Genomic DNA, 60,948 nt, shown 5'->3' on the forward strand with positions numbered 1-60,948 from the left:
CTGACCTCACCTGGTCTGGATCACCCATCTGAGTGAGGAAAGCTGGGAAGGTCTAAAATCTGAATCCAGTCCCAGGCCTGTCACTACTTCTGTGACCTCAAGTCAGCCACTCTCTGGGCCTCAGTTTCTTCACGAGTGAAATAAAGACATTCGTGTGTGTGTGTGTGTGTGTGTGTGTGTGTGTGTGTGAGTTCTCTGCCCAATGTGGGGCTTGAACTCGCCACCCTGAGATCAAGAGTCGTATGCTCTACCGACTGAGGCAGCCAGGCACCCCAAGACATGCCTTTCTCGAGCCCACATTTATTAGATGTGAGACACTGGCCTGGCCTGCCCTATCTGAAGAATGGCTATGAAGATCACCCGGAATAATGCAGGTAGAGGTGAGTCATAAAGTTCTATACAGTTCCATACATACTACAATCCTCACATTATAATAGGCCTTCCAGGTCACCCTCTGCTTGTCTTCCCACTCCCCCCACCTTCCACCCATAATTCCCTCCAGGAGATTAGGGATTTCTGTCTGCTTCATCTTCAGTTGTAACCCCAGCACCTAGCACCATGCACATAATAGGTGGTCAATAAATATGTGCTGAATAAATCAATGAATGGTTCAAATTTGGCCTCTCCAAGTAGAAATCCTCTTTCTGGCCTTCCCAACTTTTTCTGTACAGAGATTTTAAACCAGCACAGCCCCCTTGGGTACTCTAGTTATTAGAACATTATCACTGCTTCTACTAGGCTGAAATCTGCCCCCTAACCTTCCGGATTCAGCCTTGCCGGCTAGAGCTACCCAGAGCTCCCTCTTCCATAAGGGTTCATGTGTGAGTGATTACTATTATCCTAACCTGGGTAGGGGGAGTCCAGAGCACTGTGTAAGGATGAGCCCCACTGCTGGCCTCGGCCCCACCTGCCCCAGGCATGAGCTGAGGAAGCAATCCTCGGCTTAGGAACATCTCCAGGAGGTTTTTCAGCGATCCTTGGGTCTTGGGAGTCTGTCGCTACCAAAGGCCCTGATCAGAACACGATGAAGTGTCTGGTGCTGCAGCAAGAGAGATTTAGGGTAAACTGGGGATTCGAAGGCATTATCCTGCCCTGGGCCCAAAGCCCACAGAGTTCTCCCCCACCCCTTCCTCAGGCAGCAGGGTTGAGCGGGCCTCTGCCACATTGGCTGAACTTTCTCCATCACGCACCCACTTAGGAGATCTGAAGCCATGCATTTATGCTACTGAGCTTCCCCCCAGGCCCTTCCCACACACGCCTGTGTTTGAGTCCTGCTTTGTGTCCACTGCTAGAGCTGATGATTTACACTCAAGGCCCGGTGAAAAGGCTGGGGAGCCAAGGCCAAAAGGGGACAGGAAGGCAGAAGCTTTGAAGCCACCCAAGTTTGAGGAGTGCATTCCAGCCCCTTGGGGCTCATGGCCCCCCACCCAAGGTAGTCACCTTTGCCAGACATACGCTGTCCCTTTCCCTCTTCTTCTTCCCTACACCGCAGGGGCCTCTTCCAGGATGCCTTCTCCACCTGCATCAACTCTGCATTGCTCTGCCCCCATCACCCTGCCCCACCCCCACTGACATCAAAGCAGTGTTTTTCAAACTGCAGGGTCTGAGCACAAGAGTTGACTAAGCAGCACAAATTTTTTTTTAATTTTTTAATGTTTGTTTATTTTTGAGAGAGAGAGGCAGAGCACGACCAAGGGAGGGGCAGAGAGAGAGGGAGACACAGAATCTGAAGCAGGCTCCGGGGTCTGAGCTGTCAGCACAGAGCCGGACGTGGGGCTCGAACTTACGGACAGTGAGATCACGACCTGAGCCAAAGTTGGACACTTAACTGACTGAGCCACCCAGGTACCCCGCATAAATGTAGTTTTAATAAAATGAACAGAATAAACTAGATCAGAGCATACTGTGTGGTAAGGTAAGAATGAATACTGTTATACTGTTTCTTGAAACATGTCACACACACACACACACACACACACACACACACACACTCCATCTAGAGGACTTAGTTCTGTCATTTTGAAGGTCTAGCCTGGGTATGGGTATATGACCCATTGACCTCACCCATTCCTCTTCCTCCTTCTGCTTCTAGACAACATCCAATAGAACTTTCTGCAGTAATGGAAATATCTGTGTTGTCTAACATGGTAGCCACTAAGTACATTTGGCTATTGAGCCCCTGAAATATGGCCAGTGTGACCGAAGAAATGATTTTTTTATTATATTCAATTTCAATTAATTTCAATTTAACTCACCACAGTAGAGTCTAGTGGCTAATGGCTGCCATATTGCACCAGTGCCATTCTAGACTGTAAGCTCCCCATGGGCAAAGACAAGGCTGTTTTGTTCACTGTTATACTCCTAGGACTTAGCATGGTTCTAACATAGGCTAAGTCACCAATAAATGGAGGGGGGGGGGGGAGGAAGAGGAGACACCAAAGAAAAATGTAGCCCAGCCCAGACCTATAGAATTTTCCAATCTCCATAGTGTAAATACTCCCGTGGTGGTCAATTTCATGCTACTAGGGGATTCATTCTGGCAAGCAAAATTTCTGAACTTAGTGAGCAGCTCTCGTTAGCCTTGGAATGAATGAACAACAGCAACAACAACAACAACAACAACAACAAAAATGAACAAAGAAGCTACCAGGATGGAACTCTGCAAGCAGGACACCCCAGGGAAGGAGACATCAGGAGAGTGGACGGAAGGGATATTTTAAGTGGTCAATAATCATCTTTCTCCCTTTGTGGCTTCTCTCTGTACCAAGAGATAGAACGTGGTGGGGGGATGGCTGACCTTCCTCATTCTGTGGCCCCACTCCACAAACCCCACAACTTTAAGAAACCCCAAGGACTCTCCAGCAGGCCTAAGTCATTGTCACCAGAGGAAAATCCTATATGCCACAAAAGCTATTGAATGAATATCAAAGCACGTGGAATGAACCCTACGCTTAGTGTGTGGTAGTCGCTACCATTTTTTTAAACATGCCCCAGGTCCAGAAGTTACACAGTCTCCCTTGGTCACTTGGACAGCCTCTGTAATGGGGGGGGGGGGGTGCTAAAACTATAAATCTTGCTGTCATTTAGGAATGCTTAGTGCAAATGTTTATGGGCCCAAGTCACCTTTTTCCACCTCTCTTTTGAAGGGCGTTACAGTCCCCCCCTGGGGTCACGCCTGCATTCCACACATGTTCAAGGAAGGAGGGGCAGGTTGCCTACTTTGGGGATAGCCAGGACCCAGGTGGAGACCCTTGGTCTTAGCGCTAAATGATTCAGAACACAGAGCATTCAAATAAAAATTCAAGTAACCAAACCAAAGACAAGGATGCAGGAAAGCTCGGGAGATGAATTCAGAGCACAGGAACGGTGGGGCAGTAAACGCTACAGGCGTTCAGAGGAAGGATGGTGATCATGAGTCACGGCGGAGGCGGAATTCAAGGGAGGCTAGGGTTTGTGCAGTGGGAGAGGTGTGCATTCCAGATGAGAGAATGAGAACATAGCCCCCGAGGCCCAACTATCAGCCTCGCACATAATAGCGACTCCATAAACACGTGTTCATAGGGTCCCAGAAAATCTGAGTCTGCTCTTGGCCGTAGCCGTAGCAAGGGAGCACAGGTGGGCAAGTGCCAGGCCTCAGGCACTACATTACCAGGGAGATAACCTTGAGATGGCAGGAGCAGCAGAGGCACACAGGGAACGGAGCTGAGCCAAAAGCTCGGAACAAAAGGGTCTTGTCCCTGCAGCCACTCTCCAGGATTGCAACCCTCCGGCTGCCCCAAGGCTCCAGGCCTGAATAAGGAAGTAACACCCTGCCTGCAGAACGTTGCTCTGCCCAGCTGGGGTCTCAAAGGCCTGCTGCCCATCTTGGCACTGCCTTGAGCCCTGACTGGCACCAGGCCCAGCCACACTTCGCTCCTCAAAGCTATCAGATTCCTCTGTTGGCAGGGCTGAGGCGGGCTGGACGGTCACAGCCCCGGTCTAATCAGAGCCTTCCCAGGGTTCCCTGGAGCTCTCTCATGTGCCACCACTTCCAGGCCTCGGTCACCCCACCCAGCCCTTCTCAGCAAGGTCTCTGGCTTATCCAAGCTCCCACCATATAACACAATCATCCTTAAAAGACAGAATCTGGCTATTCAACTCCTATCCCAACAATTCCAAATTCTAGAAGATCTGAAGACCAAAAGTTCTCTGTAATTCACTTACATGTTAAACCTGACATGGAGCTATTTAGTTTAGTTTAGTTTTTGTTTTTTTTTTTAATGCTTATTTATTTTTTGAGAAAGAGAGAGACAGAGCATGAGCAGGGGAGGGGCAGAAAGAGAGGGAAACACAGAATCCGACGCAGGCTCCAGGCTCAGAGCCATCAGCACAGAGCCCGATGTGGGGCTCAAACCCACAAACCATAGATCATGACCTGAGCCAAAGCCGGATACTTAACCGTCTGAGCCACCCAGGCACCCCGAGTTTTTATATATCCAATTTAGTGTGACTATTCCTGGATTTCACTGCAGAAATAAATGTTCAGTGTCTGATTCCATAATTCCAGGGGCCACCTCAAAGCCCACTGTGGTTTTCGTTATACATTATACATTTCATTATACATTATACGCACTACATTTCCTTTCTAAACTCTGAAAGTCAGAAAAAGAGTCATCTGGACCCAGGGCTTAGGTTAAGGGATTGTGTACTTGCAGCCTAAGCCCAGGCTTAAGCTCCTACTGAAACGATTTTGAGCCTGGGTGCCTGCTCCTTAGAGCTGATGGTGGGGAGGAATCCCAGGAAGACAAGCCAGGGCAGGGGGCACTTCAACAGCTCAGGCAGTGACAATTTACCAGCAGGGACACCAGTGCAGTGTTTTGATGCTTTAACAACACGCAGCAGCCCAGAGGCGTACTGGGAGCCATGAGACCCGGAGCTATGGCTTCCCCCTTCCGGCCACCAGAGTTTGAGACAAACTCCTATCCTCACCTGGGTTTCTTCCTCATTTGAATGAACCCACCTCGGTGCCCTGGGTGGGGGTGAAAGGAACAGAAGCATGCAGCACACTTAAGGAACTCAGTGGGTATCAGCTACTTTGATTGTTCTTTTATCCAGTATTTCTTGACCTGCTAGGCCCCTCTGGGCAAGACAATGTGTAATTTACAGGGTGAACTCAAGGAGAGAAAGAATGTGCACGTACAAGTAAAAGCAAGATTGGACTGAGCAGATTAAAATCGGATTTCGGACGAGAGTAGAGTCCGAAAAGGAAGTGGGAAAGGTAAGAAACATGTCCTGGGCAGTGGCAGGAGACCCGATCAGGTCAGGCTGATACACTGGACAACTTTCCCATAGTTCTTTCCTTCCTGGGCCCAGTTTCCCCCTACATTTAGCCTTCTATCTCCTCTGAGTTCCTTTTCACTTTCTGTGATGCCAAATACCTGAAGTAAAATTGGACCAAGTCTTTACAACCCCCAGGGGTACAACCAGACCCAAATGTGGAAGCCACGGGAGGCCAATTTCCACTCAAATGAGCTACTTTCCCCAGGCGGTCTCCTGCAGAAAGGAGGTCTGGAAGGCTGGTCACCTCATCCTCATCCCAGCCAGAGGGCCTGGGTTTGGGCCTTGGGCAGAGTCAGAGCAGATGGCCATGCCCACCCAGAGGGGCTGGGGTGCTGTAAGCTGAACCTCAAAAGAGGCCCCATGTTGGGGCCCCTGGGTGGCTCAGTCGGTTAAACGTCCGACTTCAGCTCAGGTCATCAGTTCATAGTTCGTGAGTTCAAGCTCCGTGTCGTGCTCTGTGCTGACAGCTCAGAGCCCGGAGCCTTCTTTGGATTCTGTGTCTCCCTCTCTCTCTCTCTGCCCCTCTTCTGCTCCTGCTCTATCTCTCAAAAAAAATAAATAAATAAATGTTAAATGTTTTTTTTTTTTTTTAAAGAGGCGCCATGTTGGCAGAGCCTTGGCCAGCTTACCAAACAGGTCCGTCTAATTCCATGGCTGCGGCAGGTCTGAAGATAGTGGGGGAGGAACTCAAGTCCCAGTCCTTGTGACTGGGGGTCTAGGACCCTGGGTGGAGAGAAGCAACATCCCCTGGGGTGCCCGGATATGATGCACATTGCACTTTAAGGGAGGGGAATCTATCTATGCACATAATATACAAAATGTAAATTATACATCAAAGAGCAGAATATAACTGGTAGGGGCTTAGCTGTGGCAAGGGCTGGCAAGGGTTCAGGGGACAGTCTGTGTCCTCACAGCCTCTCCATTTGGGCATTCCTGCCCCTGCTCTCTTTGTCTTTCTCTGCCTCTCTGTCTCTGTCTCTGTCTCTCTCTCTCTGTCACACACACACACACACACACACACACACACACACACACACACCATACTTCTTTCCTCCCTCTGACCCCTCACCCCATCCTCTCTCCTACCCCATCCCCACCCACCCACCCAGGAGGGGATGAAGCCATTGCTCTTGATGAATGTAAAGTGTGGCCAGACAAAGCAGACAAAGCCATGCTCAGGAAACCACAGGGGACCAAGGTCCAGCAGAGTCTGCCCTGCTTCGTTACTGGAGAGTAGAGGCACACCCAGGACTACAGAAAAGGAGGCAGCCAGGGGGAGGAACTGGGGGAGAGGGGTTTCCTGGAGGTGGTGGGCATCTTGCTGATAGCTAAGGATGAGTGCAATGTAGGTGGAAAGAGGAAGGGGGGCAGGGAGTGGTGATGGGAACACCATAAGTCAGGGCTTGGAGAGTCATTTGCCTTGATCCATGGAAAACTCCCCTTCCGGAAGTAAAGGGGCCATTTTTGGAAGGGACCTAGGGATTGTGGAAGGGGGGACATTGACCTAATAATATGAAAATACCTCTTCCTCCTTGACATTAGGAAGCATGCAAGAGAGAGAGAGAGAGAGAGAGCTGGAGGCATCTCTGGTTCCAGAGCCATCCCGGGGCCAAATTACACCCCCACCCCAAGACTGAAGCACCTGCAGACAACACCCCGGCACCGAGCTCAGAGCTGAGCTGGCATCCCCCACCCTTCCAGCCCTGACCTGAAGGAGAAACAGATGGGTGGGGGAACCAGGACATGAAGAAAGGCAAGTGGCCTACGTTGGGACAAAGAGAGCCCTTCCTGTGAAAGCAGCCCCAAACAGCACGGTCCCAGATTCCCAGACAGGGAAGCCCAGGCTTCCCAGGCTATTAGCCCAGCCAATGCCCCTACAAGAACAATCCTAGGGAGGTCACTGCCCCCCTCCCCCTGTCTCTGGGACATTCTCCCAGACCCAAGGCTCAGCGTGGCTCTCCATTCCAGTGGATTCTTCCCTAGACCTGACCCCTGAGAGAGGAGGGAAAGCAGTGGGGGGGAGCAAAACTTGGGTCTGGGGATCACAAGGAGAGAGAGGGGACACTCTGGCCCACCTCTGTAGGGGTCCCCAGAGACCCAGCAAGCTTGTTCCAAACCATCCCCCTTTGCTCTTGAGGCCTCGGTGAGAGAGCCCAGTGGCACACGGTCAACTGAACCCTTCCCTGGACAATGCCACGCCCTCAGGCCCAGAACAGTTCATCCTGTCCCATGCTACCCAAGACGCAGGGAAGACTTTGAGGCCCCGGCTTTATTGTGGACAGAACCCCTGGCCAAGTGTGGACCCCGTGTCCGAGAGTCCCCAGACTGAGGCTTCTTCAGTTCCACTGATTCTAGATCTTCGCTCCAGGGACTTCTGGGCTGGCTGAGACAAGGGTCCCAGCTGAGGGGAAGAAGTGGGGGAGATAAGAAAGCATGGGGCCCTTGCCTCTCTTCCCTGAACAACAGTTTGAACTTTGTTTCCAGAATTATCTTTAAATCTGCATCTGTCCCCCTATCACCAATCCCTCCCCCAATAGTAAACACCTTTAATGGCCTCCCATTGTTGAAGGTCTAAAATCCAGTCTCCTTAAGCCTGCATTCCCTCTCTCCCACCACCGCCTCACTCCTTAACTCTTTCTCCAAGCTCCTCCTTCTCTAAACCATCCCCTCCACCTGAGCTGATCCCAAACAATGTCTCCTACGCTGCCTGCTGCCTCCGGCCCAAGCCTTGTCTCCTACATCCCAAGCTTCCCTCCAGGAGGCAAACCACACCTCGTCCCTGAGGCCTTCCTTGTAACTATGGCACCGACTGGCTGCTGAGGCTCTCCTCCTCCTTAGCACCACCTGCCGAGATCATTCTTCCGGTACTTGGGGTGCCTGGCCCCATACGTGGGCTGGCATTGGTTATTTGCATGGACATTGTATCGGTCCAGTGACAGCACCTGCTCCACCATCCCGGAAGAGACAGGGCAGAGAAGCCCACAGCAGGGGTCAAAACCCCACAGCACGAACCCAAGAGATATCCACATACTGATTAAAATCAGAGGGCTCCCAGGGCATCTGGGTGGCTCAGCTGATTGAGCATCTGACTTCGGCTCAGGTCATGATCTCGCCGTTCATGAGGCCGAGCCCCACACGGGGCTCGCTGCTGCCAGCACGGAGCCTGCTTCGGATCCTCTGTCCCCCTCTCTCTGCCCCTCCCATCCCCTCTCTCTCTCAAAAATAAATAAACATTAAAAAAAAAATCAGAGGTCTCCCTCCAGTTTCAGAAGGCAGAACCCGGCCTGAGACTGCTAAGCCATTGGGGTTACAAAAAGACCCAAATATGGAGACCAAGCCTAAGGTAGGGGGCATGGAAAGCACTTGGGAGGTAGACTCCTTACCCCCAAGGAAGAAAATGAACAGCAGGAACTAGAGGGGGCAGAAACTAGCTCTTGGGAAAGAATGTTCTTGGGAAAGAACTAGCTCTTGGGAAAGAAGCTAAAAGAAAGAAAATGGAAGCTTTCCAGAGAGGAGGGGGGCCTGGTCTTATCTGATGTTTACATTCCAGAGGGCCCCTGTTGCTTTTCCTCATGTTAATTAGAAAATACCTGAGGATCCATGTGTGCTGGGAGACAGGAATTCAGGCCCCTCCCCTGACCCCCACCCCATCCTGCTCCCCTCACCTCTCACCTCCCAGCTTGCTGTGTGGATGGACTGATGGGGGGGGGGGGGCCTTCTCTACTTCTGTTTCTTCTTCTACATTGGGCAGATCCTCTAAGCTAGATTCCTTGGGTCAATTAATGTGAGAGAGTCTGGGAACCATCAGGGCTCCGCTCCTGCAGGGGAAAAAAATTAGAAATAGCTGCTGAAATAGCCAGTTCTCTCAGTCAGCCTACCGTGACCCCCAGCACCCTTACCCACCATCAGGATGGCCCGGGGGGCTGACACTTCATCCATTCATCCATCCAACTGTTCATTCAAGATCACATATAAGGGCCTGCTATATATGTGTCAGATGCTGTGCTTGGGTACAGACACTTCTGTGGGAATCTCTGTGCTCAATAATATATGATAAAAGCTATAATCCAGGGGCGTCTGGGTGGCTTAGTGGGTTAAGCACCCAAATCTTGATTTCGGTTCAGGTCATGACCCCAGGGTTGTGAGATCAAGCCCCCACATCCAGCTCTGCACAGAGCTTAATATTCTCTCTCTCTCTCTCTCTCTCTCTCTCTGTCCCTCTCCCCTGCTCCTGCTCTCTGTCTCTCTCTCTCTCTTAAAGAAAAAAAGCTAGGGGCGCCTGGGTGGCTCAGTCGGTTAAGCGTCTGACTTCGGCTCAGGTCACGATCTCGCAGTCTGTGAGTTCGAGCCCCGCGTCGGGCTCTGGGCTGATGGATCGGAGCCTGGAGCCTGCTTCTGATTCTGTGTCTCCCTCTCTCTCTGCCCCTCCCCTATTCATGCTTTAAAAAAATTAAAAAAAAAAAGAAAAAAAGAAAAAAAGCTATACTCCAGCTATAAACATGCTGTGCAGGGTTGGAGACAAAGTTGTCTGGTAGGACTAGAGAAAGGTCCCAGAAGCAGTGACATCTAAGCTGGTTCTTGAAGGAACATACAAGGTGAGCCTGTGGTAAGGCAGGGAAGGCATCACAGGCAGAGGGAACAGCATGAGCAAAGTCTGGATCCCATCCTCCCTCCCTCCCCCTGACTCGCACCCCTCGGCTGACCTTCTCTCTGCTACATCAGCTTTCTCTCTCACTCTGCTAGATCCTTCCCGTTAACATTCGAACATGTTCTAGTGTTGCCCACTTTAAAACAGGCTCCCCAGATCGCCTTCCCCTGCAGCTCCTCCCCTGGCTCTCCATTCCTCTCTATAGGCTCTCCTCCTCCTCCCCCTCCTTCTCTCCTCAGGCCACACCAGGCTGGCCTGGGCTCCACTGCCCCACGGAAGCACTAGGCAAGGTTCCCAGAGACTCCACATTGTTAAAATCAGTGGACATTTGACATTCCCTATGTTCCTTGACCACTGAGCTCTCAGCAGCTGAATGCTCCTTACTCTTTTTTTTTTTTTAAAGTTTCTTTATTTTGGGAGAGAGAGAGAGAGAGAGAGAGGGCTGGGGAGGGACAGAGAGAGGAGAGAGAATCCCAAGCAGGCCCTGCACTGTCGGCGCAGAACCCGACGCAGGGCTGGAACTCACAAACCATGAGGTCATAACCTGAACCGAAGTCGAACGCTTAAATGACTGAGCCCCCTAGGAGCCCCTACCTCCTTCTTGAAACACTCTCCTTCCCTCCTCTCCTTGACACCTCACTTCAGGCTTTCCTCCGGGTGTAGCTCCTCAGTCGCTGTCTCCAGTGCACCCTCCTTTATCTGATCCATCAATATTAACATTCCCCAGGGCTGGGCCCTGAACGCTCTTCGACTACTACCATGCACTGTCTCTTTGAGTAATCCCATCCATTCCCAGGGCTTCAATAGCACCTTCTGTATGGCAAAGGCTTCCACATTTAGGTGTCCAACCCAGATCTTTCTTCTCAGCTCCTAAACAGCCTACGGAGCTTTTTACCTGCTGCCCGCTTTGGGATGTATCTTTTTTGGCATCTCGGATTTAAACCTGTTCAAAATAGGGGTACCTGGGTGGCTCAATCAGTTCAAGCATCCCACTTTCACTCAGGTCATGATCTCATGGTTCATGAGTTCGAGCCCCGCATCCGGCTCTGTGCTGACAGCGCGAAGCCTGCTTGGGATTCCCTGTCCCTCTCTTTCTGCCCCTCCCCCACTCGGGCTCTCTTGCTCTCTCTCTCTCTCTCTCTTTCTCAAAGATACATAAACATTTTTGGGCGCCTGGGTGGCTCAGTCGGTTAAGCGGCCGACTTCGGCTCAGGTCATGATCTTATGGTCAGTGAGTTCGAGCCCCGCGTCAGGCTCTGTGCTGACCGCTCAGAGCCTGGAGCCTGTTTCAGATTCTGTGTCTCCCTCTCTCTGACCCTCCCCCGTTCATACTCTGTCTCTCTCTGTCTCAAAAAAAAAAATAAATAAATAAATAAATAGTTAAAAAAAAAGACAAATAAACATTTTTTAAAAAGATTAAACTGTTCAAAACAGAAAACAAACTTTTGACCTTAGCCCCCCACCAACTCCTTAATCATTGCTCATCTTAGTAAATGACACACCATCTATCTGCTTGCTCATGTCAGAAACCAGGGACTCATATTTGACCCCTTGTTCTCTCTTACCCCACCCCTTCTGCATCTAAGGAATTACTAGGTCTACTTCCAAAATATAGCCAAACCTATCCTCCTCCCCTCGTCTACATGCCGTGCACAGGCTGTGGTCATCCCTCCTCTGTACTCTTAACCCCTCCCCAGCAGAAAGTCCTTCTCTTGGCCACCTTAGCCTTTCTCCACACACCATCCAGTGAGGGCTTCTTTAAAAATCAATCTCATCAGTCCGTCACCTACTTAGAATCCTTCCGTGGTCTCGCAAAATGTCCAAACTGCACAGTCAGTCCCCTGACTCTCTCCAGACCTATCTTTGTCAGTCTTCTCCTTGTTGACCAGCCTTCGGCCACACTAGGCTTCACTTGGTTCTTCTAACCAGTCCCATCTCTCCAGCGCAAGGACGTGGAAGCATGGTCCTCTCTGCCAGTCACACATGACGTGTCTACTCCATCCACATACATGGCCCTTTATGTAGCTCCCTCCCACCTCATTCTCACGGGTCTTTCCCTTACCTTCCCAGGATCTGGTTAACTGCTCTGATGTCCAGAAGGTGCTCAGTGAATATGGGAAAGGAAGGGAGGACACAGGGAGGGAAGGAAAAAAGCCTGGTAGGAGGGTGAGGCTCAGAGCAAGGAGGTGTTGGATGCGAGCCGGGGAGGGCTAAGGAAGGAACTTGGAGAGGCGCCCTGAGCTGATCCTTGGAGCGTTTGGTTCCAAGGTCCGTGCCTGTTTGAGTGATTCTGTTTTGTTCCTGGCACTTCATTGTTATAATGATCCATTTTACTGAATGGCAGCTGAGGGCATTGTAGACTGGTGACTCCAGCTGGCCCTGCAGAAGCCGCCCTAACCTTCCTCTGCCCCTGGTGGCCTCATACAAGCAGACGACTGACTGTTCCAGCCTAACCCAGGACGGCCAAGCTGTGCTCTGATCTCCTGCCTTTTAGCACCACCATTTGGCCAAAACTGCTAATAGCTTCTCCACTGGCACTCCCTAGTTTCTTATCAAACTTCCTGCAGTTAGTTCAGAGTTCATATGGACAAAGTCCATCCAGAAGTTCATCCCGGCTTGCCATTTATTCTGGAGGGCCATCTAGAGGTGAGGGTAGAGTGGCAAATGACCAGCAGTCAAGGAGCCAGCAAGATGAATGTCAGGTGTGGGGCCCCGATCCCTGCCATCTCCCCTGTGCCCAAGCTATCCCAGGTTTCCTGCCCTGCCCCCACCTGCCCATCGTCCCCCGACTTACCTCTCTTTCTCCTTCCCCTTGCCAGGAAAGTCTCCAACCTCCTACCAGATGCTTTTCCAGATTAGCTAAGTCCTATTTACACAGTCTTTGATCTCTGCCCATCTAACTGTCACCATGCTTTAAAACTAAATGCCAGTTTTCGGGGTACCTGGGTTGCTCAGTCAGTTAGGCGTCTGACTATGTCTCAGGTCATGATCTCCGGGTTCATGGGTTTGAGCCCCGCGTTGGGCTCGGTGCTGACAGCTCAGAGCCTGGAGCCTGCTTCGGATTCTGTGTCTCCCTCTCTCTCTGCTCCTTCCCCGCTCGGCTCTGTCACTCTCTTGGAAATAAACATTAAAAAAATTTGTTTAATTAAAAAAATAAATGCCATTTTTCCTCATTACAAAAGTGGAACATGTTCACTGTGGACAATCAGAAAACACAGATGAGCAAAAAAGAAAATTTTAAAGCCTCCCAAACACCACCACCTAGAGATAACCATTCCCAATACCTTGAGGTGTACCCTTCAGGATTTTTTTTCTTTTACATTTACTTATTTTTGAGAAACAGAGTGAGACAAAGCGTGGGTGGGGGAGGGGCAGAGAGAGAGGGAGACACAGAATCCGAAGTAGGCTCCAGGTTCTGAGCAAGCGGTCAGCACAGAGCCTGATGAGGGGCTCGAAACCACAAACTGTGAGATCTTGACCTGAGCCGAAGTCGGACACTCAACCGACTGAGCCACCCAGGCGCCCCTTCGGGATCTTTCAACATGTACTTGTTTTCATTTCACAAAAGTGAGATTGCATTGTACCCACTGTTTTGCAGTCTCCTCTTAACACATAACGGGCATTTCTGTCCTTGACAATTAATATCCATCTACATAGATTCTCATAATATTAGTTTTCAGGAGTGAATCGTATTCTTTCAAGGAATGGGTATAGCATGATTTGTTTAACCAGTCCCCTTCTAGTTTTTTTTTTAAGACATTTTTTTTACTTCTTTTTTGTTTATTTATTTATTTTGAGAGAGAGAGAGAGAGAGAGCAGGAGACGGGCAGAGAGAGAGAGGGAGAGAGGGAGAATCTCAAGCAGTCTCCATCCTCAGCACGGAGCCTGACGCAGGGCTTGGTCCCACAGCCCTGGGATCATGACCTGAACCGAAATCAAAAGTTGGATACTGAAAGAAATGAGCCACCCAGGTGCCCCCCTCTGGCTATTTTTAAATTATTATTATTTTTTTAATGTTTATTTATTTTTGAGACAGAGACAGAGCGTGAGTGGGGGAGGGACAGAGAGAGAGGGAGACACAGAAACCGAAGGAAGCTCTAGTCTTTGAGCCGTCAGCAGAGAGCCCGACGTGGGGCTCGAACCCACAAACCGTGAGATCATGACCTGAGCCGAAGCTGGTCACTCAACCGAGTCCCCCAGGCGCCCCAATTATTATTATTTCTTAATGTTTATTTATTTTTTGAGACAGAGAGAGACAGAGCATGAACGGGGGAGGGTCAGAGAGAGAGGGAGACACAGAATCTGAAGCAGGCTCCAGGATATGAGCTGTCAGCACAGAGCCCGACACGGGGCTCGAACCCTCAAACCACAAGACTGTGACCTGAGCCGAAGTCAGATGCTTAACTGACTCAGCCACCCAGGTTCCCCTAAATTATTTTTTTAATTTTTGATTTTTTTTTTAGAGAGAGAGAGCATGGGCAGGGGAGAGGGGCAGAGGGAGAGAGAGAGAGAATCCCAAGCAGGCTCTACACTCAGCTCAGAGCCCAACACGGGACTCAGTCCCCAGACACTGGGATCATGACCAGAGCCAAAATCAAAAGTCGGATGCCCAACACACTGAACCACCTAGGCGCCCCTATTTTTAAAGTAATCTTGCATTGCAAGTGCTCCCACAGGCAGCACACTTACCCTGTTAAAATGTGAGGACCCTGCCCACCTCTTTCCCTCAAGCAGAGCCACATTGACAACTCCACAGACTTTCCGTCCCCTTCTCTCCCCCTGCACACAGGGCTACCAGACTCATTTCTTATCTGAACCCACCCGCCTCAGCTCTCAACTTCTCCAGGGCGCCCAGGTACCTTACTCTCTTCTTACCTCGGACATAAATCTGTACCCATCTATGAATGCGTCTAAAAGGTGGTATTTTCACCCTGCTGTTTATGTCCCTTATAATAATACCTACTATTTGTATAATGTTTTGAAGCTTATCAACTATTTTATTCAGAGCTACCACTCCTTGAGTGCTCACTGTGTGCCAGGTCCTGGGCGTGGAATTTGACCTAAACGCTCCCCGAGCTTCTCATGATAGGCAAGTATGAGTGGCCCTTTGTAACCGGAGAGGAGACGGGCTTAGGGCAAAGCCAAATGACATGGTGGAAAGGGGTTTGAAGTCAGCCCTGACCTACGTTTGGATCGTTTGGATTGTTTGTTAGCTGTGAGTGTCACAGGCTGTCAGGAAAATTGCCTGTGAACACCTCTAGGCAGGACATGCACTCTGTAACTTACACCACTTCGCAGGGTTCCTCTCGGAACCCTGACGGCTTTTGAATTTGAGACCCCTGAACATATCATCCCAGGTGATCTTTAACAAGGACCTTGTGAGGGACGCCTGGGTGGCTCAGTCGGGTAAGCGTCTGACTTCGGCTCAGGGCATGATCTCACGGTTTGTGAGATATATATAGTTTTAATCCCATTTTACAAATGAGGAAACTGAGACTCGGCGAGGTTGCATGACTGCCTGAGATCATACAGCTCATGGAGCTGTTACTAGATTTTTTCCCTGATGCCACGCTGCTACCCAGGCATCATCCTGTGCTCGTAGATATGTCCTTAGTGTGTATCCTGGATTGAGGACCCTTGAAGAGAAAGGGCTGCACACGGATGCTGCTCAGGGAAGTACCCAGCCCTGGACCAGTGGGCACTGCAGCAGGAGGCCTGGATTTGGCCCACAATTAGACGGCTGTGTGGTGCCGGGCAAATCTCTTGATTTCCTCACCTGGCCTCCTTACTCACTGCGATATGTTGGGACTGAAACAAGCTAGGTGAAAAGAGGTTTGGGAAGTAAAAGTGTCATAGAGATTCAAGGAAAGGAGGGGCGGATGTTGATGATAGGGTTAACTTTGTACTTTAATTTGGATGTACCTGTCCTTGTTCAGATGTCAAGTCTGTAGAAGAGTGTTCTTTGCTGCCTCTCTTCTTTTGAAGAGTGTTCTTTGCTGCCTCTCTTCTTTGAGTCCCCAGCCCAGTGCAGATAATGAGCCGGTCAAGGGCCCTGCATGGGCACCTAGAAGGTTTGGGGCCACACCACATACCCAGGTAGTGACACTTCCTTCAAGGAGCAGCACAAGCGTCCCAACCAGCTGGGGTGCAGGACAGCTGAGCCAGGAGATTCAACCATGGTGAGCAACCCATATCCCCAAAGAAGAATCATTTGTCCTCTGCCCCTGGCTGACATTCTATGAACACACAGACAGGACTCTGCTAGTTGAGCCATTGCTGCATAACAAAACACACCAAGACTTAGAGGCTTAAGACAGTAACCATTTATACGGGTGTCTGGGTGGCTCAGTCGGCTAAGCATCCAGCTTCGGCTCAGGTCATGATCTCATGGTTCATGAGTTTGAGCTCTGCATCGGGCTCTGTGCTGACAGCTCAGAGTCTGGAGCCTGCTTTGGATTCTGTGTGTGTGTCTCTCTCTGCCCCGCCCCCGGATGTGTGCCCTCTCTTTCTCTCTGTCTCTCAAAAATAAACATTAAAACACATGCACACACACACACACACACACACACACACACACACACACACACGATAACCATTTATTAGCTCACAACTTTCCAATTTTAGCTGGGCTCAGCTGGACAGTCCTTCTGCTGGTCTCACCCGGAGTTGCTCGTTTGTCTGCAGTCACTGGGACCAGGATAGTCCAAGTTGGCCTCATTCACAAATGAGGTGGTTAGCCGGGGTGGTCAGCCAGGTGCCTTGGTTTTCCTCCATGTGGTTCTCCAGTCAAGATAACCTGGGTTTCTTACATGGTAACAGCAAGTCCCAAAAGGGTGAAAGTGGAAGTTTATGGAGGTCTCTGGAAGTCTGGGCTCCAGAAGTCATACGTTGTCATTTCTGACATACTTATCAGCCAAGGCAAGTCACTAGGCAGTTCCAGATTCGAGGAGTAGGAAAGTAGACTCCACCTTTGATGAAAGAGCTAATATTTTGGTCATGCTTTCCCATCTACCACAAGCTTTATATTTCATCATTCAGTAATTCTCATCAGTTCAACCAGCCTGCACTGATCGAACACCTGATATGCACTAGATATGCAGCTAGATGCTGAGGTATAAAAGAACTCTAAGACCAGGCTACGCAGGAAAAGTCGTGAAAGAATTTGAAATGAGCAAAAGTTTACTGGGTGCCTTTCAGTGGAATCCTGGGCTTTGTCTAGGAATCCTTCGGTGTTGTTTGATTCTGTAGGGGTCTGCGCCTTTGTTTATTTTTAATTATAGAATAGTTTATTTTCAAGATTTTTAGAACTTCCACTTCTTTTTTTGATTTTTATATTTTAGAGAGAGAGAGAGCGAGAGCATGTGAGTGGGGGAGAGGGGCAGAGAGAGAGGGAGAGAGAATCTTAAGCAGGCTCCACACTCAGCATGGAGCCCCATGCAGGGCTTAATCCCATGACCCTGGGATCATGACCTGAGCCAAAATCAAGAGTTGGACACTCAACTGACTGAGCCACCTAGACTCCCCTAAAACAGGTTATTGGAGTCTGGAATAATCCAGGAAGGCTTCCCAGAGGAAGAGTGGTTTTAGCTGGCCCTTGAAGGCCAGGATTTGCAGAAGGAAAAAGAAGGGGGAAGAGACCAACCCAGGCAAGGCAAGGTCATGGTGGGAAGAAGATAACTTAGCCAGGCTCTGTGGTGAGGTAATCCCTAGCTCCTTCCCTTCCTTATTGCATTTAGCTTTACCTTTGATTTGTCTATTAGAGAGTACTTCACTATTCATTTCTCATTTATCCACCGACATACAATAAAAACATTAAACGGGGCGCCTGGGTGGCTCAGTCAGTTAAGCGTCCAACTTCAGCTCAGGTCATGATCTCACGGTCTGTGAGCTCGAGCCCCGTGTGGGGCTCTGTGCTGACAGCTCAGAGCCTGGAGCCTGCTTCGGATTCTGTGTCTCCCTCCCTCTCTGCCCTTCCCCCACTTGTGCTCTGTCTCTCTCTTCTCAAAAATAAATAAACGCTGGAAAAAAATTAAAAAAAAAACATTAAACAGGTGAATTATTTCTTCGCTAATACTTGCCAAGAGCACACAATTAACCATAGATTTGTAAACTGCTGAGAGGCAGGGTTCTGGCTTTTAGTTGTTTCTTAAACATACCTCAGCATTAAAAAGTTTGACCTGCTAAGTGAGAAGGAAAGAGGGAGAACCTGAGCCTGCCAATGTCAAGCCAGGCTGTCCTAGCAAACAACCCCAGACTGCCCTCCTGCCCAGCTCCACAGTTGGGTTCAGGTTTGAAACAGTACATGGCAAATTTTTAGCCAAAGTCTTCACCCGTCCCTCTTCTGACTAATAATCACCAGCCCAGGAAGTGGTAACTATGGCATCTTTCATAGCGCAGGTTGGATTTGAGGAATAAAAATAAATAAATAAAATAATTTTTTTTTTAAAAAGACCACCTATACTCCTCAAGCAGAAATTCTCATCAAAAAGAATATTACAGGATACATGGCCTTGGAAGAGAGGAAAAACAAACATGTATAAAATACCTCCTGGAGTTTATAATCTAATTAGGAGTATAAAATAAACCAATTACAAAACTAAATAGGAGACCAAGCCAAGAGGATGTCTTAGGACACTGATTGGAATAGGTAGGCTTCTCCTGCAAAGGAGCTGGCAAGACTGAGAAGGTACAGGCTATTCAAGGTGAGGAGAATAGTAATACGGGGAAAACTCAGGGCAAGACAGAAGTTGGGAGTGACAGATAAGGTTAGAGAAGCAAGATGAAGGCAGATTACTAAGTGCTTTCAATGCTAGGGAGCAGTGCCTTGGAAAGAGATGGGATGTGTGTTAGAGTTCTCCAGAGAAAACAGAACCAACAGAAGAGAGAGAGAGAGAGATTCTTTTAGAAATTGGCTCCCATGATGACGGACACTGAGAAGTCCCATGATTTGCCATGTGCATGCTAGAGAACCAGGAAAGCTAGTGGTATAATTCAGTTGAGCCCAAAGGCTGAGAAGCACAGATGTCTGAATTCAGGAGTAGATGGTAACTTAGTATAAGCAGAGAGAGCAAATCTGTCCTTCCAGCTGCATTTGTGGTCTATCCAAGCCCTCAGTGGATTGAAGGATGCCCATCAGCATCAGTGAAGGTGATCTTTATTCACCCTATCAATCTAAATGCTAATCTATTCCAGAGATACCCTCACACAAGCACCCAGAAGTAGTACTTTATCAGCTCTCTGGGCATCCCTTATCCCAGTCAAGTGGACAGAATTAACCACCACAGAGCCCAGGAAGGTGTAGGCGTGTAGGAAGATTGCTTCAGACACCATGTGCTGGGTGGACAGGGGTAAACTGGGTGGAGATGAAGTGGAGATAGTCCAGAATGGAAAGGAGAATCATAACTAGAGCAGAGGTAGTGAGAATAGATTGGAAGGGAAGGATGAGCTAGGTGGGCAACGACCCCTACCACCCTCTCCCTTGCTCACCCAGTTCCAGCCACAGTGGTTTCCTTTTTGGACCCCAAACATTGCCATGCATGCCTTCACCTGAGGGTCTTGGGCTTTGCAGTGCTCTTCCTGGATATCTGTCATCTCAGTTCCTCGTTTCCTTCATCTCTATTCCAGTCCCCACCACTGCCAAACACAAAATAACACCCTTCCCCTCCATGGAGCCCCCTAGCTCTTTTACCTGGCTTTGTTTTCCTCCATGGTACATATCACTACCTGAACTAACATATATTTATTCGCTGTCCGTCCATTCCCAATAGGATGTAAACTCCGTGAGGGCACAGATTTTCTTTAAGTTCACCATTGTATCCCCATTGCCCAGAACAAGGCACACGGTGTAAATACTAAATGAATATTTGGGTTGGTTCTGGGTGAGGAGGTTAATATGATACCAAGGGTTTAGACTGCGACTTGGAAGACAGTAGCACCGCTAACAGAGATAGGGAAGCTGGGATAGAAACATGAGTATGTTCAACTTGGAACAGTTTGAACTTAAGCTAAGAGATAACTGAAAACTCAGGACTAGTCAGAGCAAACCCACAGGACCAAGGAAGGCAGAATCCAAATTTCCAAAGAGGAGGTGGAGGAGGAGGAGGAGGAGGAGGAGGAGGAGGAGGAGGAGGAGGAGGAGGAGGAGGAGAAGGAGAAGAAGAAGAAGAAGAAGAAGAAGAAGAAGAAGAAGAAGAAGAAGAAGAAGAAGAAGAAAAGAAAAAACTGAGAAAAAAAAAAAGTTTAATGGCAAAGAAGTGTCCAGTACAAGGGGAACAATGTGAGGCCACAAAATAGGAAAGTAAATCACTAGGTTAGAAATAATAAACGATTAGGTCGAATATGAAATATGTCAGAAAAAGGAGATGGGGTCAAGACCACGAGAAAGAACCATTAGGCCTTTTTACAAGGCTGCATTTGGGGGGTGCTGGCTATAGAGGGCCAGATGGGACAGATCATTTAAAATACACATAGGAGCTGCCTTCCAGAATTTAGGCCAAGGTGAGAAACCCAAAATTGGAGGCATCTATTGAGCCCATTGGGAACTGTGATACAAAGATATGGACTTTGCCCCATCTGAACAGGAGTGACAACAGAAGCTTTGGGAACTGATGAGTCACTAGAAAGAAAACATAGAGCACAAGTTGCAATGTGCCCTGGGGGCTACATTGGCCCCCAGATGGGTTTTATGTGGGCTTCACAGGGTTTTAATTTTCCAAATTAAGTCCACTTTTAAATGTTGAAATTTCTTTTTTTTAATATAATTTATTGTCAAATTGGCTTACATACAACGCCCAGTGCTCATTTAAACGTTGGAAATTTCACCCAAAAATCCTTACTTCTGGTATATCTCGTAAAAACTGCAAGATCTAGGGGTGCCTGGGTGGCTCAGTCGGTTGGGCGTCCGACTTCGGCTCAGGTCAGGATCTCACGGTTTGTGAGTTCGGGCCCCACGTTGGGCTCTGTGCTGACGACTCAGAGCCTGGAGCCTGCTTCGGATTCTGTGTCTCCCCCTCTCTCTGCCCCTCCCCTGCTCATGCTCAGTTTCTCTCTATCTCTCAATAATGAATAAACGTTAAAAAAAATTTTTTTTTAAACAAAAAACTGGAAGATCTAGCTGACGTCAGGCCCCCATTTCACTTGTTAGTAGATGCCTGAGCTGAAGTGTGATTGCTGCCTATAAAGGCAGTATGTAGGGTAGCCTAGGCTACAGTACCAAAATAGAAGGGCCTCAACAGAATGAAGATTTGTTTCTTGTTCAAGAGAAGTCCAGGGTGAATTGGGCAACTCTCCAAGGCAGCTTTCCTCCTAGCAATGACTCAGGGTCCAGGCTGCAGACACCTGATGGCTCTATTTTACCTTGCATTCTTCACGATCAGCAGGGAACAAGAGCTGTTGAGATCAGGCTACTCAGTAGCTTTTATGTGCTTCCCACCTGATGTGACATATATTACTTCCACTGACAGTCCATCTGCCTGATCTAGTCACATGCACCCCTGCAGGGGGCTGAGAAATGGGGAGCTCACGGGTATTGGGTAAGCAGTAAATGTCTCTGCCACAGGGATCATGTGCTTTGCATGTAATGCCTACATGCAAACGTAGTGCCTTTTCTTTATTTTTTTCTTTATTTATTATTTAAGGCAGGCTGCCTTAAATCATTCACTTCATCTTCCTGATTCCTGGAGGCATTTGCATTTGTAGCTTTTGCTGCAAAAAAGAGAGGAGGGCTTAGGAGAGAACCTTGTGGAATGCAATGAGGGAGTAGCTTCCCACAAAACCTGACATTGGCAGGTGTCTTCCTGCCTTTCCTCTCCTCCCCAAGGTAGCTGCTATAGACAGAAACTGGAGAGTGACCCGGCCATATTTTCCCCACTCTCCTGGGCACACCACTCTGGGATTGCCTGCTTCTTCCCCAAAGGTGAAGATTCTAAATGTTCTTGTGCTACAACCTTTTGCAGACATCAGATTCCTCATGGTGGAGAAGACTCTTCTATATTCGGTCCACTTCTCCCCGCATTGTGTTTCTTCTATCAACCCTTGTTCTGCAGAGCTGACGAGGAACAGAGCTGCAATGAGAATCTGCCTTACTATGCTCCGGACAGTACCAATCCCAGTGCAAAATGTTTTTCAGGAAGACTCAGTTTATGTGTTGTCCCTTGAAAGTGCTTGTTTTATACATCTTATTTTTCCCCTGTGGTTTTCAAAATTATTACCATCATCTGTTCCTCCTTTTCTGCCTTCTTTTGGATTAAATATTTTTTTTAGAATTTCACATTGACTCATTTATTGTATTTTTAGCTATACTTCTTCGCATTATTTTTAATTCTTGCTCTAAGGCTTAGAATATATACCCTTAACCTTTCATAGCCTACTTAGAGTTAATATTGTATCTCCCCAGTTGGAAGAACCATCATCTTTTATGCTATAGTTGTAATACACACATTACATCTAAAGACATAAATCCCACAAGGTTCTAATATTTGCTTTCAATGGTCAAAAGTATTGTAAAGAAATTAAGAGGGGAAAACAGCCTTTTGCAGTCACACAGCAAGTTCCTATTTTTGATACCCTCTATTCTTTCCTGAAGATGTGAATTTCCCTCTGGTATCATTTCCCTTCAGCTTGAAGAACTTCCCTTGGCTTTCATTGTAATGTAGGTCTACCCACAATGAACTCTTAGTTTTCTCACATCTGAAAATGTATGCATTTGGCCTTCATTTTTTATTTTTTTTTTTTAATTTGAGAGAGAGAGAGTGCACAAGCAGGTGAAAGGAGCAGAGAGAGAGAGAGAGAGAGAGAGAGAGAGAGAGAAACCCAAGCAGGCTCCACGCTCAGTATGGAGCCCAACGTGGGGCTCAATCTCATGACCCTGGAATCATGAATCAGATGCTCAACCCACTAAGCCACCCAGGCGCCTCTGGTCTTCGTTTTTTAAACAGCTTTGAGACATTACATACCGAACAATTCACCCATTTGAAGAATTCAATTCAGGAAACGCAGTGGAGTTTAAAGTTCATAGTGGACCAAGCATCATACAATCACTTTTAGAATATTTCTGTCCCGCCCAGAGAAACGCCATACCTTTCAGCAGGCGTCCTCCCATCCCTCTCATTCCCCACCCTGCCCCGCCCCCACTAACCAATCACTTTCTGTCCGTGTAGATTTACCTACTCTGATCGCTGCACAGAAAGGAAAGCACGCAATATGTTGTGTTTTGTGACTGGCTTCTTTCACTTAGAATAATGCTTCATCCGTGTTGGGTAGCGCGTATCAGCACAGTCTTTTTTAGTGTCAGATGATATTTTCTCTGGATACAGAATTTGAGAGTGACCCATTTTCTTCATTTGGCACTTTAAAAATCTTGTTTATCTTCTGGCCTCCATCGTTTATAAGGAGCCCATGCCCATTCAAATTGTACTCCTGTAGGGGCACCTGGGTGGCTCAGTCGGTTGAGCGTTCGGCTCGGGTCATGATCTCATGGCTTGTGAGTTTGAGCCCCGCGTCGGTCTCTGTGCTGACAGCTCAGAGCTTGGTGCCTGCTTTGGATTCTGCATCCCTCCCTCACTCTACCCCTCTCTCACTCGCTCACTCTCAAGGATAAATAAAACATTAAAAAAATTTTTTTTCAATTGTTCCCCTGTATATGGTGGGTTACTTTATTCTGAATGTTTTCAAGACTTTCTTGTTATCATTGGCTTTCATCATTTCAACTATGTAATAAGCCAATGCAGTTTTCTTCGTATTTATGCTGTTCAGGGTTTGCCGAGCTTCTTGAATCTTAACCAAATGTGGAAAGTTTCTTCAAGTATTCCTCTGCCCCATCTTTCTCTCCTCTTCTGTTGAGATTTCAGTAGTATATCTTTTTATATTGTCTGCAGGTTCCCTGAGGATCCGTTCACTTTTTTCCCCATCTTTTTTCCTTTCCCTTCCCTTCCCTTCCCTTTCCCCATCTTTTTTCCCTTCACAGATGTAATCATTTCTATTGATCTACCTTCAAGTATAGAGACTCTTTCCTATTATCTGTATTCTGCTCTTAATCCCTTCTCATGAAATTTATTTCAGATACTGTATTTTTCAATTCTAACATTTCCATTTGGTTATTTTTTTTAATGTTTATTTATTTATTTACAGAGAGAGAGAGAGCAGCAAAGGGGCAGAGAAAATCCCAAGCAGGCTCTGCACCCTCAGCACGGAGCCCAACACGGGGCTTGATCCCACAAACTGTGAGATCATGACCTGAGGTCAAAATCAAGAGCCAGATGCTTAACCAACTGAGTCACCCAGGTGCCCCTCCATTTGATTCTTTTTTTATTTTATATTTCTCTGCTGAAATTTCCTACCTTTTCATTCATTACAAGCATATCTTATTCTATCTCAATGAGCACGGTTATAACAGCTGCATTAAAGTCCCCCTCTGATCATTTCAACATCTGGGTCATTTTCAGATTGGCCCTTGTAATCTTACCCCTTGGGAATGGGTCACACTTTCCATGTCCTTTATGTGCTGAATAATTTTGATTGTATCCTGTACATTGTAAATGACATGTTATAGGACTCTAGATTCTGTTTTACCTCTCTGTGGTAGGCAGAATAACGGCCCCTCAAAGACATCCACATCTGAACCCCCAGAACCTGTGAATGTGCTGTCACGTGGCAAAGGAGAAGTAAAGCTGCAGATGAAATTAAGGTTGCTAATTGGATGACCTTAAAATAGGAGGATTATAGTGGATTATCCAAGCGGACCCAATGTATCACAGGGGTCCTTAAAACGGAAAGAAGGAGGCAGTGCCTGGCTGGCTCAGTTGGTAAAGCATGCAACTCTTGATCTTGGGGTTGTGAGTGCAAGCTCCACGTTGGGTATAGAGAATTACTCTTTTTTAAAAGTGAAAGAGGGAGGTATAAGGTAAGTCATAATAGAGTGATCAATATAAGAAGGATTCAACCTGGTGTTTCTGGCTTTGAAAATGGAAGAAGGGGACCAGGAGTCAAGGCATTATACAGATTCTCCTGGAGAGCTTCCAGAAGGAAGGCAGTCCTGCCAACAGTGTGATTTTAGCCCAATGAAGCCCATTTCAGACTTCTGACCCAGAGCCACAACAGAATAAATCCGTGTTGTCTGAAGCCACTAAGTTAGCGGTAATTTCTTAGAGCAGGAACAAGAAACAGATGTATCTTCCAAAGATGTTAATGTTTTATTTAAGCAAGCAATGAAATTGGTTAGACCCAAACTGCAAACTCTCACTTGACATAGATAAGCAGCTTAGATCTTAGTTCAGTTCTCTTTTCCTTTCCTCAGCTGAACTGTTTACAGCCTGCTTTATGTATTCATGGTACAAGGACCAGCCAGAGACTTGGACAGAATCAACACCAGAACTCTGCTCTCTTCTTTATAAGATTCCTCCTCACTTTGTGACAGCAGAGACTGTCCTGGGCAATGCCTTCCTCATGGCAGAAATGTGGCAGGTTTCTTCAGTACCCTGGTCCACACCAGGCTGTAATATCCCATGTTGGTACCTTTTTCCAAGTTTCAGCTCTCCTCCAAAATGTTTGCCTTTATTCCACAGCTTTCAGATAGTTGTGGGTTTTCTAAATTTTTGTCCAGAATTTACTTTTATCTATGAGAGAGTTGATCGTCTGCCATTTACCATGCCAGAAACAGAACCCCTGTATAATGTTGATATATATTTAAAGCTAACCTGGGGCGCCTGGGTGGCTCAGTCGGTTAAGCATCCGACTTCGGCTCAGGTCGTGATCTCGCAGTTCGTGGGTTTGAGCCCCGCATCAGGCTCTGTGCTGACAGCCTGGAGCCTGCTTCGGATTCTGTGTCTCCTTCTCTCTCTGTTCCTCCCCTGCTCACACTCTGTCTCTCTCTCTCTCAAAAATAAATAAAGATTTAAAAAATAACTTAAAGCGAACCTGACACAGTCAACACTCAGTGATAAAAACTTTTATTTTGGAGAAATATGTATCTTTAAAGCACTGATATATTTTGCTTAGATTGTGAGGACATAAAGCAGCAAACAACGATAATTTGATTATTTCAGCTACCCAAGCTTAACAAAACAGAAGTAACTGGTATATGAACCATATTCCATTATTAATGGATTGGCTTAGTCCTGGTTATCTGAGGAATGTTTTTGCCAGCTTCCCTAGGAGGAAGATCATAATATCCACAATCAGCATCACAGATTCATAAAATGACAAAATTAAAAAAAGAAATCTTTGAAACCATCTAATTTAATGCCTTTGTTTTACAGATTAAAAAACTAAAGTTTGGAGAAGACAAAGGGAATGCTTTAACTAAAGCTTATTAGTGTAATTGAGATTTTAAAAAGGTCAAGCTTCTATATATAATTATTTATAAATATATATATTAGAAAAAGGGTAGTTTTCAAAAAAAAAAATGTAGACAATTTCAATGACAATTGTAAGGACAATCGTAAGAACCTCAAATACTAAATTAAGCCAATTAGTTTAGTGAATTCAGACTCCAGAAAACAAATATAAACTTACATGCATTTGCTTGTTTTATTTTTAACTTAGTTTCCAAACATTTTTCAGTTTTGACTAGTCAGTCTAAAGGGAGAAATCTTTTTTGCTTTTTTCCTGTGGAAGAAGCCACTGCTTTTAAGGGCTAGGTTTTCCAGTTCAATGAACAATAAATATATCCAGGCATATAAGTGCATAATATGCATTATGAGAACTTCTTGAAATCTCCTGAATGAATGTAAATTTCTTGAAAATCTGACTTTAGCACCAGCAAATACACAGTGAGCACCAAGAGTGTTCCAGAGGGGCGCCTGGGTGGCTCAGTCGGTTAAGCGTCTGATTTCAGCTCAGGTCATGATCTGTCTGTGAGTTCAAGCCCCGCGTCGGGCTCTGTGCTGACAGCTCAGAGCCTGGAGCCTGTTTCAGATTCTGTGTCTCCCTCTCTCTCTGACCCTCTCCCCTTCATGCTCTGTCTCTGTCTCAAAAATAAATGTTAAAAAAAAATTTTTTTTTAATTAAAAAAAATAAAATTGTTAAGGTGTGTTTAAAAAAAAAAAAAAGTGTTCCAGATGCTAATGCATGAAAATCGCAAAGATAATCAAAATGGATGCAACCTGGAGGAGTTGATAGACCAGGAGAGAAGGCAGTTCAAGAAGGAAGGTGACAAGTGTCAAAAGGAAGGTGCAGACAGTCCTGGTGGCGTTCTGAGAAAGGCTCAGGAAAGGCTTCCTAGAAAAGGTGACATTTGAAGAGCCCTTAAAGGATAGATTTTATTGGTGACCCATTTGGTAGTGAAAGAGGGAAGAGTATTCCAGGCAGAGAGAAGAGCAAAAAGACTCAACATTAGGAAAGCACTGGGTATCCACGACTGGAACATGACCTTAGACAAAGAAGGATAATAGGAAGTATGAACCAGGAATTTGTGACTGGAGTATACACAACCTTGCATGTCTGCCTCGGCTATAGAGTCATGGAAGGTAGTCAGCAGGGGAATGTTTTCAGACCAATGCTTTAGGAAAATAAATCTGGTACCTACTTATCACATGGACTGAGGCAGGAATGTCTATAGTCAAGAAGACTCATTAAGAACTAATGTAGTGGTCAGGGTGAGAAATGACAAGGGAAACAACAGGAATGTGGAAAAGAGGATATGCACATGAGACGCTGCAAATGTCAGGACTTGGCATTTTTTATATCAAAAAAAGTGATTTTTGGTAACGAATTTCTGACCCACAGAAACTGAGACAATAAATGTTTATCATTTTATGCCAGTAAGTTTCAGAGTAATTCATTATAGAGCAATGGATAATTAACAGTTTATTCCTTCTGGATTTCTTCAGAACAAATGATACCAAGTGGTTGCCATACACTTATTTTTTTTAACAGTTTTATTTTTTAAGAAGTCCTTGGGAAACTGGAAAGAACGTGGACCTGAGAGACAGCTCTGGGTTTGCAGCTCTGCCACTTGTTGGCTGTGTGTACTTGGGTTAGGTACACATTGTTTCTGAGCTTCAGAGTCATTATCTAAAAACAGGATTAAGGGGCACCCGGGTGGCTCAATCAGTTAAGTATCTGACTCTTGGTTTCAGCTCAGGTCATGATCTCCCGTTTGTGGGTTCGAGCCCCATGTCGGGCTCTGTGCTGATGGTGTGGAGCCTGCTTGGGATTCTCTCTGCTACTTCCCCAGCCAAAATAAATAAGTAAACTTAAAAAAATTAAAACAGGGTTAATATTTACCTTAAAGGGCCACCGTGAGGACTAAATAAGCTAGCCTGTTAAGTGCTTGATATAACCCTAGGATATATTAGGTGCTTGGTAACAAAAAGTCTCTCCCTACCCCCCATGTCCCAACCTCATCTAGCTTTTCTGTGAACTTTCCGAAATCTACAATCCCCAATAGCCAAAGAATTTTTCCATGATTCCTGAATATCATTCCCTTTTAGTGATCCGAACCAGAAGAAATACAAAATCTCAGGCTTACCCCAGTCCTACTGAACTGGAATCCGACTTTTAACAAATTCCCCAGATGATATGTGTAAATTCATCAAAACATGAGAAGTACTGGACTAGTACATATCTCAAACTTAATATGGGCAAAACAGAGCCCACGCACCTCTCCAAACCTGCTCCACCACAGGCTTTGCCACCTAAGTAAATGGTATCATCCGGGTGTTCATGCCAAAAACATGAAGTCAGATTTGATAGTTCCTTCTCCTGTGCTCTTCACATCTAATCAATCCTCAAATCTAATTCCAAAATATATCTGCATCTGTCTCTTTCCATCCCCACACTCACATCTAAGGCACCAACTTCTGTCACTAGGATTACAGCAACCAGGTCAACTTATCCAGTAGGTACAGCAGGCACAGTGCCTGGGCTCTACTGTACTTTTAGGGACCCTCAAACACATTTTATTGTAAAATTATAATAAAAAATAAATGTTTAGCTCAAAAAATGTTTCAACGTATAATATTAGTATACTGGTCATTACCCCAACAGTCATAAAATGTAATTTTATCAATAATTCTGATAAGTTCTTACATATACACTCATGTAACTACCACCTACAGCAAGACACTAAGTAATCCTTTTCAAAATTTCAAGTCATGACATTCCTTTGCATACAGTCTTTCCATGCTTTCCCAACCCACCTGGAATAACATCCAAACTCCTAAACCTCGTTTACAAAGGCTCACATGATTCAACCCCTAACACTGTCTCAACCTTCACCTTGTACCACTCTTCTCCTGCCCCTCTCATACCCCAGCCTTTAAATTCCTCAGCTTGCCAAGATGGTCCTGCCCTGAAGCTTATGACCTAGCTGTGCATCCTCTACCTTCTCCTAAAGCTCTTCCTAAAGACATTCACAGGGCTGGCTATTTGTAATCCAGATGTTTAAATGTCAATTCCCCAGAGGCCTTTCCTGACCAGGCAATATAAAGGTGTACCCAGGAGTGCCTGAACGGCTCAGTTGGTTGAGCATCTGACTCCCACTCAGGTCATGATCTCACAGGTTGAGTTCAAGCCCCACATTGGGCTCATTGCTGTCGGCACAGAGCCTGCTTCAGATCCTCTGTCCGCCTCTCTGCTCCTCTCGTGCTCATGCTCTATCAAAAATAAACATTAAAAAATAACAATAAAATTTTAAAAATTCAGTTGCACCCAATCATCTTTTAATAAAATCACCTTAATTATCTGCAGGGTGCTTATAATTTATAACATTTATTCACTGCTTATTGTCTGTCTTTCCCTCAGTGGACCATTCATTATTACATCCTTTGGAGCTGTGCTTTCTGTTGTATCAAAAAATGCCAATAAACAGTGCCTGACAGAAGGTAGTCGCTCAATGATAATTCCCGTTGAATAAAATACTAATACAGCATATAAATAATATGTAATAAAACGTAGCATTAACTAGAGAAAGCACGGATAGCACTTGGCTGTGAAATCATAGCGCCTGGATTTGACTAAACCTAGCCCATAAAATGAAAGACTAAATGAGGTAAAAGTTCGTGGTAATTAAATGTTCGATATTTGTTATTCTTATTTCTTCTAAACATGCCCAATTAAAACCATCCTTATGCAAGATATTGGACTTGTTTTGCTTTACCAGAAAGTTACTTTTTTTAAAGCTCAGTAAATTAACCACATATGTCTTCACACGTGGAAAATAAAAAGAAAACAAACTTAGAATCTTCCCTTTCATAAAGTCAATTGTGGCACTCCCATTCCGGGTTCCAGCCCGCCTCCATTCGGTCCCAGACAACTGGGGCCCGGGGGCCCCGCCCCTTCCGCTTACCCGCCTGGCAGGAAGTCGGCCGATAGGGAAACCCGCCCCTTCGTCCGCGCGCAGTCCTACGTAAAGCGAGAGGGGTTTCGCGACAGCCCAGGCCCCCCCCCCCCCCCCGGCTTTGGCCACATGTCGCGAAGGTCTTCCCGTCGGACGTCGCACCACCTCCTCGCGCTGCTTTACGAACCTAGAGCAGCACCGCCCCGCCTCCTGTCTCCCTCCTCACTTCCCCGCCCCCTCCCAGTTTCGCGTCTCCCAGCCCGACGCTCCCGCTATAATCACGTGATTGCCTCATCCGGGTCCTTTGCGTTCTCTCTCCCTCTCCCAACATGGCGGCCTCAGGTGAGTGAGCGGCCGAGCGCGGCCAAGGACCAGGCTCATTAGCTACTCTCTGAGCCTGATCCACTGATTCCCTGGAGTCGGGGAGCGGGCGGCACCGCTTTCCTTCGGACTCTGGGGCTGCGGCAGGCTGGCGGCTTGGCCATGTTAGGTTATCGTCTCGGGATGTTTGGGGGGAGGGGAACGTGTCCTTCCCCTCCCCCCTCACACTCTTTTCACCCCGTCAGCGCGAGGTTGGAGCGAGGAGTAATGGCTTGAGTTGGAGTGATGAGGCGCAGAAAGATCTGTGGGAGCCGTGAGGCCTTCTCATAGACGTGAAGCACTGTGTCCGCGTGGAGGAAGGAAGGAGGCGGTTGGCGCGCGGACGGGTGCACACTAGACTACGTCTCCGAGGCGCGAGGCCGTTGCGGACGGGAGTGGGGGCAGGGGAATAAAGAGGGGGGGCAGTTAGAACACGAGCGCGAGTCGGTGGAGGGGCGGGGGAAGGCGACGACGCGCGTGCGCGGTGAGAGAGAGGAGGGTAGCGGCGACCGGCGCGCCTTAAAAGCACGCGCGAGAGTCCAGATGGGAAGGTTTTACGTGCATGTGTTGCTTTCCCTTATGTCCTTCCACTCTCTGCTGTTCCCTTTTTAGAGTGTGGCCCGGCCCATGCATTCTTCTAAGGGTAAATCTGTAAGGCTTGGAGGTTGAAGCCGCTGGAGTTAGGTGGGGGTGGGGAACCCAGTGTGGCGCGCCCACGTGTTGGAGGAGAAAAAGCAAGGATGGAGACCTATATTTCCTCTAGGGTTTTTTTCTTAGTACGTATTTACTGACCGCAAACTATAAGCTAGGCATAGTTCTAGCTTGGGGATGGATAAAATGGTGAACAAGGTTAGATCCTTTGACAGCTTCCATTTTGGTTTATTTGGATAGCTCCGACGGTAGAGTTCAGCTTTATTTATTTGTTTTAAAGATAACTGCACAACTCCTGGGGAGTAGTTTTAAAATAATAACTAGTGGATAGAGTAGGTTTCCTTTTTGGACGAGTTTGGAGTAAGGAATACCAGTGTCCTTCAAGTCCGCTTGCTTTTCTCATTGGCAGTGGGGGGTGTGGAGCATTTTCAGCATTCATTTTAGTTTGGGGGATAATATGGTTTCTTTCCCCCGCATGATCATATATTGTATGAAACATTGCTCGAACCCCTGCTATCTCTGGACACTCCTTTCTCACCAAGAATTTCTTCTCTATTAACCTAGGCTAAGAATTATGTGTGTTTTTGGAATATGTTGAGGGAATTGAAGTGCATTTGAACATAATGCCTTTTATTGATGTAGCACTTGACAGTTGACCAGGCATTTTTGTGTTGTGTTGTCTCATTTGATCCTCTGAGATAATGTAGGCAGATGGTGGTGTCTCCCAGCTGAGAAAAATGAAATTATTTGTTCAAGGTCACATGGCTGCAGGTAGCAGAGCAAGGTTGAAATCTTTGAGGCTCCTGACTCTTATCTGCTGTCAACTTGGAAGTAACAAGGTTGGCTTCTATGTCATCACATTTTGGGGATCTACCCAAAAACTTCATCTAAATTAGAGTACTTACTTGGCCTGAATTTGCCATCTTGGCAGCTGTCATAATTTGGTGAAAAGCTTGTATTCCCTTTCACCATAACTTGTAGCACTTTTAGAGTTGGAAGACATATTAGCAATCTGTGCCCTTCATTTTACAGAACTGAGTGAAATCTGGACTGGTTAAAGGAATTTGCTTAGTGATGTCCCCTTCTCCTGTTCTTCCACATTTACTCTACCCCCTTTGAAGCCCTTATCTCCTGTCTTTAATTTGGTTCCGTAAATCTTTTTAGCTTTGTAGTATGCGTAAAGGGACACTATACTAGTATCTGAGAGAACAAGGTTACATCTGACAGTCTGCCCTTGAGGAATTTGGGATTTGTCAAATTTCTTTTCCAACTTTGAAACTTTCCCTGTCATTGATTTTGTTGAGTGGCCAATGTTCCCAGATATGGCCGTGTTAATGAGACTATTCTTGGGGCACCTGGGTGTCTCATTTGGTTGAAGCATCCAACTTCGCTTTAGGTCATGATCTCACAGCTCCTGGGTTCCAGCCCCACATCGGACTCTGCCGACAGCTCAGAGCCTAGAGCCTGCTTCAGGTTCTGTGTCTCCCTCTCTTTATGCCCTTCCTCAGCTCACGCTTTGTCTCTCTCTCAAAAGTAAATAAAAGTTCACAGTCCTTTTGTAAATGAGACGGAAAAATTCTTCACAGCAATACCAGTGTCCACTTGAACCATTATTGATTTTCAAGAACTGAAAGTGCCCAGGATCAGGTTACTGAAATGCTGTCTTTACTGACAGGGAATCAAATGTGTTTGATATAGGTTAACATTTTTTGAGACAAATGCTTTCAAATTGGAAATTGTGCTTGTATGCACAGAACACCTTTAATTTACCTAACTTAAAAATTCCATGTGTGTCATCTTGTTTATTTTCACGGGGAGAGGATGGTGTCCCAATAGTTTTTTTCATACAGTGCTGGTCCTTATAGTTCAAAATAGTTTCATTATATGCTGTTCACATACAGGTTTCCCTTGCTACCCAAAAGTAAAGTAGAGCATTTTGTGTTTTGTTTTAGTTTTAGTTTTATTTGAGAGAGGGTTGGGAGGGAAAGGGGCAGAGGGAAGAGAATCCCAAGGAGACTCCATGCTCAGTGCAGAGCCCAACACGGGGCTCGATCCTATGACTCTGGGATCTTGACCTGAGCTGAAATCAAGAGCCAGATACCCCAAAAGTAGAGAATTTTGTAAGCTGAAGTAAAATAAAGCAAAGAAGCAATTACCATTAGTTTTTAATGATTTTTTTTTTTTTTTTTTTTTTTTTTTTTTTTTTAGCATTCCCGAACCCAAAAAATAATCTCAAGGTTTACTGATACCTTAGGACATGTCTTGCTAACAAAATAAAGCACAGATGATCACAGACACAGTTCAAAGCTATGGTGGCTTGATGCTGAGTATAGTTCTGAGGGAAAAAGCTTGGATGTGCCACTCTCAGTTGGAAGTGTGCTCTGCCTCTATAATGGCTCACTGGAAAACAAATCCTGAAAGCTATTTTCGCTTTTTTTTTTTTTTTTTTTTTTTGTAAACAGGTTTAGGTTTTTGTTTTTTAAGGTTTTTTTTTTTTGTTTGTTTGTTTTTTTTAATGTTGAGAGAGTGTGCATGCACAAGAGGGGGAGGGGCAGAGAGGGCGGGGCCACAGAATCTAAAGCAGGTTCCAGGCTCTGAGTTGTCAGCACAGAGCCCAATGCAAGCCCAATGCACGTTTGGCTCAAACTCACAAAACGTGAGATCATATCCCGAGCACTCAACCAACTGAGCCACCCAGGTGCCCCTTTGCTTTTTGGGTTTGTTTGTTTTGTTTTTGTAAGAGCAAAAACCCTTTTTGGATTTCTTTTGGTTAGGGAAAACAGGTAACAGTCTAAATCATAAAGGCAAAGTGACATAATGCAAACTTTTGAAAAGTGAGGGCTACCTGTATTACCTATCTTCAGATCCCATCCTCTACCATATATTTGTTATTCTGGGAGTAGGATACCCAGATTCAGAAGGCCAAGATTAAAACTCATAAAAATTCAAGGACAAAAACAGGAAGTAGTGTCAAAGTAATACATAGTGTTTCTTTCTAACTAATGTCATTTTTAAAAAATATATATATACATATAAATACAGGTATATGTATGTATACATATATATACATATATAAAGCTTGAAACAGCTTTAAGGTATAATTCACATACCATATGTGTGGCTTGATAGAATATTCTGCCACTTTGTATTAGTCTCAGAACATCCTAGAATGCATTCACTTTTCATGATGGAGAAAGAATTGATGAGTATTATTTTTAAAAAACAAGTGCATATTTCTAATTATGTGTAAGTACACTTAAAAGTGCACACACCAAAGTCAATTTGAATTTTTATAGCTCTTCACTTACAGAAAGGTTCTAAGTTCTTTGTGTAGTGGTTAGCATGATGCGTATTGGGTGCTTGCTTTATTTTATGTAAATGACCAAATTGAGTGTGGAAAAGTAAGGGAAGATGATAGGGCATTTTGCTAGGATTGTGTCCGTGTGAAGCAAGTTGAGTCATGTAACAACTGGTGGTTGAGGTGGTGAAGCTTATGAGTTCTGACTTGGTTTTTATTCTCTACTATGCTCAGCTATAGTGCAGTAAAGGTGAGGCTGCTTAACATCATGATATTGCATTGTATGAAACCTCTTGTCATGGGTGGGCTCTAAACAGCAGTGGAATTAGTCTAGTTCTAGGCACTCTGGTATAGGTGTTCTGATTGCATTTGTACAGTATTGTTTCTTTAAGGAAACATTTGTTAGTCACCAATTCATTTTTAATTTTGGTGGGTTTGGCAAGACTCACTACCCAGAAAGAAATGCCTTGCCTATTAGAAGTCATTTCTCCCACCATCTGTTTCTTGGTATTTACAACTATTCTGAACATTTCATATAAATTAAGTCATATAATACAGGGACTTTTGTTACTAACTTCTTTCATTTAGCATATTTCCAGCATCCATCCATATTGGTGGATGTATGGGTACTCATTCCTTTCTATTGCAAAATCTATTGTATGGACATCTACATTTTATTTATGCATTCATTGTTTGATACGAGTTTGGGTTATTTACAGGTTTTGCCTATTATGAATAATGCTGTGATCTTGTACAGGTTTTTATGACACTTTCTGATTTCTTAGTCTGTAGCTACTAACATTCAGAATTGATAACCCTATAAAATAAGTGGGACTTAGTCTGGCAAGATCTAAAATTAAGAAACTTAAGGTTTGACAGAGCCTTATCTGAACATTAAGAGCTTTCTGAATTCTCCTTCCTAAATAAGAAATAAGAGTTAAAGATGGAGAAGTAAGACTGCATTGTGTAACAAATAAGCTTTATTGCTTATAGTGCTTTAAGGTGTCCTCTTTTGAAATAAAGATGTAGCAGCTAGTTAGTAATTTTGTCACTTCAGTATCTGTGAGTTGGTATTTTTAGTAAAAGAATGGAGTGATAGCAGGAAGACATTCTGAGAAAACTAAAGGAATCCTGTTTGGGGTTTTTTTAATGTTTTTATTTATTTTTGAGACAGAGACAGCATGAGCAGGGGAGGAGCAGAGAGAGAGGGAGACACAGAATCCGAAGCAGACTCCAGGCTCTGAGCTGTCAGTACAGAGCGTGACGCAGGACTCGAACTCAAGGATCATGAGATCATGACCTGAGCCGAAGTCAGACGCCCAACTGACTGAGCCACCCAGGCGCCCCAAGGGATCCTGTTTTTTATATGGGGCTAACATTCCCTTTTGTTTGTCCTTTTATTTATTGATGTACAACCCACTTAAACCAGTGGTTCTCAATCAGGAGATAATTTTGTCTCACCCACGCAGGGGTAATTTGATAGTGTCTGAAGGCATTTTTGGTTGTCACAGCAGGGTGGGGGTTTTGGTGCTGGCATCTGATGAGTAGAGGCTGGAGATGCTGTTAAACATCCTATAGTACACAGAACAGCCCCACCCCAAAGAATCACCTAGCCTAGAATGTCAATGGTGTAGAACTTGAGAAACTCTAAGAGTTAAGTTGATCAGTTGTATTACTTTTTTTATTAAGCAGGCTCCCCATCTAGTGCGGTGCTTGAACTCACAACCCTGAGATCAAGACCTGATCCAAAATCAGAAGTCGGATGCTTGACCGACTAAGGCACCCAGGCATCCCTAGTTGTATTCATTTATTATAAGAAACCCTGTTTATCAAGGAAACAAATGTTTGATTTCTTGTTTAAGGACTTGTAGACTTAAATGTTTTTGAAAATGCTTTCTTCTAAGCTCTTTTATTTAATCTATATGAGTATATAAAGTACCTAGTGCTTGTTCGGTAAATTGTAGTAGTAATTAAGTCAGCAGGCAGAGGATTTAATAACATTTTTGAGATGTGTGTTTTTCTCCCTTAATCCATGTAGTTTGGCCTTAAATAATTGGGACACTTAATTGTCTATTACTTGAGGTGGTTGGTTTAACTTTTTAACCCAATTCACATCAGATTTAAAGGAAATTAAGAGTTGGACCAGTTCAATCATGTGGCAAGGGATTGATAAACCTGGAACATTAAACAATGCTTTACTTACACAGAGAATGCTGTTGAAATCCTAAACATGTCATGGGCCCAGGTATTGGATGAGCAAAGGGCATGGAGGATTTAGATAACCTCGTTTCTCAGTTATTGGAGTAAAATAGTGGAACAAACATTGGCACCCACTTTAGTTGACTGATTTTACTTCTTAAGGGCCAGTTAATTCCTTTAAATCTGTTTATATTTTGACTAAGTCAGTGCTGCTACTAGATTTAAAGAAAGATGAGTTACAGATCTTGTGAAAGAATTTTAGCCTGTCTTTAAATGAAGACCATCCATAATCTGGTGATTTCTCAACCGGAATTTTTTGGAGGGGACAGCAAAAGAACCCAAGGGAAAGAGAGATATGTGATTTAAAAAGACATTCTGCACTTGATCTTAGCCAAAAGGCCAAGAAGCGATAAAAAAGACATTCTGAAATAAACAGTGTTTTAATTATTTTTAGTTGTGATGTTTATTTTGAAATTTCCAGTAACATTAAAGCAGAGTATGAGATGTGTTGGTCAAGAGTCACGGCTTTAAAAAAAAAAAAAAAAAAAAAAGTCAAGGGGTAAAGTTGAGAAACTACGATCTAGAAAGTTGGTATAAGCCAAAATCAGACCAAAGAACAGGCTAATTCCAGATTTCTGCTGTTTTTGGTATTAGATATACATACAGAACAAAGGAGACAGAGATGCTTTAACCAAATTATTTTTATGTTGAACTTTACTTCATTGTATGGACTGATGACCATCAGTTCTATTTTTATTTCCCCAGTGACCAGTCAGATTAATAATTTGGTACTAGCTGATGATACTAGGTTAAACCCCATGAGGGTAACAAGGATCTCTAGCTAGCATTATATTAGTCCCCAACACTGTTTTGAATTACAGGGTATGGAAAAGACAAAAATAAGCATTCCACCTCAGAGGTATGCTTTATGTCTTGTCCAAATTTGCTTGTTAAAATTTTTCCTAGGCCTTTTGCATAAAGCTAGGGGCAATATCAATGCTATAGGACCCTTCTTAGTGCGTCCAGAGGCTGTTCGTAACATAGCAAACAGGTCATCTTTATTTCCTTAAAGCTGGATTTTAAAGAAAGGTGCTGGGTGAGAGCAACCTTCAGTTAAACAAATGGTTGCATCATGTTACAAATTTTTAGTCTTCTTGGACTGAAAATTAGATGAGAATTGGAACATGGAGGAGGAACTCATGATTATAAAAACCATGAAACTGATCTTTGTTACAACAAAAGCTGCGTGCTTTTTTCGTATGTAGGGGCTACTCTCAGGAGCCAGTCTTAGAACTTTATTTAGTCCTTTTGGCTCTTCTGCATTAGCTGTTGATAGATGCCATCTCAGAAGAGGTTCTGAGAACTAGATAGAGAGCCAAGGTTAGTCCACTAAATAGAACCATTTGGAAATTCCTAAAGATTTCATAAACACAGAACATTCAAATGTGTTGGGTCTTAGGGGCTTCTTATTTTTTACCTTTAGTGCCCTATCTCATCTTCATATGTGGTGTTAGGGTAAAGAAGGAGAGAATTTTTTTTCCTAGAGGGCAGGGAGATCCAGTTTTGTGTAGTCTTAATCATACCCCCCCCCCCCCCATTACACACACGCACACACAATAGAACTACTAACAGGCTTCTTAGAGGCTGGGGCTCCTGTGGGAAGAGCCCTAGATTTGGTATCCAAAACCCTGGGTTTAATTCTAGCTCTGCTATCTAATATCTCTGTAACTGTAGGATAGTCATGTAACCTCTCTGAGACTTAGTTTTCTTTTTTGTAAATTGATAGCAATGATTCCTACTTTGTGTGGTTATTTTACAAGTATCAAACAATCCTCATAAATACCATTCAGAATATGTTATTAGGGGTAGGAGTTTTGTTTTAGTTCTTTGTATACCAGAAGCTACAAATGTATTCACCTGTCTGAAACCCAAGTAGTTACTAAACTAAAATTTTCAAATGATACACGAGTGAATATAGTAGAAAATAAAAGGTTGCCCCCATCCCAGTCTTAATGTTGAAAATCTTTTGTTGTTGTTGTTTTGTTTATTTTTGAGAGAGACAGTGCAAGCAGGGGAGGGGCAGAGAGAGAGAGGAAGACCCAGAACCCAAAGCAGGCTCCAGGCTCTGAGCTGTCAACACAGAGCTCTATGTAGGGCTCGAACTCACGAACTGCAAGATCATGACCTGAACCAAAGTACGATGTCTAACCGACTGAGCCACCCAAGGCGCCCCTATGTTGCTTTCTTTTCACAGCGCATTGTACAACTCTTTTAAATACCCAAGTAATGGTAAATAATCTTTTGCTTTTTTAAAACAGCAAAAAAGAAGAATAAGAAGGGGAAAACTATCTCCCTAACAGACTTTCTGGCTGAGGATGGAGGGACTGGGGGAGGAAGTACTTATGTCCCCAAACCAGTCAGCTGGGCTGATGAAACAGACGACCTGGAAGGAGATGGTAATTTTTTTAGTTTCCATCATGCTTGAAATTTTCATTCTCTTCATTCTCTTCTGAGACAAAACTCATTCCATAATAATGGTTCACACATGTAATCTGAAAGGAATTTAATCGTTTTGTAGAACCTTAGGTCTAAGTTTGTGTATTTCATGGAATTTTAGGTTTAGGCGATAAGAGTTCATGATGAGGGACTGAAATTGTGATTCAGGAGAACTTAGTACTAGTTCTCCCTCTTGTTAACATACTTTTCTCAAGGCTTTTAATCCTCATTTTCATTGGAAAAGTTAAGGACTAGATTACTAAAATTCTATGATATCCTGTTATTACAGCATAATCTATAAGCTGTTTATACCCAGAGTTAAGGAATAATTTGCTCTAGGAACTATTTTTATGAAGGCATGGGTAAACAAAAATGGTCTGAGGAATAGGATGGAATTGAGTTGTTTTTTGTAAAGAGGGGGATCAACCATAAGGAAAACACTTTGTCCACCCAAAAAGTTAGGAATATGAGAGTTGTCAATAATGTTTAAATACATTTGGAATGAGAGGGACCTTGGTTTGAGTCCTACCTATACTAGGATTACCATCTACTATGCCATTTTTGTAATCTTGGGCACGTTACTAAATCTGAAATCTGAGTTTCCTTTTCTGTAGAATGGGAACAACCTCACAGGGTTGTTATAAAGATAAGATGGGATATAATGAATATAAAATACCTGCACACAGTAACATTCCATAAATAGTTGATACTTTTCTTTGCTGTATAAGGAATAAGAGTTACTATGATTCTGTTCATAAAAAGCCTGGGTCTTTAAAGGTCTCTAGAAACCAAGAGACAGTGAATACTGAGTTTTTTGCATTGCTAATCTGATACTGACATTTCAGAAGCATTTTCTCTGTGTAAAATGCATTTATTTAAGTGCCTTTTTATCTGTTTTTTTCCTGGTGTGGCTTATTTAATACTGGGTACTTAGCATGGATCTTTTTATTCTCCAGCAACAGTGAGGGGAGTTTGCTCTGATTTCTTAAACATCCACTTTTCTATCCTAGTTTCAACCACTTGGCACAGTAATGATGATGACGTGTATAGGGCACCTCCAATTGACCGTTCCATCCTGCCCACTGCTCCACGGGCTGCTCGGGAACCCAATATCGACCGGAGCCGTCTTCCAAAATCGCCACCCTATACTGCTTTTCTAGGGAACCTGCCCTATGATGTGACAGAAGATTCCATTAAGGAATTCTTTAGAGGATTAAATGTAAGTGTAAAGGTTTACAGCAATTAACTCAATATGGAGAGTAGCAAATTGGCAGTGACCGAGTCTGAATTTCTAAGCTGAGAAAGATTCTGAGGTTGTGTCTAGACTTGGAAGAAATAGGTATATAATTGACTAAGTGGTGTTTAGACCCTTTGGCTGAAAATATTCTCATCCCACACCAATCATAATCTCAGTCTTATACCTTATTGATACAGAAAGAATCTCTCAGGAACCTATACCTCTTCTCATTAAGAATCTTAAAAGTGATGGGGGGGGTGGGTATTGAGGAGGGCACCTTTTGGGATGAGCACTGGGTGTTGTATGGAAACCAATTTGGCAATAAACTTCATATATTGGGGGGGAAAAAAATCTTAAAAGTGATATACCCAGAGGCACCTGGCTGGCTTAGGAGCCTGGGACTCTTCATCTTCAGGTCGTGAGTTCAAGCTCCACATTGGGCACATACATTACTTTTTTAAAAAATGATATACTCAGTTGTTTTGAAAGATGGAAAGCTCCTCTGAACTCAGTCATTCTTCAGGCTTCTATCAAAATCCTTTAAGATTTTATTTTTAAGTAATTTTTCCACCCAACATGGGGTTCAAACTCACAACCCCAGGATCAAGAGTCACATGCTTTACTGACTGAGCTAGCCAGGTACCCCTCAAAATCACTTTTCAATGTTTGATATGAATACTTGCAGCTGAGAAGGTGTGTAATTTTTATTTTTTTAATTTTTAGTGTTTTTTAACGTTTTTTTAACTATTTTTGAGAGAGACAGAGACAGCGTGAGCGGGGAAGGGGCAGAGAGAGAGGAAGACCCAGTCCTAAGCAGGCTCCAGACTCTGTGCTGTCAGCACAGAGCCTGATGTGGGGCTCGAACCCACAAACCACGAGATCATGACCTGAGCCGAAGTTGGAGATGTGTAATTTATATTAGTGATAGTGTGCTAAAATTATTAAGGGTTCTGTGAGCTTGGTGACACATATAGTGGAATTCACGGTGATTGTAGGCCATCTTAAAAAGCTTAAGAGAGGATGTTTGGAATGCTGATCTAGCTTTCAAAAAGATGGAAAAGTGAGTATAGAGGTGCTCAGGAGAAGTCCTTTTTCCAAACTTGGATTTAAAAATACTTAAGACTGGGGCATCTGGATGGCTTAGTCAGTTAAGTGTCCAACTTGGATTTTGGCTCAGGTCATGATCTCGCGGTTCATGAGTTCCAGCCCCACATCAGGCTCCATGCTAACAGTGCACAGCCTGCTTGTGATTCTCTCCCTCTTTCTCTCTCTGCACCTCCCCCACTCGCTCGCTCTCAAAGTAAACTTTAAAAAAATAAAATACTTAGGACTTGGGGTACTTAGCTGGCTCAGTCAGAGCATGCGACTCTTGATCTCAGGATTGTGAGTTTGACACCCCACGTGGAGGGTAGGTTTTACCTTTGTTTGTTTGTTTGTTTGTTTGTTTGTTTGTTTTAAGGTGCATTTCCTTTAAAGATCTACTCTCTGCATGGGGCATCTGTGTGGCTCAGTCTGTTAAGCATCCAATTCTTGATTTTGGCTCAGGTCATGATCTCATAGTTTGTGGGTTCAGGCCCCACATTGGGCTCTGTGCTGGGAGCGTGAAGCCTGCTTGGGATTCTGTCTCTGCCTCTCTCTCTCTGCCCCTCCCCTGCTTGTACAAGCTCACTTGCTTGCTCTTTCTCTCAAAATAAATAAACTTTAAAAAAAAAAAAAAAGATCTATTCTCTTCTTACTTTGTTTTTTGACTCCCTTCCTAGATCCTCTTCTCTGCAGTGGGCCACCAACTTCAATGGGTACTTTTTCTGATGTGATTTTTTTTTTTTTTTTAAGAGTTTATTTTTAAGTAATCTCTACATCCAGTGTGGGGCTTGAACTCACAACCCTGAGATCAAGAGTTGTACACTCTACGAATTGAACCATCCAGGCACCCCACAATGTGATTATTTTTTGATTGCCACCTACAAATCATCTTCTCTGTACAAATACGTAGTACAGCTAGAAGGCTGACCTGTTTTTGATTTTACTTTCTTGGCCTCTTCTGTAGAATGCTGAATAATAACCTCTGACCCATTCAAGCTTTTCACTGAATGCTTTAGAACTGGTCTGGAGTTACTTCTCCCTTTCATATTTTGTTCTGCTGTATTCAGGAGTTGAGTTAAACTAGAATTTAAAGAGACTATAACAAAATGTGTATCTCAGGAGCCAGAGTAAAGTATCAGATCAGTGATGCAGAAGAATAACTTGAATACATGCAAAATACTAAAGAAAAAAGTTAAAGGGTGAGAAAATATGTGGAAGCCATCAAAAAGATGGTCAGAAGATAGAGGTGTTTCAAAATGGTTCTAAAATTGGAAATGAAGAGTACGTACCCTGTTGTAAATAATAAAAAATTTTGTGCCGGGTAAAGTTTTATGAAACTTTAAAACGAGGAATTCTGCAAACCTGCAATTAGAAAACACAAGGTAACCTCAAAATAAAACCAGGTCACTGTAAATTCTTCTTGTATTTCAAGAGTAAAAATTCAGTAGTTTGCCATCTCAGAATTCAATAGAGGGAGTAAGGCTGGTGGGAGTTTATAATCCAATGTTTGATTCAGCCAAGGATGGTTAGTATACGAAGACAGTAACGTTTCTCAGATAATTAAGTCTTTAAAAAATAGACCACCTAGAAAACAACTAAAAATTAGACCTGTAGAATGAGACAGAAGTCAGGGATACAGGGACTACTCTGAATTCGTGTTAATTTTTTTTTTTTTTTTTTTAAGGGTTAATTTAGTACTGTTCTAATTGAAAAGGTCTGATGGCATATAGTGAAGTCTCTCTCCTATCCCTTTGCACCAGTTTTCCTCCTGGAAACCACCAGGTTCTTCTTTGTGAATTCTTCAGAGAAATTCATTGCATATGCAGTGATTGGGAGGGTGGGGGGAACAAATGAACGAGAACACTTAATTGGGAAATCTGTTTCTTTACTCCTTCAGATCAGTGCAGTGCGTTTACCACGTGAACCCAGCAATCCAGAGAGGTTGAAAGGTTTTGGTTACGCTGAGTTTGAGGACCTGGATTCTTTGCTCAGTGCCCTGAGCCTCAACGAAGAGGTAAAATAAATAAGGTGGGGAGTTTGAGGGTGGGAGCTAACCAGTCTTACACTTATCAATATATTTTTGGTTGGGTCACTGGCTGTTTCAAAGATTGTCATAGTATCTACAAAGAAAAGCACCGTGTGACACTTAACATTCAACATCTAGCAAGTCGTACTTCACTTGAGCAAACTCCGTAGGCCCCAATCATTCAGGGAGGTACTTAGGTGGAAAATTACAGAAGAAACCCACCACACCAACTCTTTTGTTGTTGTTGTTATTGTTGTTTTAATGTTTATTTATTTTTTGAGAGAGAGACAAAGCACCAGCAGGGGAGGGGCAGAGAGAGAGGGAGACACAGAATCCAAAGCAGGCTCCAGGCTCCGAGCTGTCAGCACAGAGCTGGACTCCATGCAGGGGTGGAACTAAAGAGCAGTGAGATAATGCATGACCTGAGGGAAAGTCAGACACTCAACCAGCTGAGCCACCCAGGCATCTCCACCACACCAGGTCTAATAGAAGCTCTCATTTGTTGATTCAGAGCTTTGTCTCCGCTCTCATGGCTTTGCTTTTTCAATATAATCTGACCAGATCAAGGCAGATAGAAAAAATCATGTATATAAGTTTAGTGTTAAAAGGCATTATCTGGTTTTCAGGGAAGTTAATGTTTTTTTTATGGTTGTAAAGAGTTTGGAAACATTTCTCAGTGGAATGTCGTTTGTAATACATGTTCCTAGGAGTCTCTTAAAGGAAAATGACAGTGAACACTCAGTTCTGCTTTTTAACATTGCCCTTAGATGTTTTTCTATCCAGATATGCCAGCAGTGTAGTAGAGGAGATTTAGCTGTTAATACATGAGGGGGGTATGGGGATTAAATCTAATTATAATTACAGTCATTTGAGTGATTGGTGCCATGTAGTGATTCTTAAGCTAGCACAAGCAGGATATTAAAGCATTCGGTTACCTGTTAGTAACAGAAGTTTCTAGTCTAGGACCTGCTTTTTTTTTTTTTTTTTTTTCCTCCTCTTTTTTACTTCTAGTGACTAGAAATCAAATTATATCTGGGAAGGAAAGGGGCTCTTTTTTCCATTTTAATGCCAGAAACCCCTCACTTCTTGAGAAGGTAGTTTGTCAAAGTGCAGATTTGGGCCATTTGTGCCATAATTCTATGGTCCAAACCTGCCACTTGACACAGTTGAAATCAACACCTCTCAAAATATTTTACCTGTGTCATAATTGAGTTACAGCCATGAAAATCTGAAGTAAATGTCAAATAGGAATAATAATCTAGGTATATAAGTTAAATATATATAAAGCTTAGTTCCAAAGTTTTTCTTTTCAGATCATTTTTAGGTTTTATTAACATTACTCCTTTTTAACTGTTCTATCTGGATAAGGGAAAGAATACCATACAGTTATCTGAAGTTTGTTGAATTATCTATTATGTAAAATGCTGTCATGGTCCAGACTTAGGGGTTTCTTTGTTTCTAGAGATTTCGTCATAGTAGTGTTTAATATAATTCTGGGTGTTTGTAACTAAAATTCACTGTTATCCTTCTTCAACTGTAGATTCTACTGGGAAATGAGGAAAAATCAGCAGTAGAATTTATTGGGTTCAAAGTGTATAAATAAATAATGATGTGGGAAAGGGAAGTCAGAGGGTATCCTGGAGGAACTGATTTATCCAAAGGTAATATTGAGTGAAAGAACTTGAGATAATAGAGACAATGCTTTATGTACTGTTGCTGGTGCATATTAGGGGCTCTATAAATGTCTGAGTGAATAATTGCTCTGGACCCAAATATGCCTTTTATTTAGCTAGTTGCCTGGGAATTATTTCTTGATAAATTGCCTTTGATAGTTAAAAGGCTCATTTTATAAAGTATATATATCTTTATAAAAATGGCTAATTGATGTGGCATTGATACAAGCCCAACTTAAATCTGTTAATTCTAAGGGATTATTTCAGTTTTCAAGTCTTTGTAAAGGATTCTTTAGCCAACAAATTGGAATGTTGGCTAGATTACAGTGTTTTTCCTTTATCTTCCTTCCCCCAGTGCTTCTGCTATGCCCAGACGTTCAAGGTCACTCATGGGATTTGTGCATAATGGGGCAAAAGGTTGGTTAATGTGGTCCTATCCTCTCAGTCTCTAGGTAACAGGAGAATTCGAGTGGACGTTGCTGATCAAGCACAAGATAAAGGTAAGAAATCTGATAGAAATCTTCCTGTTTTGTTTTGGTCCTAGGATGACAAAGCAGAGGTGCCTGTTCCCAGAAAATTTTAATAGAGATGCAGAGCAGTAGGCCTGCCTGAATCTGGAGCACTAGTTGCCAGTTAAGGATGATTTTGCTCAAGGGGACATTTGTCAATGTGTGAAGACCTCTAGAGTTGTCAGAACTGGGAAGTGCTACTGACTCCTAACGGGTAGAATCCAGGGATTGATCCTAACGGGTAGAATCCAGGGATTGCCGCATAAGACACAGCAAAGAATTACCCACCCCAAAATGATGGAAAGACCCTGATTGATCTAGAGGAACATTAAATATGTAATAAATAGATTAGGTGTACCTAGCAGCACAAGAGGGGCCTCATTCATATGTATTTCAGAGGTTCCTGGCCTGTACACAGAATGAGACCTATAGGCATTAAACTTCATGGTTAATTAAATAAACCATGAGGTTTAATACTTACCATGAGGAAGTGAATCACTCAGTTAAGTTGAAGAGTGCGCTTTACGATAATGGGGCATCAAAGTTGGGACAACTTTGTGATGATATGAGGAAGAAATACAGTATGTTGGGGGAAGGCTCTGTGCATGTGACAAATAATCAGGCAAAAGTTTTTGTGGGCTAACTTGTTTTTATTTTATCTCTATAGACCGGGATGATCGTTCTTTTGGCCGAGATAGAAATCGGGATTCTGACAAAACAGATACAGACTGGAGGGCACGTCCTGCCACAGACAGCTTCGATGACTACCCGCCTAGGAGAGGCGATGATAGCTTTGGAGACAGTAAGTTCATTTTTATCGAGTGAGTTTCTTCTGTGTTCTGAGAACTGTTTTGTAATAGGACAGATATGTCAATGTAAATGATCACATTAGCAGAAAGGGAGTAGGAGATACAGAAAAAATTTTTATGATCTTCAAAAGAATTGATAGATGCAGAAAAAGAATTTGATAAATTTATAATTAAGAAAAAACACAAAATTTTGGGGTGCCTGGGTGACTCAGTGGGTTGAGCGTCTGACTTCGGCTCAGCTCATGATCTCACAGTTCATGAGTTCGAGCCCCATGTCAGGCTCTGTGCTGACAGCTTGGAGCCTGGAGCCTGCTTCAGATTCCCTGTGTGTGTGAGACACACACACACACACTGACCTTCCCCCGCTCACACTCAGTCTCCCTCAAAAATATACTAACATTAAAAAAAATTTTTTTTAAACCTTGCCAAAGATTAGGCGGGAGATTTCGCTCTCTTTAGGAAATAGTTGTTTATAAAGAAACCCAACAGATCTTACAAAGTAAGGAACTATAAAAAAGTTCGGCAAGATTGCTGGGGTAAGAACATTACACAAAAATTGGCTGCATTACTAGCAGCCAGCAGTCAAAATGGTATTTTTTAAGACACCTTTCAAAATAACAGAAAATTCGTTCTCTTCAAAGATACTAAATGTTTACCCTGTACCTGATAGTGTTCAAAGCTCAGGATATAGCAGTGAACAAAACAGACGAGGGGTGCCTGTGGGTGGCTCAGTCTGTTAAGCATCCAGCTCTTAATCTTAGCTATAGTCATGATCTCACGGTTCATGAGTTTGAGCCCCACATCAGGCTCTGCACAGATGGCAAAGAGACTGCTTTGGATTCTGTCTCTCCTTCTCTCTGCCCCTCACCTGTTTGTGCTCTCTTTTTCAAAATAAATACATAGACTTAAAATTCTATCCTCATTGGACATTGCTTATACTAGGGGAGAGAAACTGTGTGCAAATAAATAATTCAAAGAAAGGAAATAGAGAATGTCATGGGGTAAGAGTTGGGGTGAATTACAACGTTTACACAAAGTACCTAAATCTAACAAAAAATATGCAAACCTTTATGGAGAAAGTGAGGCAACTTTATTGAAATATGTGAGGAAATAATACTAAGTCAATGAAGAAATGACGAGATAGCAGTTTGTCCATATAATAAAATATATGTGTAATGATAGAGATAAAGTTTAAAACCTATAATGTTGAGTGGGGGGTATAAACATTTGAACAACGCTATCATATAGTAGTGTTCATGCATAAATCATAAAAATGTGTGCAGGGTAACATAACTACCTTCGTGACTGGGTGAAGGTAGAAGGAATCCTTTAGCTATATTTGTGACATACTACTTTGAATCTAGTTTATATCTGACTTTTCTATCAAGTCTTTGTGACCAGACAAAGCCTTGGGGAGAACTACCTGAGGTATTGCACGTCAACATTTATGCAAGAGGTTCTGTTGTTAACAGAAAGAAATGGCTCTTGAAAGAAAAAGCAGTCAGACCAAGGGTCCTGTTTTGAATCCAGGGACATGACTATTTCCTCCCTTGAAACCTTGAGTTTGGAACAAGCAGGATGGATAACAAGAATGAATGTGCTGTTGTTATCCAAAGCTGCCAAGTTGTTAGAGATTCCTATTCCAAGCTTTGGGCCCATAAAAGACACGGGGAAAGGTATAGTTGTACTAAATATTATTGTAAAATCTTAGCAAACATTTGTATATTTCTCGGCCAGCTGTTTTAGTGAGTACAAGCTTATTATCATTTTAATATTACCTAAATAAAATTAAGTATACAGTTCATATGTCTCTCTAGAAATCAAATACATATTTCAGAATAAACACGTGGCTGATTTTTTGTGTTTTGAATTCTTCAGATTCTCTCCCGTGTGTAATTGTTTTACCAACATTAGCATGTCCTTTAACTTACCAATTTAAACTACCAGGGAATGTGGACAAAATGATGTTGTTTCCAAAATTAAATCATGGTTTAAAAGGAAGAAGTCATAAAAATAAAATCCTTGTTTGACCTGTGTGCATGAATTATTAAATTCAAAATGTTTTTAAGTTTGTTTGTTGTAATTGTTTCGTTCATCTCTGGAAAATGAAGTTTTCATATAAACGTTGGGGCTCCCGGGTTTCTTAGAAAATTGGAAGATCTAGCAAGTTAGCCAAAGCTAAATAGCTGCTACCTCCTTTTATAAATGCCTCACACCATTGTAGCTTGCCGCCTGAGCTCTGCAACATTCTTAGATACAAATTTCTGGAATTTAGGCACCTCTGATACTGATATTCATGCATGTGTGTAAAATACAGTTTTCAAGTGTCATAGTAAATACATCTCTTAACTCCGTTTTTAGTGGTTGCTTTTTATAGATGCCCCCTGACTTAACCCATAGCTTGTGCACTCGACAATTTTTTAATATTATACACAACATTCCTGTGAATCTCCTTGTACATGTCTTTATTAAATGTCCTGTTATTTTCTCAGGATAAATTCCTAGAAGTTGAACTGTTGCCCCAGAGGGTGCAAGTGATTTTAAAGTTTTTAATGCATAGTTCTGAATCCAGTTTCAGAATGGTTGTGCTGTTTTAGACTCCTCAGCAGTGTGGGAATTCACTTACTCCCCCAAACTTGGCCAACACCAGAGGTAGCTCTTACTTACATCTTCACCATTTTGGTGGTAGAAAATGTTCTGTTAATTTTAGTTTCTGTTATTTAATAGCCAATCACTGTCCTATGTCACATATATTTTTCTCTTTTTGTTTGCCTTCCCAGACTTAGGGCTTGTGTATTTTCCCATGCGAAAGTTTTTAAGTGGTCTTTGATTGGTTCTTTGGGACCAATCAAAACTATAGATTTCAATTATATTTCCTACTATATTTGTCTTTAATGCTGAAAATTCATTATGGGCTGTATAGAGATTTTACTCTTCCTTAACTCCCTCATAAATTGTTGACTTAGCATTTATTGAATCAAAAATGTTTAAATCAAATAACCAATAAAAGTTATTTCAGTACACGTTTCCACTTTGCATTTAAAGTGATTTGTTTTTATAAAAACAGACCTAGCAGTGACTGTGAACTCATGAAACCAAGTTGACCTCGTGGTCTTTCATGCGTCTTCCTATTAATGGTGTCAAAGAAAAGGGAATGACATTGCTTTGTCTGTTTTCTCTCTAGAGTATCGAGATCGTTATGATTCAGACCGATACCGTGATGGGTATCGGGATGGATATCGGGATGGCCCACGCCGAGATATGGATCGATACGGGGGCCGGGATCGCTATGATGACCGAGGCAGCAGAGACTATGATAGAGGTCATTAAAAAACAGCTGCGTTAAATTTCTTTCTTTCAAGAACGTCTTGCTTGCCTTTATTTCCTCTGGTGTGACGATCATAATTTGGGATATATTTACAGGTTACGATTCCAGGATAGGCAGTGGTAGAAGAGCATTTGGTAGCGGGTACCGTAGGGATGATGACTACAGAGGAGGCGGGGACCGCTATGAAGACAGATACGACAGACGAGATGATCGATCATGGAGTTCCAGAGATGATTACTCTCGGGATGATTATAGGCGTGATGATAGAGGTAATCGTTTTCTTTTATTTACTTAATAGGGCAGACCACTGGAGAAACTGATTGAAAAATTATCAGTTATGTCTCAGACCCCTGAAGTGGGTTTTGAAACAGGATAGCACTTACACATTGTAAGAGATAAAGCAGAGCCTAGTAGAAAGAGCATTGGACGAGGATGACAGAATGGAGATAAAGCAAAGGCTAATTCTTTTTAGTTGCCTTAGCATATAGATTTTTCAGTTAAAACTTACTGAAAATACAAAGGAGAAAAGGGAAACATTTGCCACGCAGTCTCCTAGCCAGTGATTGGCACTGTGGGTTAAAAACCAAGTGTTGGTGATTTCAGTGCCATTGTGCCACAGTAATTGACACTCAATTAATGGTAAGATGTAAGTGCACCTATTCTAAAATTATGCCCCTAATGTTAATAACACTTAAGTAAAAACATACTGTGTTACAAATCTGACCTCTCACAACGTATTAATAAATGGCCAGCATCTGTGTTCTGACTTCATTGATATCAAAAAAAAAAACTGGTCTAGAATTTCTCTCCAATTATTTTTAGACAGCTTGTCTACTACTCTTTTTAACATCCCCGTGTTAGCCCTGACTTTATGCCAAGTGCTTTTTTTAAAACATTGTGCGTTTTTAAAAACATTGCTATTAACCATTTCCTCTATTTCCATGCATGAAACCTAGAAATAACAACTAACATTTATTGAGCATTTACTCTGCACCAACGGTGAGCGGAGTACACTTACAGGTAGTATATGATCTTAAGCATTCTATCTAGTATAGGTACAATTATCATCTCCACTTCACTAGTGAGAAAAGTAGAGGCTTGATATGCGCTTTGAATCTCAACTCCTGACCTTTTTCCTCTCATGCCATTGTTGCCTCCCTCAGTAACTGCACACCTGATCTTTTTTTCTGGTGATCTTGTCTACAGCTCCCTCTAAGATCTGCCCCCTTATCTCCAGAGTAGCTGCCACTGGCTTTGTTCATACTTCATTGCTGTGCTCACATTACTAACAAATTTCCCTGCCTCGTTCCATTCTTTACACTGGCCCAAATTGTCTTTCTGGAACAAGAGCTAATTAGATTATTCTTTCATGGCTTTTTTTTTTTTTTTTTTTTTTTTTTTTTTTTAATTTTTATAGCACAAGTTGGGGAGGGGCAGAAGAGTGACTGGGACAGAGGATCTGAGGTGGGCTCTGCAGCAATGGCAGGGAGCCCAATGCGGGGCTCGAACTCAGAAACTGCGAGCTCATGACCTGAGCCAAAATCAGATGCTTAACTAACTGAGCCACTCAGGCCCCCCATTAGATTCTTTTAAAAGCCTTCCTAGTCTCTCCATGGCCTGAAAGATAGCCTTTCTTCTGTTCCTCTGACACAAGGATCTTCATTTTTAGTGCTGTCTCCCATCCCTTGGACATCTACCATTAAGCTGCTCGCTCAGTTTTCTAGACTTTCAGGAGTCACCACTTGGAAGCCTTCACAGGTTTCCCCAAACATAGCCCCAGTCTAAGAACTTCCATATGGATAAATCTGTTTTGTCCAGTTTAGCATACTGTATTCTTCTTTATTTTGATTCTCTGCTGAATTGCGCCCCTTGCAGGCAGGAACTAAATACTACCCCCAACTGTCATATTCGTGGCCTTAGAATGATATCTAAAATATAGGTGCTCAGATTATATGTTGAGTTGGTAAAATAAATGGAAATTAGCAGACGGAGAAGAAAAGGATGTTATTGTGTACTATAGTGAAAGGAGCATAAAGTTGCTTTGATTTCATCCTTTGATCCACAAAGTACTAACTGTAGGGCTTAAATGAGTTAACTCTTTCTGACCCCAGTATTACCCTATAAAAGGAAGTTAATGAGCCCTTCACAAAGTTATACGTATTAAAACTGTATCAGTTAGAGGTACCTGGCTGGCTTAGTCAGAGGGTATGACTGGACCTTGGGGTCATGAGTTCAGGCCCCATGTTGGGTACAGAGATTACTTAAAGATCAGATCTTTTTGAAAAACCGTATCTTGGAAGTTTATATAAATTGGCAGTTAAAAACCCGTCTAGAAAATTTAAATCTCGGGGTGCGTGGGTGACTCAGGTAAGCCTCTGACTCTTGGTCTCAGGGCCATGAGTTCAAGCCCTACATTGGGCTCTGCTCTGAGCATGAAGCCTGCTTAAAAGGAAAAAAAAAAATAACATTGCCAAATGATACCCTTTTTTTGTAGATACATACATATGTTCTGTAGTGAGAGTATAAAGACCTGCATGGGGATGATAAAACCCGAATTCAGTGTAATGGTTGTGAGAAGACCGAACACAGTTAGGCGTGTCATCAGAGGAATGCTACTCAGGAACCTTCAGTGGGTATTATAGTGTTTTATTACTGAAGCCAGGTGGCTGACACATAGGCCTTATACTTTCTTTATCTTTGATATGTCGGAAATACTTAAGATAAATACTAATTTTGAGAAATAGGATTTCCTTGAAACTTTCTGACAACTTGGATCCAAAACGAAATCAAATTCCTTTAGACTTTGTAATCAGCTATTCAGTGTTCTATACTGTACTCTGTGAATCGCTCTAAGTTTATACTACACAGAGAGACAAGAGTATAGGCAGTAGAGTCTTACTGTTACAAGCTCTTACTTAATGAAGTAATCTATCGTCCAGACCACATTTTTGACCAAGATACTCTTCCATCCAATAGTTTATCATAGACCGTTCTTCCCAGGTAATCAGTAATCGTGATGACTTACCATTTAAATTTTTACCCTTTTTTAGTCTTTCCCTCAGTCTGGCACTGCATCATCGGCATGGTAGTGGAAAGATTGATTGGACTTGGTTATTTAAGCCACACATTTTCTAATGATCTCCCTTCCCTGCTGGATTGGTTAGGCCACTACTCTGAATCCCATAGAGGGTTTTAGAAGAGCTGCATCTGGGAATCTGGCTTTCAGCCATCAGCTTCTGGTGATTTTGAAGAACTATTACTTAGAGTTTTATTTAACTTAGGTCCCCCCCAAAGACCCAAACTGAATCTAAAGCCTCGGAGTACTCCTAAGGAAGATGATTCCTCTGCTAGCACCTCCCAGTCCAGTCGAGCAGCCTCTATCTTTGGAGGGGCGAAGCCCGTTGACACAGCTGCTAGAGAGCGAGAAGTAGAGGAGCGGCTACAGAAGGAGCAGGAGAAACTGCAGCGCCAGCTGGATGAGCCCAAGCTAGAGCGACGGCCTCGGGAGCGGTGAGCTTCCCCTCGACTGTGGGCTTCCTGTCCACAAGTCTAGTGGCTCCGGGGGGGGGGGGGGGGGGGGGGGGGGGGGGGGGGGGCGCCGTGCATCCCTAGGGCACACTTGGGAAATTCATGGAGACCTTGTTGGTTGTCACTGGCATTTAGTGGACGTGGGCTGGGACCGCTAGGCATGCTGGAGCATATGGGACACTTTTCATCCAGTGAAGAGTTGCCTGTTGCTCACAATTTGTAAAAGGGCTTAACCGGGCTTAAACTGTAACAAATATAAATTGGTGGTAATTGGTGCTAATTTAATATAGGAATTGTCAAATTATTGCCTGTTCCTTTTTTTATAAATAAAATTGATCTGGGGCGCCCTGGTGGCTCAGTCGGTTAAGCATCTGACTCTCTGTTTCAGATCAGGTCATGATCTCACAGTTCATGAGTTTGGGCCCCCATGTCGGGCCTCTGTGCTGACAGCCCAGAACCTGCTTGGGATTCTCTCTCTCTCTCTCTCTCTCTCTCTCTCTCTCTCTCTCTCCCTCTCTCCCTCTCTCCCTCTCTCCCTCTCTCCCTCTCTCCCTCTCCCTCTCCCTCTCCCTCTCCCTCTCCCTCTCCCTCTCCCTCCTTCCCTCCCTCCCCCTCCCTCCCCCAAAATAAACATTTTAAAAAAAATAAATAAAAATAAAGTTTATTTGACCCAGTAAAGAAAATTGCCAAACTTTGCTTTAGTATATGAAGTAAAGCCCCACCTTGGTGAGGCAAGTGATTGAACCTCTTTCCAAGTTACTGGGGATAAAGTAGAGAGAAAATGTTTTTGCCTATATTAGACGTAAGTTGTAAGTTATTTTCCATTTATTTTTACTTGTGTGTGTGTTACTTACTTTATCCAAGGGTATTTCAGGATCATAAAGGAGTCGTTGCTTAAAGTGTTTATTATTGAAAGGTGGCACTGGATCTAATAGGGTAGAAACGTTCTGAAAAATGGCCTAGTTTTGAATGACTTGTTGAATTGTGTTACCAGTAAGGGAGGAGGGCTGGAGATTATGTAGGAGAATGTTCTTAACCCTAGTTGGTGCTTGCTGAAGTATTTAGAGCCAGAGTATCTTCATGTCTGCAGCTTTCAGATGGTTTGAGAGACAAGATGCACACACACACCCACAAGTAAAGCAAGCATGATAAAATATCAATAAGTGATGGTTCTTGAAGGGGCAGCATGGGTCCATAATGGCCTTCATTTAGCTGGACATATGTTTTGTTTTGTTTTTTTAATCTCTTTATACAGACACCCAAGCTGGCGAAGTGAAGAAACTCAGGAACGGGAACGGTCCAGGACAGGAAGTGAGTCATCACAGACTGGGACCTCAGCCACATCTGGCAGAAGTAAGTCAGACCAGGGTGGGTATCATGTTATCGCCCTTTTCCATAAAGTAGCCATAACCAAACTATGCAGAGCCTTTGGGGTGTTAAATTCAGTCATGGACATTTTATTTGGGTTAGCATAGATTGGAGTGTCACATCTCATGGTTTGAAAAATCTGAGAAATAGGTACCAGAAGTGATGTAGGTGACCTGTTTAATAAGCTTCCACTAAAGAGTATACTTGACTGCTAGATTTTCTCTTCCTTTTACGGACATTCCAGAGTTTTCCTTTACATAGAGCAGTCACAGTCCTACAGCTCTCTCTGAGCTGCTCCCAGGGCCAGCCTTTTTGGATGTCCTGTGCGACCGGAGCAGTGTCTCAAGCAATGATCTTCTGCTCTTCATCCATCCTTCCTTCCTGCCTTGAATTCATTGATTCGTCACACATATGTTTAGTGTTTTGGAAACAGTTCAATTATAACACCTCCCTTACCTTATTATTGTGAGCCAGTGTTTTTTTGTTTTCTCCTCTCACCTCCAAACTGATTTGTGCTTGAGCACTTCAAAGTATGGCTCAAGGATGAATTTCCAAATCACCTCAGCCAAGTGTTGAAGTTTTCTGTCAGACATTCATACTGGAGTAGCCTTTTAGTGACAGGACAATAATGCCTCTCTTTGTAGCGAGGTGGGAGTATGATGGTTGGGTTGATTATATACCTCCTGAGGAGATTGCACTTAATGTAGGAAGAATCTAACAAAATAAACTTTCAGTTTTGAGGAGATATTTAGTGCCTTTAAGGAAAAAAAAACATAATGTAGGTTTTGTTTTTCATGAATGTATATCCCATTTTGTTCTATGTATGTGGATTTGAGGCTGCATCAGGGTCCTCTTCACACATGTATGTGTATCCTTCTCCAAGTACAAACATTTTAACACAAAATGTAGCAAGGCTATAATCCCGAAGTAAAGAGTACTAGTTCCTAGGAAAGGAGGTGGCTGTCCTTGGAAAGCTCTTGTATTTCCTATTTTTCTTGCATCCTTAAAACATTTTCTCGGAGTAACATGTGGTAACCACTAGTTTGGGGATAACTTATCTGTTGGGAGTCAGATGGGGTCTATATTTAAGAATAATGATGAAAAGCGGTAAACTTGGGTGTGGACCATTTTCTATTCTGTCTGATTGTAATAGATGGTTGTATAATAATTTCTCTCGATGATTTAACCTTCCTACTCTGACTTAACAGATGCACGAAGGAGAGAGAGTGAGAAGTCTCTAGAAAATGAAACACTCAATAAGGAGGAAGACTGTCACTCTCCAACTTCTAAGCCTCCCAAACCTGAACAACCTCTAAAGGTAATGCCAGCCCCTCCACCAAAGGAGAATGCTTGGGTGAAGCGAAGTTCTAACCCTCCTGCTCGATCTCAGAGCTCAGACACAGAGCAGCAGTCCCCTACAAGGTGAGTCCGCTTAGAAGCATAGCAGCTGCTTAGCTGTAGAATCTTAAACATTGTGATACCATGGTAGAAAGTGCCCTGGATGGGGTATCTGGGCAGCCCAGTCAGTTGAGCCACTGACACTTGGATTCATTTCAGGGATTTTAAAAAATTATAAAGAAAAAGAAAGTGCCTTACATAGAAGCTTTTAAGTTACGCTCTTTGCTCTCAATTCAAATTCAGTGGTGTGCTGGAGCTGGCTCATTAAAGCTAATTGTTCAGCTTTCTAGAGTTTTGATAACTGGTTGGCATCACTTTGGCTGCTTGAAACCTGCAACCTGGTCATCAGAACCTGCTGCAACCACATTTGGCAGCGTGGCTTTGGGGGGTCGATTCACTTCCCTAAGTCTTAGGATCCTCATGTGTAAAATAGAGAATTGTATTCACCTTGTGTGATCGTGATGATTCTACAGGACATGGTACTTAGTGAGTGTTCATATAATTGCTTTCATTGTTGTCTTTTCTATACTTTAATGTTCCACAATGTTAAGTCTGTATTTTTGGTTCTCTGTAAAGCTTACTACTTTATAAGTTTCTTACCGGTTCTTTCCCTAAGACTGATAAACTTGATTACATGTTTTCCTTCTAGTGGTGGGGGGAAAGTAGTTCCGGCTCAACCATCTGAGGAAGGACCAGCAAGGAAAGGTAAGACCAAAAGGAAGTTGGTTTTTCACATAGATAAGAGGCCTAAATAAAAAGCCTATAAAGATAAAGGAGTCCCTAAATAATTGAACTTAAGTGTAATTTTGCACCTGTTTTTGTATTAAAGGTTCTTAGATTATCTGCCTTTTCTTGCCAGTAGAGGGCAAAAGTGGTCTCTTTGGAAAAAGCATGGAGTCCTGCCCTTTCCTGGTAGAACATTTCTTTGAAAGGGGAAAAAAAGAATCGGAAGGAAATTAACATGCTCAGTCCAGATTAGAAATGTCACCATCTGCAAGGCCAAGGTCACTACAACAGCGTCATAGTCCTTATTTCCAGTTTTCTCTTCGTGATGGCATAACCCTGAAGTGGAATTTTTTAGTGGGTCTTATTTGGGGGCGAAAGGAATGTGGAAAGAAGGGTTTAGGAGAGAAATCTGGGTTGGGGTGAGGTTGAGTTTCCCTCAGTGCACATGGGCACACTTTTCTGCAGCTGAAGGGATACTTAGGAGAGGGACAGTACTTAATATTTTACTTGCCTTCAATTTATTTTTGCATCTTCACACAAACAGATGAAAGCAAAGTAGATGGGGTGAGTGTCCCAAAAGGCCAAAGTGGGAACTCCAGCCGTGGTCCAGGAGACGGAGGGAACAAAGACCACTGGAAGGAGTCAGATAGGTATGGGTGTTCTCTCTTGTCATTTGTAATCTTTCATCTGATGCTGGATACATGTGTCCCTGTAGTTAAGAAGTTCTTGGTTCTCCAAGTGTTGCCATATCTCCTATGGTAAACAAAGGAAAGTCAACCAGTGTGGACAGTTAACAGTTCCAAGAATCTGGAAGCAAAATGTCCAGATAGCAAGCACTGTTGGCTGGAGGGGCCTGTTCAGTGCCTCCCACCTGCTTGTGGGTGTTGTGAGAGTCCTCTCCTAAAGACATGGTTTTACACTTACATCTCTGCAGGAAAGATGGCAAAAAGGATCAAGACTCCCGATCTGCACCTGAGCCAAAGAAACCTGAAGAAAATCCAGCTTCCGTAAGTGTTAGATGCTAATAGATTTCCCTCAGCTCACGTTTGCCATTGAACTCCTTTATGCTTGGGGCTGGAATCCGAGTGGTTGGAAATTGTCAATCAGGCATCGTTGCTTGTTTGAAATTGTAAAAGAAACTTAGTTTTTCCCAGTTTTCTGCCTTGTAGTCTCACTACTCTTACTCCCTCTCCAAGATAAAAGGAGGTGGAGGTCTCCTGTAAGAACACCTGGGCCTCTGGCCTAGCCTCCCTAGCTACTCCTGGCCAGCGTAAAATGCTAATGAACAAGGAGGTGGGCCTGACCTGGCCCCTCCCTTTTGCCCAAGTATCATTGTCCTGTTTCTTGGGTTTTGTTGTGCGAGTTCAAGGCTTTGGTGATTTTCTCACTCGTCTATTCCAGAAGTTCAGTTCTGCAAGCAAGTATGCTGCTCTCTCCGTTGATGGCGAAGATGAGAACGAGGGAGAAGATTACACCGAATAGACCTCTGCATCCTGTGCTTTCTCCTAGTCTCTCCACCCTGGAACATTCGAGAGCAAATCAAACCTCTATCCAGACAATAAAACTCACCATCTCCTGGAGACCTTTCTTAACTTTTTTTTAAAAAAACAAAAAACAAAAAAACAAAATGAAATGAAATCCTTTTGCATGCTGCTGCAGCCTTTAAAGTATTGAACTAACTGGAGAATCGCCAATGTAGCCAGAGAGAAAGAGACGTACAGCTTTTAATGGAAAAGTTGTGCATTTTTACGACACATGCAGTTGCCTGTGTGATTAGTGCCTGGGGGCCTCCATTTAGCAAAACGGCAGTGACAGTGATGCAGTGTCTGGATCTGGTTGGGCAGTAGGACAGGTTTAAGGAAGAGTGAGAGTTCTACCTTTTCATTCTTAATATCCTATTGTGGCACATATGAATTCTCAAACATTACCTGAATAAATTTTCCATCCTCGGAAAGGTAGGCTTAGTCTCTCAAGTTGTTTTTTAGTCTCCAGGAGGCTGCCAGACCCTCTTAATTCTGAGTTACTGGGGCCAGCCTAGGGGGAATTCCTTCATTTTTACCCCCCAGGGGGGTAGTGGAGAGTGAGTCTATAGGCCACAAAAGAATAGGGACTGCTCGGTGACCAAAATAAGTGGGAAAAGTTGTGGTTTGAAAAGAAGCTGTGGGGAGGTGATGGATTATTTTGCACCAGTAATAAGGGGAAATGGTATGACCTCCAGTAAACACCAAGTGGTTACTTCCTGGAGCAGGAAGCACTTACGGGTCATGGGAATTCCCAAGTCTTGTATGTCCTGGTTTTGCCCTTCCTTAAACGCCATCCTTCCTGAAAGTTCACATCCATCTACATTCTGCTGAAATCTTGAAGCTTTAAAAATGTCCTGGGCTTCTGATCTTAATGCTACTTTTTGCTGTCACCTCCCAGAAAGCAGCTTCTATTTAAATCACATACCTGATCTAGGCATTCTAGACCCGCCCCAGGGAGCAGAAGCTAATGAGGAATCACTGCTTTTCTCAAGCAAATCTTGGCTCCTTCATGTCTTTTGACTCTCACTCCTTCCCTCCATTCCTGCTCCTACTTCTTTGACTCCTTTTACACCTCAGAAGATTGTAGAATTAATGGTCTTAGGTGGTGAGTGAGGGTGGATAAGTAGGGTCAAATTGTGAGCCGTTCTTATGACCTTGATTGGGGCTTTTTTTTGTTTTTACAAGTTTCCTTCTCTCCATTGAAATCCCACACCAATGTTTGGATTGATGATGTGGCCTCAACCAATGTGTGGTTTTTTGGTGGGTTTGTGTTTCTTTGTTGTTTTGTTTTTGTTTTTTTAGCTTCCCTTGAGAGAATAAATGATAATGGAGAGAACTGTGTGACAAGGTCCTGGTTTCTCTTGCAACACAATAGCTTACCTTGCCTGCTTTTATGTGCACCTTTGTACCGTCAGCCCGGTAGACGGCATCCTTCGGGGTGATCTCAGTCTCTCGTTCACAAGCCCTTCACCCATCGGTCCTAGATTAGACCCTGTCTGGCCACGCAGACCTGTTGGTTTAGGAGTGCTGCAGCAGTGGGCATAATGAATGAATCGTTTAGCCAGTGGACATAAAGAGGCTTACCAAGTGAAGTAACTAAATAATTGGCTTGGATTGGCCAGTAGCCAGGAAGTGGCTTTTAGAGATACCCAAGGCTGAAAGGGGTTTGTTTTGGGGGTTTGTTTGGTTGGGGTTTTTTTGTTTTTTGGTTTTTTTTGGTTGAAAAAAACAAATCATTTGCTGTAGATGAAAAGGTAGGGTTTGCCCTCTACAGGTCTACTTCCAAATAGTTGTCTCCAAAAAAGCTGTTTTTGTTGTTTTTTTTTTTTTTTTCCCCATTCCCCTCTCCTGCCCCCGTTATAACAGAAACGGGTTATGTCCCGCTCCTTAATACGTGTAAAATTTGTACAAAATATCTTCTATGAAAATGATTTGTAATCTGTAGACTTAATACCTGGGAGATGTCTTGAGATGTAAAATCCCATCCTTTGGGTTGTGGGGTTGTTTTTTTTTTGTTTGTTTTCTCCAAATAAATCTGATCTTTAAAGTTCACTTCAATGCTGAAATTCTTTTGACCATATACTCCACTCCTGTGCCTTTACAGGCTCCCCACCCCTGTCTCCGAAGTCCTCTGGGCATTAGATACTGTCCTGGGCTAGGGGTGGGGTTACCAGGGGAATCTTTACTGAGGCCCAAGAACTGGGAATTAGCATCCACTCCCCTCCAGCATTTTTGCCTGGTGGTAACTAATATTTGAAAGTACCTGCAGTCCATTCCCTACTTCATGGCCTGGAGGCCGTGCCTCCACCCTCCACTCAGCAGTCTGCAGAGGCACTGCCTCCACATTCCGTGCTACATGGCACAGGCAGGCTGGGTTCTTGTTGATGAGCTGGTCTGGGTTACAACGGAGGCCCCAGATGCAGTGGGAAATTTCCAAATGGCTAGAGATGGGCTATTCCGTGTTGCAAGGCGGGAAAGAGGTTAGGACCGTGGC

At 43.6% G+C, this 60,948-nt stretch overlaps 1 protein-coding gene across 4 annotated transcripts; it reads left to right on the plus strand.

Annotated features, from left to right (window-relative positions):
• Positions 1–30,473: 30,473 nt before the first annotated feature.
• EIF4B (eukaryotic translation initiation factor 4B) lies at positions 30,474–60,506 on the plus strand. 4 transcript variants are annotated; one of them, XM_042946638.1, is made up of 15 exons: positions 30,474–30,584; positions 39,069–39,206; positions 40,257–40,465; positions 43,464–43,580; positions 45,711–45,765; positions 46,442–46,576; positions 49,768–49,905; positions 50,007–50,180; positions 53,193–53,421; positions 54,695–54,807; positions 56,016–56,229; positions 56,855–56,910; positions 57,476–57,581; positions 57,866–57,938; positions 58,333–60,506. In XM_042946638.1, exons 1-15 carry the CDS (start codon positions 30,572–30,574, stop codon positions 58,411–58,413), a joined length of 1,851 nt encoding a protein of 616 aa, XP_042802572.1. In that variant the 5' UTR covers positions 30,474–30,571; the 3' UTR covers positions 58,414–60,506. The 4 variants fall into 4 exon arrangements, with proteins under 4 accessions (XP_042802572.1, XP_042802574.1, XP_042802571.1 ...); XM_042946640.1 differs by having other exon boundaries at positions 30,477–30,584; positions 54,695–54,792; XM_042946637.1 differs by lacking the exon at positions 30,474–30,584 and adding an exon at positions 31,157–31,245.
• Positions 60,507–60,948: the final 442 nt, after the last annotated feature.

This window comes from Panthera leo, chromosome B4, assembly GCF_018350215.1.
Source record: "Panthera leo isolate Ple1 chromosome B4, P.leo_Ple1_pat1.1, whole genome shotgun sequence".
Taxonomy (NCBI): domain Eukaryota; kingdom Metazoa; phylum Chordata; class Mammalia; order Carnivora; family Felidae; genus Panthera; species Panthera leo.

What these genes read in the sequence shown, in the direction of transcription:
- EIF4B (XM_042946637.1), top strand. An exon ending in GAGCGACGGCCTCGGGAGCG is followed by an intron (nt 53,422 to 54,694) that starts GTGAGCTTCCCC and finishes CTCTTTATACAG; the next exon opens with ACACCCAAGCTGGCGAAGTG. An exon ending in CACTGGAAGGAGTCAGATAG is followed by an intron (nt 57,582 to 57,865) that starts GTATGGGTGTTC and finishes ACATCTCTGCAG; the next exon opens with GAAAGATGGCAAAAAGGATC.